Source organism: Ahaetulla prasina, chromosome 2, assembly GCF_028640845.1.
Source record: "Ahaetulla prasina isolate Xishuangbanna chromosome 2, ASM2864084v1, whole genome shotgun sequence".
NCBI lineage: Eukaryota > Metazoa > Chordata > Lepidosauria > Squamata > Colubridae > Ahaetulla > Ahaetulla prasina.
This window is the reverse complement of record NC_080540.1, coordinates 139,240,158-139,312,246: the sequence shown is the minus strand read 5'-3', so window position 1 is coordinate 139,312,246 and position 72,089 is coordinate 139,240,158.

Sequence of the window (72,089 nt, the reverse complement as noted above, 5' to 3'; positions counted from 1 at the left end):
GGGTATCCACTACACAACAGTAGTGGCTCAAGCAAAGACCAACATAACAGTGCCCCACAAAATAAAAAAGCTTCAGTGCAGATTGATAGCTGAATTCCTAATACTACAAAGATCCAGTTTGGGGAAGTGATTAAAATACTGCAGTTAAAATGGAGAGGCTGTGACTTGTAGCCTTACTATAGGCATGAAGCCAGCTGGGTGACCTGGGGCCAATTACTGTCAGAAGGAGGCAAGGGTAAATAGATTCCTCTTACAAAAACTTGCCAAGAAAACACCAGAAATTAGTCCAGGCACTCACCTGGAATCAACACTGTCTTGAAGGCAAGGGAGGCAGGGGTGTACCACCTCTGCAGGTTAACCCAAAGGACGGAAGGCCACCATGTCAAGGCTGGAATCAAGATTTACAGGCCTCTGAGGTTTACAGGGCCCCAATCAAAATGTCTTCCTAGTGGACTCTATGAGTGGGTTTCAGCAGGTTCTGACCAGTTCTGGAGAACCGGTAGTGGAAATTTTGAGTAGTTTGGAGAACTGGTAGTAAAAATTCTGACTGGCCCTGCCCCCATCTATTCTCTGCCTCCCAAGTCCCAGCTGATTGGGAAGAAATGGGGATTTTGCAGTAACCTTCCCCTGGAGTGGGGAGGGAATGGAGATTTTACAGTATCCTTCCCCTGCCACGCCCACCAAGCCACACCCACCAAGCCATGCCACGCCCACCAAGCCACACCCACAGAACCGGTAGTAAAAAAATTTGAAACCCACCACTGCTTTTAGGTGATGGGAGACTGGACTTGACCTTATGGGCAACAGCCACAAAAGGAGGCAGTGGGAAAGGCAAGTATCAAAAATAAAATAAATTTTTTAAATGTTTTAGATCATTAGAGAATGGTTTTACAACATATACTGCCATCTTCTTTTCCTTAGTGCCTTCCCCCCCCCCCACCCGAGCACAGATTTTTTAAAATAGTATCAATCAATGCCACGTTCGGCATGATCTGCACAAAATCCCTCCCCCGTGGAGACACAACATAAGGTACTTGGACACTGAGTTTTCCTAACACCACCCACCCAGCCTTTTACTGTTGTTTTCCCCAACACTATATAATCCAAGCATCCCTTGGATATATTTACCTTGATTCCTAGTCTTCTGAATAAAGAAAAATAATTACAGTATTCCTGTGAAAACTGGCTCTTTCTCTCTCTCCCCCGTCTCCCCGTCGTCTGTCTTGAAATGGTTTTTGGAAGGCGGCTGGCAGCAAGGGGGTACAGCTGCTGCTAACTTAACCAAATGATTTATCTTAAGATTCATATAGAATTCATTGTGTGGGGAGCTGGGTCTGTTGGCATTTAATATTCATGTGTATCAGGAAGCTCTATTAATCATAAAGTCCGATCATCTGTACAGCCCTTAATGTGCTTACATAAAGTTGTGTCTCTCTGCTCCTTTAGCCTCCCTCATTCTATTCTCTGGGAAAACTGCAACTTAGCCCTCATGCACGCTTTAGAACAATTGTGTTTTCATTCCATGGAGAGGCAAAATAACATAGGCTGGAGCAGGTGGCCTCTTTGAAGTACACATCCCTTGTAGGAAACCAGGAATACAACATGTTGTGCAATGCTGACCGAGAAAAGGGAATGCATGTGAGGTTGTGTTATGAAAGGGAAACTATGCTAGTGTTGTGATCCGTCAGCAGCCTGGGGAGCTGTCGGTGGAATCGGACTGCAATGAGCCTGTTCCTAATGCCCGCATGAGGCGAGCTGCCAGAAGGCAGGAGCAGAGAGGTCACCTCGGGAGCAGGGCCAACAGATAATTGACCCCTCCCATAAGGTTTAAAAGGAGACCAGCACCGGTGTCTCAGTTTGCTGGAAAGCAACTTTGCAGCTGCGCTCTTTGCTCTGTTCTCTGCTCTGGACATTTATCAGAAAAGACCTTGGCAGTTATCCAGATTGAACCAGGTTTGAGATAACCAAAGACTGTTTGTTTGTGAAGCCTTTGTTTCGTTTTGAGTTACCCGGCGCTGGGAATGAATTAATTCCCAGCTGTTTGAATAAAGTGTATTTTTACTAAGGACTGTGTTTGTTGCTACCTGCTAGGGTCAGGGTCATAACAGATTGCTTTCTGGCCCACGAGAAGAAATAGTCAACAAACCTCTAAGAATGGAGGAGCTCCGTGCTGTGACTGTACAGCTTCAGCAGCAAGTAGCTTTGTAATCTGCACAGATGGCTCAGCTCCAAGCTCCAGCTTCTCTCCCTCCCCATAGAAGGGGGACAAGTTTGATGGCACTCAAGCCATGTTTCCTGCTTTTATGGGACAGTGCCAGCTTTTTATCAGCCTGAAAAGAGAGGACTTTCCCACTGACCGGGATAAAGTGGGGTTTGTACTCAGCCTGCTTTCAGACTCTGCAGCCATGCCCCTGATGGTGCAGGATAGTCCTCTGTTGGATGATTACAGGGGTTTTTGTGATCATCTCCAACTGATGTACGAGGACCCCATCCACATGCAGACTGCCACCAGACGACTGAAGACCCTGAAGCAGGGCCGGAACCCACTGCAGGAGTATATCAATGAGTTCCGGCTGCTTAGTCAGGATTCAGCCTGGAATGAGGCAGCCCTTATGGATGCATTCCAGGATGGCGTATCAGAGGAGTTGCAGGATGAGCTGACTCGGATAGATATCTCTCCAACCCTCAACGTGCTGGTACATTTGTGCCTCCGGATCGACGCCCAATTGCAGAGACGGACCAGTCGACGTGCCCGCCAGGAGACCCATGTGGTTCCAGTCAGGCGGGAGTGCCCGGCTCCACGGGTGAAGCCCATGGAATTAGGCGCAGCCAGACACCGTCTGTCGGTGGCTGAGAAAAGTAGGCGACGTTCAGGAGGGTTGTGCTTGTATTGTGGGGAACCTGGGCACATGGCCGCCTATTGCCCACAGAAGCGATGAGGGGAGCCAGTTCTGGTGCCTGCCCCAAGGCCACAGAAAACCTTGTCAAGAAAACACCCTAAGCCCGATCTAAGGGAGACTCTGGACCTGGTGCGCACCAAGACCAAGGAACGCCCAGTAGACGTGGAGCCCGGACCCCCCTGACACCTAATTTTGGCGGCAAAAGTCTTCTTGCCTAATAATCAGCAGGGGATTCCGGCTCGTGCCTTGGTGGATTCTGGAGCTACAACTAACTTTATGGACGCGGCACTTGCAGCCAAGTATTTAATCCCTCAGTGTTCAGTGGACTCTCCCATTCTCGTGGAGACCATTGATGGCTGTGTGCTTCTGTCTGGGCCTATTACGGCCACCACGCAACCCTTGCGCATGACCATCAGATCTCATGAGGAGGCCATTCAGTTTTACATTACCTCCGGCCTGCATTTTCCAGTGGTTTGGGGCTTGGCTTGGCTCCGGACACATGACCCACAGATCTATTGGACCCCAAACTTCATTGCTTTTCCAAGCCTGCAATGTGTCATCCTCCAAGTCTATGCAGGCCAGCTGCAGGACCCAACCAGGGTGTCCTTGCCAGCTGATCTCGAGGACTTTGTGGATGTTTCCGACGAGAAGGAAGCAGACCAATTGCCCCTGCACCGGCCATACAACTGCCCCAGTGGTCACAATCAAAGGATGGATGTGCTCTTGAGTAAACCGGAGTACCCCCACATCGAAGACCTGCTTCTGCTCCAGACAGTATTGCCTGTAGAACCCGTCTCTGCGGGTCAGGAACCAGTGGATGTACAGGCTCCGACACGGAAAACGCAGCGGCCCGCCTGTCCACTCTGCCAACCTGATTGTCCCCAACTGGCACCACATGATGGAGTTGAGCCACCCATGTACGAGGTTGCCAGCCTTCGGGACTTCCGGAGGCTCAAAGGACAGTTCCAGCATCTCATGGCATGGAAGGGATTTGGGCATGAGGACATCACCTGGTCGGATGCAACGTCCGTGCATGCACCTGCCGTAGTGACCACCTTCCATGATTCCCGTCCTGGCCGCATCCGGATCGTCAGCCCCGGGGGAAGGGTCCTGAGGTGGGGGATAGTGTTGTGATCCGTGAGCAGCCTGGGGAGCTGTCGGCGGAATTGGACTGCGATGAGCCTGTTCCTAATGCCTGCATGAGGCGAGCTGCCAGAAGGTAGGAGCAGCTCAAGCAGAGAGGTCACCTCGGGAGTAGGGCCAAGAGATAATTACCTCCCCATAAGGTTTAAAAGGAGACCAGCACCAGTGTCTCAGTTTGCCAGAAAGCAATGTTGCAGCTGCGCTCTTTGCTCTGTTCTCTGCTCTGGACATTTATCAGAAAAGACCTTGGCAGTTATCCAGATTGAATCAGGTTTGAGATAACCAAAGACTGTTTGTTTGTGAAGCCTTTGTTTCGTTTTGAGTTACCCAGCGCTGGGAATGAATTAATTCCCAGCTGTTTGAATAAAGTGTATTTTTACTAAGGACTGAGTTTGTTGCTACCTGCTCGAGTCGGAGTCACAACAGCTAGTGGAAGGATTGACCTGGGCTCCCTGTGGGTTTGGGTATACAGTTAAAAGGTAAAGGTTCCCCTCGCACAAACGTGCTAGTCGTTCCCGACTCTAGGGGGCAGTGCTCATCTCTGTTTCAAAGCTGAAGAGCCAGCGCTGTCCAAAGACGTCTCCGTGGTCATGTGGCTAGCATGACTCAATGCCAAAGGCGCATGGAACACTGTTACCTTCCCACCAGAGGTGGTTCCTATTTTTTGTACTTGCATTTTTTAACGTGCTTTCAAATTGCGAGGTTGGCAGAAGCTGGGACAAGTAACGGGAGCTCACCCCGTTACACGGCAGCACCGGGGATTCGAACCACTGAACTGCCGACCTTTCGATTGACAAGCTCAGCGTCTTAGCCACTGAGTCATCGCATCCCTCAGGGATACAGTTAGTCCTTACTTAATGACTGCCCTGTTTAATGTCCGTTCAAGTTACAATAACGCTCAAAAAGTAATTTTACAACTGATTCTCATACTAATGATGGTCGCAGCATCCATGTGATCACATGATCGAGATTTGGGGCTTCACAGCTGGTGGGCATTTAAGATTCACAGCATCCCACAGTGACATGATCACCACAGCTGGCTTCCAACAAGCAGAGTCAACAGAGAAACCAGCAGTAAAATTGTACGTTGTGGTCACATAATGTCTCACTTAACAACTATGGGTGATTCACATAACAACCACAGCAGAAGTAAGTCCACTGCAGTTAGGTAGGTAGGTAGGTAGATAGATAGATGTGTGTGTGTGAGAGAGAGAGAGAGAGAATAACTATTGTCACTTTGAACGTACCCTAATCAGCATACATTAAAATGAAATTGCATTGCATACAGCTCTCAAAGGGTCACCACCTCCAATATACACTACATAAACATGACAAAATAAATAAATAAATACAAAATTATGCATATATTATATGACACAGAGAAACAACACAGTTAAAAACTCACTTAAGAATAGCATCCTTAGCTATGGAATTGTGGGTCCCGATCGTGGTTGTTAAGCAAGGACTACCTCTGTTATGATATACTATACTTCACTTATCAACATTCTTACGGTATTATTTTTTCCCATTTTAAAGATAGGTCACTCAGAGACAGAAATGATAGGAAGTAGAAGGAGGGAAGGAGAGTGATATTGATTGAAAACAATGCTCATGATATACAGATTTATTTTGCTTTCTCTCTGGTGAACTACCGGTAAATTTTTGGGGAGAAGGTTGCATAACTGCCTTCAGAAATCTGTAAAAACTTTTATTAATTTGTTTGTTTATTAAATGTACATACTGGCTGTCTCTCCCTAGTAACTCTAGGTGGCTTGCAGTAAAAATTTAAAAAGACAATAATATGTCAGGGAAAAAAAATATCACAATACAACCGAAGTCCCCAGAAAGTATCACACAGTCATATTGTGTGGCAATGAGATGAAAGTGGCAATGAGATGAAAGAAATATGTCCTATCCTCTAGATCAAAAAATATCTTATAACTGCTTTAACTTCTCTTAAAAGCTGTTATATGTCTCTAGCCCAAGGCTAATTTCTAACCTAAAAACAATTTATTAGATTTAAATCCCCACCCCCTTTCATACTAGGAACTCACTCATACCAGTGCATGAGGGAATCTCTCTCTTCATTTTGAGCCATTGCACACTGCCGTCTAAGCTGCTTATTTCCAGTACCGATCTCTGTTTCTTAAGCCAATCTCAGAAATTCCAATCCAATTCCAGGAGGCAATAGGTAGCAATGGAGACACAGGCTGATACTCAGTCTGGACTGTAGCCATCACATGACCTATTGGTCATTCTCCCCCACTTCTTGCCCTTCTTATCCAATACACTGAAGGCTATCTTCACTTGCTGGCTTCTATGTGGAACAGTCTACCAGTTCCTATCTTTCTTTTTAGGGATTGTTTCCTTCTCACTAGTCCAGAGGTCAGCAGGTTCTGACCAGTTCTGGAGAACCGGTAGCGGAAATTTTGAATAGTTTGGAGAACCGGTAGTAAAAATTCTGACTGGCACCGCCCCCATCTATTCTCTGCCTCCCGAGTCCCAACTGATTGGGAGGAAATGGGGATTTTACAGTATCCTTCCCCTGGATTGGGGAGGGAATGGAGATTTTACAGTATCCTTCCCTTGCCACCCCACCAAGCCATGCCAACCAAGCCACACCCACAGAACTGGTAGTAAAAAAATTTGAAAGCCACCACTGCACTAGTCCCCCTGTCTAGCCTTTGCTTCCCCAGATGGTTGCACATGGATGTCTTCACCTTCTTCGCACACTATTGTCGTGTCCCACTCCTCCGCTGACGGCCGGGTCAGGGAAATCCGAATCAGGTGTGCCTCTGCAGCTCTGTCAAAGTCCTAGCAAAGTCCTCAGAGCAGGCAGGAGACCAGAAAGTGACTTCAGCAAGATACGTTTAGACTTTGCCTGACTCAGAGAATGCCAGAAAGCAGATCCTTTATATAGGCCATGGGGTGTGGCTCCATGACTCAGCACTTATCCAGGCCTGCCCCTCCCTTCCTTCTGTTGCCTCCGTCTATCAAGTCTTCTGACGCGAGGGTCACTCCAGTCGGCAGCTGTTGGTAATAAACCTCCCTCAGGCTCACATGCTGTGGAGAGGGGGAGGGGTCTAGTTGCTCCGTTTGCCTGGGCATGGAGCCAGAGCTGGGGGCTGGAGGTATTTCTTCTTCCGTGTTCGGAAGCAGATAAGAAGACCCCGGCTGAGGTGAGATTGGACGAGACACAACAATTATCTCCTGTAATACTAAAGTAGACTTGTCCCTTTTGTTTTTCTTCCCCTTATGGAACCATCATTCTTCTAATGCTATGATAATGAAAGCAGTAGAGGAACTGGTTGTTAATTCTAGGATTTACTCTTGTATTTTATACTGAGACTTATCAGATCTAGGAAGTCTCATCTTTCTGTGAGGTTCAAACTGTAGCAATTGAATGTCTTGCTACGGATGTCTAATACATTTCAATATAGTCACACGCTACCTTCTGATGGTCTATATGAGAAAATATTTGCACAATGTGTAACATCTCTCCCTCCCTCCTCCCTCCCCTCTCTGAAAGCTTAAGGAAATCTGAATAGAATAAAAGAACAGAATAACAGAGTTGGAAGGGACCTTGGAGGTCTTCTATAGTCCAACCTCCTGCTCAAGCAGGAAACCCTATACCATTTCAGACAAATGATTATCCAATCTCTTCTTAAAAACTTCCAATGTTGGAGCATTCACAACTTCTGGAGGCAAGTTGTTCCACTGATTTATTGTTCTGTCAGAAAATGTCTCCTTATTTCTAGGTTGCTTCTCTCCTTGATTAGTTTCCACCCATTGCTTCTTGTTCTACCCTCAAGGGCTTTGGAGAGTAGCTTGACTGCCTCTTTTTTGTGGCAACCCCTGAGAAATTGGAATATAATGATTATGTCACTCCTAGTCCTTCTTTTCATAAAACTACACATGCCCAATTCCAGCAACCGTTCTTTATATGTTTTAGCCTCCAGTCCCCTAATCATATTTGTTGCTCTACTCTGCACTCTTTCCATGGTCCTGAAAGCCTTGTAGCAAGTTCAGGTTCATGAAAATAAAGTCACCCTTGGTGTCAACTTAAAAAAATTAAAAAAGGAAAGAGAAGCTTTGCAGAATTCAGTACTGTGGGCAAGGGATAGGAAGCAAAGGGACAATATCTGGGCAAAAATTGAATGAATTCCCACTAGAATTTTTAAAGCATGAGCAGAACATGAACTTCTAGGGATGAAGATAGTTCCTCGACTTAACACGCCACTACAAAAGTATACAAAATGGCAGCTTCACCGATAAAGAAGACAGCAAGGAGTCTTTCAGTCCAAGAAGAAATGGCTGCCCAGGGCAGCAACTAGCGGTGAAGGGCAAGGAGTGTGCCAGGCACTGCAACCAATGAAAGCTGCTGTAAGGTTAGAATGAATCACTAGAGAGCATCAGCTCTGAAGGGTTTTGAGATGGCTCAAGTTGAAAAACAGCATTTTGAAGCAAAGTTGGGAAACACTGTTGCAGGGTACATTCACAATCATATGGGAATGGAAGATATCATCCATCTGTTCTTCAGAAAGCAGTGAAAGGCCCACACTGGCGATGGGCCAAGCAGGAAGTATGGATATACCCACGATCTTCCCATTAACAACTCTGTAAGGTAGACTGGGCTGAGGAAAAATGGTGCACCATTAGCTGAGACATAGAATAGAATAGAATAGAATAGAATTTTATTGGCCAAGTGTGATTGGACACACAAGGAATTTGTCTTAGTGCATATGCTCTCAGTGTACATAAAAGAAAAGATACGTTCATCAAGGTACAACATTTACAACACAATTGATGGTCAATATATCAATATAAATCATAAGGATTGCCAGCAACAAGTTATAGTCATTCAGTCATAAGTGGAAAGAGATTGGTGATGGGAACTATGAAACGATTAATAGTAGTGCAGATTCAGTAAATAGTCTGACAGTGTTGAGGGAATTATTTGTTTAGCAGAGTGATGGCCTTCGGGGAAAAACTGTTCTTGTGTCTAGTTGTTCTGTGCTCTATAGCGTCATTTTGAGGGTAGGAGTTGAAACAGTTTATGTCCAGGATGCGAGGGATCTCCAAATATTTTCACGGCCCTCTTCTTGATTCGTGCAGTATACAGGTCCTCAATGGAAGGCAGGTTGGTAGCAATTATTTTTTCTGCAGTTCTAATTATCCTCTGAAGTCTGTGTTTTTCTTGTTGGGTTGCAGAACCGAACCAGACAGTTATAGAGGTGCAAATGACAGACTCAATAATTCCTCTGTAGAATTGGATCAGCAGCTCCTTGGGCAGTTTGAGCTTACTGAGTTGGCGCAGAAAGAACATTCTTTGTTGTCCTTTTTTAATGATGTTTTTGATGTTAGCTGTCCATTTGAGATCTTGCGATATGATAGAACCCAGAAATTTGAAGGTTTCTACTGTTGATACTGTGTTGTCAAGTATTGTGAGAGGTGGAAGTATGGAAGGGTTTTTCCTAAAGTCTACCACCATTTCTACGGTTTTGAGTGTGTTCAGTTCCAGATTGTTTTGGTTGCACCACAAGGCTAGTCGTTCGACCTCTCGTCTATATGCAGATTCATCATTGTCTCGAATGAGACCAATCACTGTTGTGTCATCTGCGAACTTCAGTAGCTTAACAGATGGATCATTGGAGATGCAGTCATTGGTATACAGAGAGAAGAGAAGTGGGGAGAGCACACAGCCTTGGGGGGCCCCTGTGCTAATTGTACAGGTATTTGATGTGATCTTGAACCTCAGTCTTCCTTTTTCCAGTCTAACATCTAACTAACTATTTCTCCAAACTCATTTTTCAACATATAGAATATACTGAAATCAAAAGCCACTTGGATTTATTTTTTATTTGAATTTAAATCTATTATAATCCTCTATGAAATCCTTAAAATCATTTTAAAAAGCAGGCCATATCTTGTCTAATATCTGACTTGAGTTTCTCATGATGCTAAACCTTCTTCACTTCAGTTATTTGTGCTTGACTCCTCCATAATAACAGGAGAAATAAATTAGCCCAATCAGTATTAGCATAATTATTTGAATCCATTCTACCCTCTGCCCTTACCATAGTTTTTCCAGAATGTAATGTACAGATTTTTCCACTCTCCCGAGGAGCTATTGCTTCTCAGATTCCTAATCTTCTTGCCTTCTCTTCTTTGGATTGTTTCCAATTTATCCAATTCCTTCTCAGAATGTGGATCTAACCATTGTTGTCAGGTTGAGGCCCAGTGCCAAGTAGAGCAAATCCACTGCCTTTCTTTGTTACCTCCCATGACTTTATTAGTGGCATCTGTTTTCTTGCCAGGGAAGAATGCCAGGAGAGGCAGCTCCATGCTGTGTGCACTGACATGTTGGTTTATCCACACATAAGAACAGCACTGTTGTGATGTAGCAGTCCATTTGCTCAGCGGTTCTGCAATGCTCTATTGTCCTCTTGTACAAAACAGCAAACCAAGCCAATCTGTATCTCAGCCAGTCTGCGTGACTACACTGAAAACTTGGAGTCTCTTCAGAACCATCACAATTGCTCAGTCTAGCAGGTAGGAAGACTCACTGAACTCTTGGCTCTTGTGCAACTGAAGTAAAGTTGTGGGCAATGCTCAGTTATGAATGAACCAGACCAGAAAATTAAACTTTGTACCAATTATGATGCATTTTCCAGAAAGTCATTTGAAAGTTGACTTTTATAGGGACTAGCAGTTAATGTGGTCCACCCAAATCTCTTTATTCCATAATATCACACTCAATAAATTAATTAATATGTCCTGAGGATGAAACCAAATGTTTGTGCACCTTCTTTGAAAGACATCCATTCTGATTTGTTCATTTATTAGACAACATTTGTAGCCCATTTATCATTAAATATTCCTAAGTAGGTAACAGGATATAAAATACAATAAAGCAATCTCACAAAACCAAGGAAACACCAATAAAATAAAGATTAATACAATCAATTGAACATTAAATGTCAGGATTTGGTCTTTAAAATACACCAGATCACAAAGAAATATTTGTCATGTAGCAAAGGGACAATACTTCAAGAGGAGAGAGGAATACGTGTGTAGACCTCCTTCTGATTCAATGCCACCAGCTATTCTGCAGGATACCATAAGCAATACAGTTGTTTGATTATCATTATAATAGAATAGGTTTTTTTTATTGGCCAAGTGTGATTGGACACACAAGGAATTCGTCTTGGTGCATATGCTCTCAGTGTACATAAAAGAAAAGATACCTTCAGCTACAACACTTACAACACTTAATGATAATCATAGGGTACAAATTTAACACTTAAAGATACAACACTTAATGATAGTCATAGGCTACAAATAAGTAATCAGGAAACAATCAATATCAGTATAAATCCAATGGGCTTATAAATGATGTGAGATTCAGATAACCTAGCCCCAAATTCTTCAAGAATATCTATGTTAATAGAGATTTGAAGATGTTCCAATAATATATGTATTAGTAAGATCTTTCTATACAAATACAGTATATGCAGCACACAACTTTCCAGTCATGACCTATGCCACCTCTGAATTAGCTATAAATTCATAACAGATGTCACTTTTCATGGTGGCTCCACAGACTTCAAAGATAATAAAGGGCATCTTTGACTAAATATATGATGTTACAGAGAAGGTTAGGTAAACCCTCATCTAGAACAAACTAACAACCCCATGCTTGGGTCCTGGAACCACTCATCCACAGATACGTTTCTGTTTCATCATGATTCAGTCTCAGATCAGCCCAGGGGTGAAATCCAGCAGGTTCTGGAGAACCAGTAGTAGAAATTTTAGGCAGTTCGGAGAACCGGCAAATACCACCTCTGGCTGGCCCCAGAGTGGGGGTGGGAATAGAGATTTTTTGCAATATCCTTCCCCCAAGAGTGGGGAGGGAATGGGAATTTTGCAGTATCCTTCCCCTGGAGTGGGATGGGAATGGAGATTTTGTAATATCCTTCCCCTGCCATGCCCACCAAGCCATGCCCACAGAACCAGTAATAAAAAAAATTGGATTTCACCACTGGATCAGCCTCTCATTCAATCCTCCAGGACATGACACTAGTGAACAGCAATCTTGGACCTTTCCTAATTCAAATATATAAGAAAAAAGAGAACTGGGTAATGTCTATATACTGTGGCTTCATAATTCAGAACTCCTAGAGCAGGGGTCTCCAACCTTGGTCTCTTTAAGACTTGTGGACTTCAACTCCCAGAGTTCCTCAGCCAGCTTTGCTTAAAAAATGTCTTCATTAGTATAAATGAAGAGGCATAAAAATACAGTCACTCAGTGCTACCTCTGCATCTGGATCTGCCCTCATAAATGTGTGTCCTCGTTGGAAAAGAATGCCACCAGCTATTCTGCAGGATACCATAAGCAATACAGTTGTTTGATTATCATTATAATAGAATAGGTTTTTTTTATTGGCCAAGTGTGATTGGACACACAAGGAATTCGTCTTGGTGCATATGCTCTCAGTGTACATAAAAGAAAAGATACCTTCAGCTTCAACACTTACAACACTTAATGATAATCATAGGGTACAAATTTAACACTTAAAGATACAACACTTAATGATAGTCATAGGCTACAAATAAGTAATCAGGAAACAATCAATATCAGTATAAATCCAATGGGCTTATAAATGATGTGAGATTCAGATAACCTAGCCCCAAATTCTTCAAGAATATCTATGTTAATAGAGATTTTTGCAGTATCCTTCCCTTGGAGTGGGATGGGAATGGAGATTTTGTAATATCCTTCCCCTGCCATGCCCACCAAACCATGCTCACAGAACCAGTAATAAAAAAAATGGATTTCACCACTGGATCAGCCTCTCATTCAATCCTCCAGGACATGACACTAGTGAACAGCAATCTTGGACCTTTCCTAATTCAAATATATAAGAAAAAAGAGAACTGGGTGATGTCTATATACTGTGACTTCATAATTCAGAACTCCTAGAGCAGGGGTCTCCAACCTTGGGCTCTTTAAAACTTCTCCAAATGGCTTTATTTTACAATGGGGACAAAAATGTCTTCATTAGTATAAATGAAGAGGCATAAAAATACAGTCACTCAGTGCTACCTCTGCATCTGGATCTGCCCTCATAAATGTGTGTCCTCGTTGGAAAAGAATGCCACCAGCTCCTAACTCATGGAGGCAGTTCAGGAAGATACCAAATGCTACCAAAGACACTGAAAGATGATGCAAGAGTTCATTTTATCTCTCTCCTGAAGATCATCTATCAAGAAGGCACTCTTGACAGGGAATTGAACCCTGTTGAGGTTATTATTTGGATTCTTCTTTTAACTGTCGCTCCCATTGTATTAAGAAGACTGCCTGAGAATGTTAATTACATTTCTGTTTCCTCAATCACAGAGAAAAATCTTACTTTCTGACTTAATTTTCAATGCCTTTTACAGCAGAAGTCTCATTATGAAGGATCGGTAGAGTCTGAAAGGGAAACTGTCATTTGCTCGGTTTTGTCAATTCCTAAATTAAGAAGATTTCAATAAAACGAAGAAGCTGTAAGCTTCAAAAAGAAAGGATTCTGGTTTCATGCAGCTCCATTAATCCGTAAACCTCAGATATTCATTTGGTATTTCACAGGCCAGCAATATAATCAAACTATGAGGTTGACAGATTAGCTTCCTACTTACTTGTTCTTGTTTTGGTATACAAAAATGCTGCTGGAATGGACAGTGTTGCTGATATCAGCTAACCCCACTTTCATGGTCTGCATCAGAGGGATTGATAACCATCAATGCAGGGGTGAAATGCTACCAGTTCGGACCAGTTCGACCAAACTAGTAGCAATGGCAGCAGGTGGTTTGGAGAACCGGTAGTGACGGCAGTGCAAGGCTCGGCCCACCTGCCCAGTTGTCATTACTCCCTGGCTTTAACCAGGAAGTAACCTGTTTTTTACCCTCTGTGCATATGCAGAAGGGTTTGCACATGCCCAGAGGGTCTGCACGCATATGTGACACATGCACGTGATGCATGGTATGTGCACTTCTGAACCAGTAGGGAAGGTAAGTAGATTCCACTCCTGCATCAATGGTTATCACAACAATGACAACAATGGCATTGGACTGCCATTTGTCAGAAATGGTGTTGGGTCTCCTACTTGGGCAGGGGGTTGGACTAGATGACCTACAAGGTCCCTTCCAACTCGGTTAATCTGAATCTGAATCCATCTAACAGCAGCCAAAGCTGGCCCGGTCTTAGCCTGATCTGCTGTTACTGTACATTGAGATTTGCCTAGATGTGTCATCTCTTTGCCCCAACTGTGCTCCATCCACTCGGGAAGAAAAATTATCCTCCAGTAGCCCAGGCAAGACTGGAGCAGAAGGCATCATCCAGAAGGAAGAATGGTGGTGCTTCTCAGCTGTTAGTCTCTAGGAAGGGGCATCATCAATGCTGTTTTCTGATTGGTGCACGAGAGAAAAGAAGAAGTAGCCAGCAGGCATGTTAAAAGAAATACCGGTACTTTCATTTCTATGAGATGCCAATACTGCAATCCAGGATTTGGGTAGTTTCAAAGATACTTCAAGAGACGAAGATATCATATAAGCACTGGTTTAAGCGCAAAGCTTCAAAGAGGTGCTTCATTTCACAAAACATAGCATAAAATCACTCTTTTGAAGCAGCTCAGCGAATGAAAGCAGCGATCCACTTCAAAGGGAATGAAATCTGAAATCAAATGCTTCTGAGCTATGTCGTAAGTGTGATGGCTTTTCTGGGTTGTTATACATAGGATACAATTTTCCAGCTTGACTTGCAGCTTTATGTATACTGTAGGTAGAGGGCTATAGTGGTATGCTGCTTTTCACAATAGGCGGTAGCAAGACTATTAATGTCAACTTCTTCCTTTATGGCCTGCCATTCTCTGTGGCACTGTAACTTACTGTTTCTAGCCTGCTTCTGTTGCCTCCTGTTACCAGCAAACTACAACCTAAACATAACTGAATCTTGCAAGCAATGAAATGGTCCTTCCCAGGAGCAGCCAAATGTGCCAATCAGTTATGTCAGCCTTCATGGCATCTGACAAAATCTAGACGTCAGAAAGCACTCCCCCCACAAGAGCAAGTCAGGGGTCCTGTCAGAAGTCAAGATGTGCTGAAAGGCCCCACCTAGCCTGGCACCTGCTGAAGTCAGTAATGAGTCAGTCCTTCCCGGAAACGGTCCAGTTTGCCAATCAGCTGTACCACCTCTCTTGCTCCCACCCACCCACCCAATAAAATCCAGTAACCACAGACAGCAACCTACAATGTGATCACTCTTCAGGTTTTCGTGTTGAAAAGTATGTTTTAAATTAGTTTTTGAAAGTCTGTTAAGCTAGAACAGAATACTTTCTGCATTGGTTCAATGCAGCTTCTCTTAGGATCTTGGGTGGACAATTTGGAAGCTGCTGCGCCATGGCATGGCACAGGGAAGGTAAAGGGTGGTCAAACTGAAAAAAGCCCCTCCCCTTTTCTAAGTGCATGATAGCATCACATCAGTGGTGAAATCCAAATTTTTTTACTACTAGTTCTGTGGCCGTGGCTTGGTGGGCATGGCAGGGGAGGGATATTGCAAAATCTCCATTCCCACCCCACTCTGGGGCCAGCCAGAGGTGGTATTTGCCGGTTCTGTGAACTACTCAAAATTTCTGCTACCAGTTCTCCAGAACCTGTCAGAACCTGCTGGATTTCACCCCTGCATCACATCTAAAAGGGATGGAGCTTTTGTCCAATGCCACAAATGCTGCTATGTTTTCCTCATCCTTGCTATTTCTACCTTAACATTATTGCAGGAAACCTTAAGATATCCAGTAAAACATGTAAAAGTTAATATCCTCTAAAGGCTCTGTCATCTCATGTATTTTCCATCCCATTCTGTCAACAAACAAAACAGCAGGTGTTTAGATGCTTCCCCATTATAGGCTATGGTTCCCCCCCCCTCAAATCTCAAGTTAAATGAATTCTCATTGAATCCATTTTGATCGCAAAGCTGAATCTAATCACACTCCTTTCACAACCTGAATCTCTAATTCAAATTGAACCCGGGTTGATTTGCACAGGGTTCATGATTTACAAGTGGTAGAAACTTATGATTTGAGCTTCAAGGCTCCAGGTCTAGTGAGAATGGCCAGAAGAAATCACCACTGATTTAAAGACCCATCTGCAACTTTGGCGGGGTAAAGGGTCCCTGGACAGAAGAAAAGAATAAATTTTGCATAATGTGCTATTCATGGTACATTATATAAAGAAACCTCTTTCACTTCTGAAGACTGAAATATAGTCAACCTGCCAGAAGTGCTACCTGATATGCTTTAAGAGAGGGGAGTCATCCAACTTGGAAATCTTCTCCATGACTATTCATTTTTAAAAGTGCCCATTCATAAGTATCTTCATCTATCGAATCCACAAACTTTTTAAGATGACCAACTCTTAATATCAAAGATGTTCTCTAAAGATCTGTAGAGGCAATTCAAGATTGTTATTGAGGTATGGTGGCGCAGTGGTTAGAGTGCAGTACTGCAGGCTGCTTCTGTTGACTGCCGGTGCCTGCAATTTGGCAATCTGAATCTCACCAGGCTCAAGGTTGACAGCCTTCCATCCTTCTGAGGTAGGTAAAATGAGGGCCCAGATTGTTGTGGGCAACATGCTGATTCTGTAAACCGCTTAGAGAGGGCTGTAAAGCATTAAGAAGTGGTATATAAATCTGTTCTTGTTATTGGGAGGGGGGGGATCTCCGTAAATATATTTCTGCAAAAAGTGTAAGATCTTCAAGTACATTGAGAATGACAAAAGTTTTTTATCTGTAATAGATCAGTGGTTTTATAAAGACATCATAATTACAAGCCAGGGGGACATAGCAGTGCTTTTGAACGGTGGCCTCTTTGCAAACAGAATTGGTTTATTTTTTTAGATTTTCAGATTTGATAGCATCCTCTTTTTCCCAAAAACCTTTTATCCTGCCATACCTTCTTTATATGTGTGGGAGGCAGGCTCTTACACCAATTATTGTTGCCTCACAACCTACACCGGTAGACCATTTTTGTGCATGCAGAGCATACTCTCTTCCCTCTGCATGTGTTTCAGTCTGATTTTATTCTGAATGAGTGTAAAATTATGTCTTGCTCTGGAGAAATCTGAACAAGCCATGATTCTATCTCGATTGGAAGTTAAAAAAATCATGACAACATTTTCTATGATTGTTCAATCTTCTCAACAGCAGACTGGAATATAATCAGAGATGAAGAGAGAAAAAGAAAAAGACCAATAATCTCTTATTTGGTATGCTATGAGGGAATGGAGGAAAGCTAAGATTTAATCTTCTGCATGCTTATTTGGGAGTTAAGTACTCATTACCTTGCTAAGAAACATTTCTGCCTAAAGAGCCCTAGATCTGAGATGGATGGACAGATGGATATAGACACAGACAGACAAACATAGAAAATAGAGCACTCGTCCACCTGTTTGAAATCCTGTTCTCTTGCACACCTGTTTATTATTCCATTCTCAACCCGAAACAGCTGGTTAGTTGAGAAGAAAACAGACAGACAATGATAGTGTTCTGTCCTCTCTAAACGTGTGTGTGTGTATGTAGTGTGTGCAGCTCGACATGCAGCTAAACCCACCTGTCCTCCAATAAAACAGACCGTGCGCGTAGATCTGAATGCTTTATTGAAAGAACAGGATATGGTGAAATTGGGGGAAATAGGGATACATACAATGAGAACCAAAGGGCCGTGGTGGCTCAGGCTGTAAGATAGCCTGTTATTAAACACAGCTGCCTGCAATTACTGCAGGTTCTAGTCCCACCAGGCCCAAGGTTGACTCAGCCTTCCATCCTTTATAAAGTAGGTAAAATGAGGACCCAGATTGTTGGGGGGGCAATAAGTTGACTTTGTAAATATACAAATAGAATGAGACTATTGCCTTACACACTGTAAGCCGCCCTGAGTCTTCGGAGAAGGGCGGGATATAAATGTAAATAAAAAAAATATACAAGATAGACAGTATTGAATTACTGCCGAACATAACAATTAATAAATACAAGCAATTTAAATCTCACCAGCGATGCTCTGTGTGTGGGATGTGGGTTTGTCCTTGGATGACCATGTGCCATAGATTAAGAAAGGTCGGCAGTTTGGCAGTTCAAATCCCTTGTATAGGTCTCCTGCATGAGCAGGGGGTTGGACTAGATGACCTCCAAGGTCCCTTCCAATTCTGTTACTGTTATTATTATTATTATTAAGATGGATTCTCCTTTGTGCTTCTGCCTTCCCCAAATGTTAAAGGAAAATGGAGTCTGGCTTCCCAGCTTGGTTTGAGAGTGCGGGCTGATGGGTTGGGTCAGCTTCAAACAATATACTTGGTATTTTGTCTCTCCGGCCACTAGATGGGGCTAGAGCGCAACAACAATATATAAAAGTTATATGCTGGGGCATGACAGATAGGTAGCACCAACTGTGGTGAGAATGGCAGACAGAATCCCAGTAGAAGTCCATGGAGAGATTTAGAGAGGAGGCATGAAAACTGATGTTGTAGGAGTTGAGTTTCTAATTCAGTCAAAAAGGAGGCAACACTCTTCAGGGGCAAAGTCAAGATGAATCTGGCTTCCAGTACAACATTCTTGCGCTGAAGGAGGAAGAGGAGCGAATGCCCCAATCGTATTCAAATTGCAGCTTGGTTCATTAATGGACAGGCTAGGAACTCTTCCTGTCTGACAACAACTACAGTCTAAGCAAACATATACTGCCAGTCCCTCTCCAAATTTTCAGAAAAGCTTTCCCCAATCCTGTCCAGAGAGGGCAATAATTAAATTTGGAGTGATCTACATGCAAAGCATATGCTCCAATTTGTACCACTAAATGAAAGTCCCTCCCTTTTAGAAGAAGCATTCCACAGATGGCCTATTAATCTGAATACTAATCAACAGCAAGAGAACTAGGTTTGGGCATTATTATTTTTTTCCTCACTGAGCAGAAGTAACTTGGCATTTGGTTGTCTTTCCACAGTTTAGCAGATGAATACCTCAGTCGTGTAATTAGCTAGAAAACAGAAGGCCTTCTCTGCCAAAGGAGGTTTTTCCACAAGCGTTAATCAGGATGTACAACTCTGAGGTGGCTGATGTCCAGGTAGCCTCCTACTGTGACCACTATGAAGAATATAGTTCATTATGATGTGAGAGTGAATGTTTGCCCTACCGGCCTTGGCTATCAATTGACCTTATTTTGTTATATTGTTTTTGTTTTAACTTTGATTTTAATTTGCATTAGAATCCCAGACTGTATTAATCCAGTAAAATAAATAGGCCAGGGTCTTATTTATCTCCTGGGCCTGTAGAAGAGGAAATCAATCAGCTTTCATCCATGTCAAGTGTTATGTTCAATCGCAACAGTCCTGAAGTGTGTTTTGTTTTTTTTAAATGGGCTTCCTTTTTTTTTAAGTCCTGGGGAAAAAAAGGTTGAAGTGAAGTCTCTAGAGGAAATATGTTTGACCCTCCTTCCGCACTTCTCAGCAGTTTCTCCTCAATCTATGAAAACCAGTCTATAAATGATTCTGTCGAGCCTCAGGTAGCTGGCAAGGCCATGGAGGCAAGAATGACAGGAATTTCAGACAGGGACTATTAATGCCAGCCTGAGGTAAATACAGAACCTTGGAAACTGTCAGAAGAATTTCCCAGTATCAGTTATAGCGAGTGAATGGAGGCAGAGCCTCTTTGAGGCACTTTTCCCCACCTGCCTCAGCACCTGGACTGAGTCACCTTTGCTGAGATAATATTTCAACTGACTCTCTCCCTACTTTCCCTGCAGTCTCTCAGCCTTCACAGAAATGCAGCACAGGAGGGGGGGAAATGCTTCTGCGGCTGAACCATCTGCACCCATTTTTAACATACACAGGCAAAGTTGCACTGCAGCTACCCCAAAGAGCTGCTGCCAATTAAATGGAAAGATTCAATTTGTTCTCAAAAAAAAGGCTTTGAAAATAGAAAATATCCCAACCTTATATTTCTATTTTAAAACCTGAAGAATTCTGAACTTCGTTCAGTTTCTGATCCTTATCGGAGAAGAGCAAATTATGTCAGAGATGCGGGGATCAAAAAAAGTGAATATGGCAGCCATAATTGTGCGACTGAAGCTCCTCCCCTTTTTAGCATCTACCTTGCATATTCAGACATTAAGACTAGGGTGAGACCTGGACTGTTCAGGCACAGTCACCATCTTGACTGCTTTTGACTAGGGGTGAAATCCAGCAGGTTCTGACAGGTTCTGGAGAACCGGTAGTAGAAATTTTGAGCAGTTCGAAGAACCGGCAGCGGAAATTTTGAGTAGTTCAGAGAACCGGCAAATACCACCTCTGGCTGGCCCCAGAGTGGGGTGGGAATGGAGATTGTGCAGTATCCTTCCGCAGCCATGCCCACCAAGCCACTCCCACTAAGCCACACCACACCCACCAAGCCACGCCCACAGAATCAGTAGTAAAAAAAAATTGGATTTCACCACTACTTTTGACCCTTTTAGGATTCCTCTATACAAGAAACACAGTGAAGTCCAGACTTATGGAAGAACAGCCAGTTTCTTATACTTTCATAACTGATCTTTTTCTTCACAAAGTAGTTATAGGAGGCCTTCAAGTCAGTGGTGGGATTCAAATAATTTAACAACTGGTTCTCTGCCCTAATGATTTCTTCCAACAACCAGTTCACCAAACTGCTCAGAAAGTTAACAACCGGTTCTCCCGAAGTGGTGCGAACTGGCTGAATCCCACCACTGCTTCAAGTGATGCTATAATGTCAGAGGAAAAAGTGGGGCAGAAATATTTTGGCCCATTTCTCAGCAGATGTAGGGATTAGATTATTTGAAGATGTGAGTTGAGGTAACTTCAATATGCAGAAGATATCCAGCTCTTCCTCTCCTTATTATCCTTATAGGTGAAAGAGTTGACATTCTGATCCAGGGCTTGGGCAAAGAATTGGACTGGATGAAGGCCAGACAAGATGGAGATGCTATTTGTAGGTGGTATATTTGTCCAGCTGAGTATTACCCTGGTCAATATTAACGTACCGGTATTATGCTAGTTCTTCACTATTTACAGTGGCTCTGACCCAAGTTACCAGAAATAGTGCTTTCTCCCATACATATCTAATAAACCCTATGATGGAGGCTCCGGGTGTGTTTTTGTGCAGTCATTTCATTACCAATTACTAGGTAACATTATTACTGATAGTAGAGGGTGGGGTTTGTTCTCAGTTAATATTCTAGTGGCTTGCTCTGTTAGTATTGGTGGGAAATTCTTGGTGGTTCTTTGGTTGGGCTATTTACTGTTGGGAGTTCTTTGATTGGGGTATTGTTTACTTCTTGTTATATATGTTATATATGTTAATCTGTGTTAATCTGTGCTCATCAGGGTGTTGATTGCTGGTGGGGAGATGTTTTGGTCCTTTTGTTCCCTTTTTGGCTTAATGAGTGTCTCTTTTGTATGGTGAAGGGACACAGTGGCTCAGTGGCTAAGATGCTGAGTTTGTCGATCGAAAGGTCAGCAGTTCAGCGGTTCGAATCTTTAGTGCTGCGTAACTGGGTAAGCTTCCATTACTTGTCCCATCTTCTGCCAACCTAGCAGTTTGAAAGCACGTAAAAAATGCAAGGAGAAAAATAGGGACCACCTTTGGTGGGAAGGTAACAGCGTTCCGTGCACCTTTGACATTTAGTCATGCCAGCCACATGACCACGGAGACGTCTTCGGACAACGCTGGCTCTTTGGCTTTAAAACGGAGATGCGCACCGCTCCCTAGAGTCGGGAATGACTAGCACATATGTGCGAGGGGAACCTTTACCTTTACCTTTGTATGGTATATAAAAGTTGTGTATGTCTGTGTACCTTTGGATGGCCGATTTGTCTTAGTGCCAGGCCTCCAGAAATTCTCTAGTGTTTAGGGACATGGTTTGGTCTAGAATGGTCACAGCTTCCCAATTGAAATTGCGGTTAAATCTGTCTATGTCTTGTGAAATAAAAGCGTTCTTCTGACTGCTAGTTGGTGTTCATGGATGTATTCTGCTAGTCTTCTGCCTGTTTGTCCTACATGGTGGCTGTTGCAGTCTTTACATTATGTGTTGTAAATGTCTCCTCTTTTTTTCTTTGAAGCTACTGGGTCTTTTGGTTTACTTAGGATGTTTTGGAGGGCTGTAGTTGGTGTGTGTATTATGCTGATGCCATGTGGGTGAAATAATATGTTGGTGGTTTCTGGGATGTACTTGATGTATGGCACTGTTATTCTTTTTACAACCCTTATGTTGGTTGTCCTATATTGGGTTGGTCTGGCACTTTTTGATGAAGTTGCATGGATATCCATTGGATTGGAAAATGTTGCATCAATTACCTCTTTCCTTTTTCTGATGTTCAGAATTGCTGCCGTGTGTTAGTGCTTGTCTAAATAGTGTTCTTACACAGCTTCTCATGTGGGAGGTTGGGTTATGAAATGTCTGCAAGAAAATAACCAAGCTTAAGGATCCCTCATTTCATCCTTGAGCTAGAAATATTATCCTCTATCAAGGCCTTAAGATCATCCAATGAAACCCTCCTTTAGATCCCCTCACCTAAGGGGAAATTTAACCTCTAAATTTCAGCAGTACTATCTGAGGTAGACTGCTTAGAAGCTCCTTGTGGCTCTCTGGCTGAGTTCAGACCATCCATTCTTGAAATACTTTAAAAAGTAAAAGGAATCCAGAAATAAAAGCCCATGGGGCTGTTACAAAGATAATGGCCATACAGTCTGCATCTCTTCCTGCTTAGGCTGAGTTTTTCAAAGCTATTGATAGACACATGACAACTCTCACAAAGTTTCAGAGGAACAGTGATTGCAGTTTTTCTTTCTCAACAAAATTGAGTTCTATATTAAGAAGCTATGCTGCAGTATATTCCCAAACTAAAAACCCTTCTTATTTATGGTGCTTATGATTTTTAAATCAATCTTTTCCCCCCTATGTGGCAGTATAGTGTAATTGTCCTAATTAGATAGGCTTATTTTGATGAGGGTTTAAAAATAATAATCAAATTTCAAATGACATTTGCTGCACCCTGCCTCTTCCTACGGAAGCCTTGGTATAACTTAATCTGAAAATTATGTATAAAGGAGAGAAATTACCATAATATTCCCCTTGCAAAACATCAACAAACCTGACTTGCTTGCTTCTGTGGAATAAAAAGCCAGCAATAGCTTAGGAAATTTGGTGTTTCCTTAAGGATACCTACATTTATATCCCAGTTCAAGTAGAAATAAGCTTGAGGAATGGAAATGACTTCTCAAAGCTACATATTTATATATATAGTCACTGTTCACTCTAACAACATTCCCAGGTGATCAGCCTCTCCATCCCTCTATCCTTCTAAATCCAGGTTAAGACATAAAAATTGATCAATTATTTCCAATCTTTTTTTTTTCTTAGTCTGGTTCAGTTAGATCAAGAATGAACAATGTGGAAACAGCCGTTTGAGTCAAAACTGATGGAATCAGCCCTTAAAGAAATATTGCAAGGCTCCATCATGGCTTACAGATGTACAAGTCTCTTTTCACATGCTGGCGGTGGGTGGAGGGGCAAATAGAGACTGAGCAGTGCTGGTGGAGTCAGCAGATCAAGGCTCAAAATTGTACACGGTATCTTCCTCAGAAGATAATTTGCAACTGATACAGGAGTAACAGGAAATTTTGCAATAGCAAAGATTTGCTTGCACTATCATTTTGTTAATAGGTAGCTCATTTTGCTTTATTGTTAGAACTGCACCTGCATCTCGAAGTGCACTGAGTGTCCTGATTTTTATTTTCAGACCCAGCTAAACAAAACAAGCTTTAAAATAGTTTAGCTGTCATTAAATACATAGAGAAGTAAGAAATACATAGAGAAGTAAGATATTGGTACTTGTAGAAATGGTGAAATGTTTGGTCAGAGAACAAACTTTTTGGAAAGACTTATAAATACTTTTAAAGAAGTAAAGCTGAAGAAGCTGAAAGAAGAAAAAAAATGAGGATTTTAAAGACTAGGAAAGATGATGGCTAAATGAAGGAGTGGAGGGGCTTGTAAAATAGGTAAAAGGGACAATGAGAATGTAAGTTATCTGTTGAATAAGAAATAGCAACAGCACTTAGACTTATATACCGCTTCACAGTGCTTTACAGCCCTCTCTAAGCGGTTTACAGAGTCAGCATATTGCCCCCAACAATCTGGGTCCTCATTGTACCAATCTTGGAAGGCTGAGTCAACCTTGAGCTTGGTGAGATTTGAACTGCCAAATTGCAGGCAGCCAGCAGTCAGCAGAAGTAGCCTGCAGTACTGCACTCTAGCCACTGTGCCACCGTCATCTATATGTTTCTTGTCTTTGGTTTTCTTTTTATTTTCTTGCACTTTTCTGTTTTTTATGGGGGGGGGTTTTGGTTTTCTAGTTCCTTTTGATTTGTTATTATTTGACAAAAAAGTAATAAATATTTTTTTAAAAGAGAGAAGTTTGTGAAAAGATTTGTGAAAATGAACACTGATATAATTGTTTCTAGTAACTTACCCAAAAGCACATGGCTTGGTTCTATTATTTGGAGGCATTCCTAAAGTGACATCTATGGACTTCATCCCAAGAAACAAAGTTTAGGTTCCCGCAACAGTCCACCATCTTCTCCCTTACTCAGAATTTAAAACATACTTGCAAAGTGATTCAAGAGGAGAAATGGATGCAAATTTCTCATAGATTTTTTTTTTTGGGGGGGGGGGGATTCTACAAACCTTTGTAACCCTTTTACTCTGAAGGTATCCTTCAGCAATTGGGCAATCCAAGTTACCAACATTTGAATTTTCTTTGCAGGAGCATCGGTACCATCAGCTTTTCTGAGAAAACATGAATAAACCATGCCTTACAAATATATCTTTGGATTTCAAATAATGGTTGTGCTTCTTGATTTGGCAGCTGGGGATTACTCAGAGAAGTGGGCATCTGTTTACTGTGGTTCATCTCTTAATCTGCAATGTTTCTCAGAGTGCCAAAGACAAAACTTTGCATAGTCCTCCCACAAAGCATGAGCTCTTGGGAAAATGAACAACTGCCTTCCCTGATAATGCCATGTGCCAAGTATGCATGTAAGTAGCCAACAGATCTATACAGTTGTATGACATTAAAGTTTGTTTTCTGCCAACAGCCATGCCGAACATGAAATTTTTTGCAAAAAGTCAACACGGTTGGTTAACCAACAGGGGATAAGGTTTACCATAGTGCTGATATCCTGGATTTTCAGCTACTGGCTTTTAAACTACTTCTCAAAACAGTCATGCAATAGAGCAGCATTCTGAATGGCATAGATGTGCTTTTCATTGCTCTGTGTGTATTCACTGGTAGTTTATCCTGCAACACCTGCAAAATCCTAATACCGCACCTGCTTTGTTGCTGCATCAAGATCAGAATTTCTGAGATGGAGTTGGGAAGAGAAAGCGCCGTTGTTTCTTGGGCTGAATGATTAGTTGAGTCCTTTGAGCTCCATGAACCAGCACTGAACTTTCTCAGACATGTGATCCTAGGAGTTCCCGAGGTTCTGGAGACATCTGTCTCCTGTTATGAAGGCCACTTGTTAAATCAGGCTTTTGTTTACACAGCCAATAAATATAAAAGGCTAATGTCTCTGAAGATAAATAGCCCAGGAGATTGTAATCCATTGAAGTCCAACCTGGGTTATTAGTCAAAGATAAATGCAATAGAGATCTGTGGAAGGGCATGGGAAGCCTTGGTTCCTTCTAAGCAGAGTCTGAAGGACAATGAAGTGTGATATTGTGCTGCTCAGTGCAGCAATCAGCAGCAAAAGGACAGCATAAAGCATTTCAATCCTACTTTAGCCCATCAGCCACTAACGAAGATAAAGCTGTTCAATTTCCTAGCCCTGCTGCAGACGAGGAAACAGCTAAGATTGCTCCTAGGGCTACAGATCCTGGTTGGACTCTGCTGAATGGCAAAACACAGGTCATTGCTGGGTGACAAGCAGTAAGATTGATAAGGGAAGTCATGCGCATGCTGTGGGTATTTTGCGGTGGAAAGAAAATGACATAGCTATCTGGCTATGCAGTGAGAGAGTCACTTAATGCTGAAGCACACATTGAAATGCATGCCTATATTGTGCTTGTGTGACGTATTGCTCAAGCAGACATGTACTTCCATGTTTACATGCATCTACTCTTCTCCCTAAAGGAAACCAGGAGCACCTAGAGAACAATAGCAATAGAAGGCAATATTTAAATATACAACACTTAACTTAACTACCTTCTATCAAAACTGATTGTAACAAATACATTTGATAGCTGTTTTATTTATTTATTTATTTATTTATTTGATTTCTATACCGCCCTTCTCCCGAAGGACTCAGGGCGGTGTACAGGCAAGAATAAAACAGACGGTACAATATACAAATTTAAAATGCAGTTAAAAAACTTATTTTAAAATTGGCCTGAGAAGTAAAATATATAATAAGCTAAAAAACCCCATTTAAAATTAATTTCTAAGAATTTAAAAATTTGTTAAAATCAATTTAAGCCAGCCCCGCGCGAATAAAAAGATGTGTCTTCAGTTCGCAACGGAATGTCCGAAGGTCAGGTATTTGGCGTAAACCCGGGGGAAGTTCGTTCCAGAGGGTGGGAGCCCCCACAGAGAAGGACCTTCCTCTGGGGGCCGCCAGCCGACATTGCTTGGCGGACGGCACCCTGAGAAGTCCCTCTCTGTGAGAGCGTACGGGTCGGTGGGAGGCATGTGGTAACAGCAGGCGGTCCCGTAAGTACCCAGGCCCTAAGCCATGGAGCACTTTAAAGGTAGTAACCAACACCTTAAAGTGCACTCGAAAGGCCACAGGTAGCCAGTGCAGTCTGCGCAGGAGCGGTGTTATATGGGAGCTACGCGGAGCTCCTTCTATCACCCGCGCAGCTGCATTCTGGACTAACTGAAGCCACCGAGTGCACTTCAAGGGGAGCCCCATGTAGAGAGCATTACAATAATCCAAGCGAGAGGTAACGAGCGCATGAGTGACCGTGCACAAGGCATCCCGATCAAGGAAGGGGCGCAACTGCCGAACCAGGCGAACCTGGTGGAAGGCCCCCCTGGAGACGGCCATCAAATGATCTTCAAACGACAGCCGTTCATCCAGGAGGACACCTAAGTTGCGCACCCTATCCTTTGGGGCCAATAACTCGCCTCCAACAGTCAGCCGCGGCTGCAGCTGACTTAATCGGGGTGCCGGCATCCACAGCCACTCCGTCTTGGAGGGATTAAGCTTGAGCCTGTTTCTCCCCATCCAGACCCATACGGCTTCCAGACACCGGGACAGCACTTCAACAGCTCATTGGAGTGGCCTGGAGTGGAGAAGTACAGCTGGGTGTCATCAGCGTACAGCTGGTATCTCACCCCAAAGCCACTGATGATCTCACCCAACGGCTTCATGTAGATGTTGAACAGAAGGGGCGAGAGAATCGACCCCTGCGGCACCCCACAAGTGAGGTCCCTCGCGGTCGACCTCTGCCCCCCTGTCAACACCGTCTGCGGCCGGTCAGAGAGATAGGAGGAGAGCCACCGATACACGGTGCCTCCCACTCCCAATCCCCCCAACCGGCGCAGCAGGATACCATGGTCGATGGTATCAAAAGCCGCTGAGAGATCTAATAGAACCAGGGCAGAGGAATAGCCCGTCCCTGGCCCTCCAGAGATCATCCACCAATGCGACCAAAGCTGTCTCCGTGCTGTACCCGGGTCGGAAGCCGGACTGGAACGGGTCTAGATAGACGGCTTCATCCAGGTATTGGGGTAGCCGCCGCCCCCCAGCACCCTCAACAACCTTCGCAACAAAGCGAAGGTTGGAGACTGGACGATAATTACCCAAAATAGCTGGGTCCAGGGAGGGCTTCTTGAGGAGGGGTCTCACCACCGCCTCTTTCAAGGCGGCAGGGAAAACCCCTTCCAACAAAGAAGCGTTGATAATCTCCTGGAGCCAGCCTCGTGTCACCTCCTGAGTGGCCAGTACCAGCCAGGAAGGACACGGGTCCAGTAAACATGTAGTGGCGTGAAGTCTCCCCAACAACCTGTCCACGTCCTCGGGAGCCACAGGGTCAAACTCATCCCAAATGGACTCAACAAGACGTGTCTCCTCTCCCTCGCTTGGATCATCCCAATTTCGGTCCAGACCATCCCGGAGCTGAGCGATTTTATTGTATAGATAACCACTAAACTCCTCAGCACGTCCCTGCAACGGGTCATCCTGCACCTCCTGATGAAGGAGGGAGCGGGTCACCCGAAACAGGGCGGCCGGGCGGTTATCTGCCGACGCAATGAGGGTGGAGGCATATGAGCGCCTCGCCTCCCTCATTGCCACTAGGTAGGTCCTAGAATAGGACCCAAACCCAAACCCAAACCCAAATAGGTAGTAATAAACTTAGTCTGTGGAAAAACAAATTTTATTCGAACATCTGGAAATTACTTCATTTCCAGCGTCGTGCAACTCAAAGTAAAACAAATGCCTCCCAACACAAATTCCTCAGTTATCTAACAAACCTTAATCCAATTAGGCAAACTGCCAAAGGCCCTTCCTGGCAAACGTCCAGAAGCCACAAAAACAAAGATGTACACGAAGCAGAAGAAGGAGGAGAAGATGCACTACAATGTTGTTTTCTGGCAAAGCTGAAACACCGGTGCTGGTCTGTTTTAAGCCTTATGTGAGGGACCAATCATCTCTTGGCCCTACTCCTGAGTTGTCCTCTCTGCCTGAGCTGCTCTTGCCTTCTGGCAGCTCTTCTCATGTGTCCATTAGGAACAGGCTCCTCCTGTTCCTCTGCCTCACTAGTATCAGTCTCTGGAGGCTCTGGAATCTGCACCTCACTTCCCGATGGCCCTGGCCTCACCTCAGCCTCATCACTGTCCGACTCCGTTGCCAGCTCCTAGGCTGCTGACGGACCACAACAATAGAATTACATATCTATATACAATAATATGGCAGGTGAAGGGATGTAGAGCCAGGCAAGACCTTGATCCATGCTACATCTGGCATGGTAGCACATCTGGTTTCCTTTAGTGGGAAGAGTAGGTGCATGGTAGTTATTCTTTTGCAGATACCTAGCATAGATTAATTTTTTAAAAAGGAAACTTATAAGGACTATGAAATTGATACGCAAAATTGTTCACCAATCCAGGTGTCATTGAAGACTGAGAATGGGGTATATGTGGGATTTTTGCTTTCCATCCCTGGAATTGGAAATGATGTGAGGATTTCTGCACATGAGGGCCTCTATTGTTTGTAAACCAGGGCTGGCAAACTTGCGGCCCGCGAGTTTGCAGTGTCACATACTGGCCATGCCCACACCTGGTTTGGCGAAGGGGGGAAAGTCGCGATATGTCACGTGACAATACGAGTTTGACACCCCTGTTGTAGACAGTTGAATAGGTGTTGCATTCAAATGTCTGTGAATATTAACATTCTGATTAGGGGGTCCTGAAACAGCAAAGCACAGAACAGGAAGTTAGACTGACTCATCAGCAGGCAGGACATGCACCGCCACATAATGTGCTGTTGGAATTTGGAAGTTGTCTATATCGACCCATCTGTATCCCTCTGCAACTATGCTTACCCATCAACCCCTTTACAGAGTAGGTATGCAATGACGGCTACAGGCAATTGCCAACACCTCTAAATCAGCCTTGGATGGAATGCCTCTGTTCTCATTTATGCATTTAAACAATACTCAATCCTTAATGCCAGCAGGTTCTATGGCAAACTCTTCTATTCCAGTTGCCGCTCCTGCCCTGCCCTCCTAGTTCACTAATCTCCCCAAACTGAGAATCACATGAGGCTGTCATGGCAGCTGAGTTTCCTTTTATCTTTTGGGATTCAAGAAGGAAATCCCACAACCAGGTTCAAAGCCCCATTCTCCAGAGGAAAAAAATGAGCTAAAGAGCCTTTGCAGCTCAACATGCTAATGAAATGCAATTAAAAGAGAATTCTGTTAATCTTTCTTTGCTCTCTTCTCTTTTGCTCCCTTCTGAAGTTAATAAAAGCTTTGCTGATGATCACTGATGAAACCAGCTTTTGTTTCAGTCACTCCACATCTCAAGTGCCTGAAGTGCAGCTGCCTCAGATCTTGCTCTAAAGTTCTAGTCAGTGAAGACATTGGGGTACACACTGGGAAGGAATCCCTCTTAAAATCTGTCAGAAGACAATAAGGAACTCATAAAACTCCACTAATATGTTTTAGTGGAGAGCAGTTTGGTGTAGTGGTTAAGGCATCAGACTAGAAACTGGGAAGCTGGGAGTCCTAGTCCCACCTTAAAGAGCCGTGGTTGGCACAGTGGTTAGAATGCAGTACTGCAGGCTACTTCTGCTGACTGCTGGCTGACTGCAATTTGGCAGTTCAAATCTCACCAGGCTGAAGGTTGACTCAGTCTTCCATCCTTCTGAGTCGGTAAAATGAGGACCCAGATTGTTGGGGGCAATAGGCTGACTCTGTAAACAGCTTAGAGAGGGCTGTAAAGCACTGTAACGCGGTCTATCAGTCTAAGTGCTATTGCAATTAAGCATGAAGCCAGCTTTAAGACCTTAAGACAGTCACTTTCTCTCTGCCCTAAGAAGAGGGCAGTGGAAAACCCCTTCTGCCAAGAAAACTGCAGGAAATGTTGATCCAGGCAGGATCAACACTGAGTTCAAGGGCACCAAACAAACAAACCTAAAGTATGTTTTAATGCAGGGGTGTCCAATCTCCAGTCCATGGACCAGCACCGGTGTGGGGCATGCCATCAACCGGGCGATGCAAATAAGCAAAGCCCCATCCACAGAATGCAGGCAGCATGCAAAACCCTCCCCCCTCCAATCTGTGGGAAAATATTTCTCCATAGAACTGTTGCATTAAAACTGCTGTTTTAATGCATACCTAAGATTATTCAAGGAAGTATGTTTAATAAGGGGAGATGGTTTATGTCATAGACTAGGAAAGGGGAAGAATTTATGCAATCTCTATATGTAGCCAGAAATGAGCCTGTGTTGAGACTAGATATAAGGAAACTAAGAACAGACTGTGTTGGGTGGGAAATGGTATGCTGTTATGGAAATCACCATAAAAAGCTGATAGATGACATGTTTTTGTGAAAATACAATGAACTTGGATCTTAGCCTCAGATTTTTTTTCCCCCATCTCTTCAATTATGTCCAATTCTCAGAGACTGCCTGGATCAGACCCTGCAATTTACTTGGCTTTTTTTTTTCAGAAGTGGTTTGCCATTGCCTCCTTTCTAGGAATAAGAAAAAGTAACTCGTCCAAGATCCTCCAATTGGCTTTATGCCTAAAGTGGGACTAGAACTCCCAGCATCCCAGTCTCTAGTCTGATGCCTTAACCACTACACCAAAATTACTCTAGCTTTAGTCTATAAGTACGTTTTATACAGGGGTGAAATGCTCATGGTTCGGACCAGACCACCTGATCTGGTAGCAATGTGGATGGTTTAGAGAACTGGTAGCAAAAATCCTGCCCCCCCACCCATGGCCAGCTGAGCCGCGCGATCATCAAGAGGCTTTTTTTTTAACTTTGAAAAGCATTTTTTCTTCAGCTGAAAAAATGCTTTTAAAAGTAAAAAAAAAGCCTCTGATGATCGTGCAGCTCAGCTGGGATCATCTGAACCTTTTAAAAGCATTTTTTCTCAACCTCTTTGGCTGAAGAGGTTGTTAAAAAATGCTTTTAAAAGGTTCTGGCGATCAGGCAACTCAGCTGGGATCATCAGAACCCTTTAAAAGCATTTTTTCTACAACCTCTTTGGCCGAAGAGGCTGTTAAAAAAATGCTTTTAAAAGACTCCTCTGGTGATCCAAGCTGAATTGCCTGATCATCAGAGGCTTTTAAAAGCATTTTTTCTACAACCTCTTTGGCCGACGATGTTGTAAAAAAAATGCTTGTAAAAGTAAAAAAAAAAAGTTGGCCACACCCACCCAGTCACATTACACCCCTACCCCTACCAAGCCATGCCCACAGAACCGATAGTAACAAATATTACATTTCACCCCTGGTTTTATACTGTAAAAACCCATTATCCAGTGAGCCACTACTAAGGAAAGTAAATCTCTATATATATAAGCGAAATACCACTCACACATCATCACAAAATTTCCAGAACTGTAAAGCCTACAAATTTGAAATTTCCCATGTATGTTCCTCTTGGCTTCTAGGTGTTCACTAAGAAAGCATTTTTTGAAATGAACATAAGAGCATTAGTATCTCCTATATTATTATTAACATGCTCTGATGCTAAGGAGTTCTACTCCCCCTCCCTACCTGAAAAGATATCTGTTCCAAATACAAAACACAAGCAGAGGAGACGAGTTTCAGTTTTACTTTCACAGCAGCAAGCAGAGGATAGGATAGAGGAGGCTTCTGTGGGCAAGGCTGATGTAGAGAAGGGGATAGGATGGGGAGGCTTCTGTGGGGCAAGGCTGGGGGAGAGAAGGGGATAGGATAGCAGATGTTTCTGTTGGGCAAGGCTGAGGGAGAGAAGGGGATAGGATAGGCTTCTGTGGGGCAAAGCTGAGGAAGAGAAGGGGATAGGATGGGGAGGCTTCTGTGGGGCAAGGCTGGGGAAGAGAAGGGGATACGATAGGAGACGTTTCTGCTGGGCAAGGCTGAGGGAGAGAAGGGGATAGGATAGGATAGGCTTTTTGGGGGCAAGACTGAAGGACAGAAGGGGAGAGGAGAGGCCGATCATAACTACTCATTAATTTTCAAGCTGTATGTGTCGATATATCAAGCCCAATCACATAGTTTCATACCAGAGCACAGGTATTCAGCTAGTTCTGGATAAAACTGAGACCACAGATGTTTCCCAGTGGAGACCACCAATACCATTGTAAGAATGGAGGACTCTGCTTCCCTCCCGCCCTCCTCTATACCACCAGTCCTTGTGGGTCCCTTTTCAGGTCTAACCAGAATCAAATTGTGTTTCCATTGTTCTCCCCCCCCCCCATCCCAATTGAGAAAGACGGCTTTACATTGTTAGATTTATTGTCTGATCTCCTTTTATGTACTGAATTCCTATCGTCCCCATCTGCTCTTTTTATGACTTTCAGGGGTTTGGAAGTATGATACATACAGTGCATTAAATCCTTGCAATTTTAATCTCATTTCGGTTAAACAGTCAGCATAAATACTGCAAATGAAGCTTTGAAAGTAATATTAAAAGTGTGGGGTCTTCTTTTCCTTCAACTTTAGGAGGGCTGTGTGTCGGAAAGTGGCAGCCAGTTTCACTGTCTTTTTGCAAGCTGCCAATTTTAACAGTTCAGGATGACAACTTCACGGTCCCCCGTCTCCTTCAGAGGAAACTCCTCCTTCCACCTCCTCTTTTTACAGCTTTCCAGTTAACAATGAAGGTTACGGTTCTCAGCAGTTTGCCATGACAGCTCCTAAGTCTACAACTCTCTGAGAGGAATACGTTCATCTGCCATTCCCTAGTTTTGAATTCGAAAAGTGAAAGGTGAGGCTGCAGAAGAAGATGGCACCTGCCACATGTGTCCATGGAAGTCAAGAGAGTTGCCAATCACTGCCACTGAAAATCAGTTCTGCATGCCTCATAACCCTCTGCTCCTTGCCCAGCAGCAATCTTATCTGTGCCAGTCCGTGGCCTGCTGGATGGAAATGGTTCTATTGTGAACAAGATCTGTCATCAGCATTCGCTTACTTGGCAATGATCCCAAACTCTACTATTCAGCCATTTCAATATGTCCCTTTAGGGGCAAAGCAATTCCTTTACTTCACTTTCTCTGAAAGACAGGTTGTTGTTGTTGTTGTAGTTGTTATTTTACAGACATTTAATGCCAAGCAGCTTTCAAACAAACATCTCTAAAGAGCTTCAGAGAAAACCATTTATTAAAAAAATACATTCTCTATCGGTAACTAATATACTAAATAAAAAAAAAGAAAAAACTAAACTAACAATGTAAACTTTTTCAAGCATGGATGGAATATAATATTAGGAACATCCCATTTCTTTATTTATACTTTAGATTTGTTTATTTATTGCCCAGTCCATTAGAGAATTGAGTGGAACTTTTTATTATTTTAATGTAATACTTGTGAATGTAACATAAATGTATATATATATAAGTAGGCATTTGGGTTTGGGAGAAATAGGCATGTATTCAAAGTAAAAATCTAAAGATAGCTAGACCTGAAGCAGAAGGAGCCTTGTCTTAGTTGTTTAAAATACCTTTTGATTCCTGTTCTTCTAGGAGTTTGAGGAATTGCTACAGACACAGATGCTAATTGGGCCCAAAGAAACACCCCCTGTAGTCCATATAGTACTTCATCAGCTCAGCCAACTTCTACCTGGGTAGTGATCAAGTTTGTGAAATAGGATCAATGGTTTCACAGCCATCCCAAGCTCGCATCTATAACTAGCATCATTGATTCTGTTTCCAGATAATTTTTTCACTCACCATCTTTATCTTCATCTCCAAATTTGTTTTTAAAGCTGGCCTGGGAGAAACAGAAGTAAAATTAACACAATGACCTGAGGAGTATTTGAGTGTGTCATAAAGCAAAATACAGGTAGTCCTCGACATACAATCACAATTGGGACCAGAATCTCAGTTGCTGAGTGAAATGGCCATTAAGCCCATGTGATTGCTTTGCTCAACAACTGCAATCTGGCACTCCCAGTTGTGGTTGTTAAGTGATCTGTCAAGTTGTTTAGCGAATGGAGAGAAAGGGGTGCCTGCTGAGTTCAGCTCCCTTCTTTGTGCAGAAGAGAATTCCACTGAAGAGATGCAAGAACGGAACTTAGACTGGGGTTCTACCAGAGGAGTTCCCTTCCCCTTTTTGCTCTTGAAGTGTTGCCTGCGAACGTCAGCCATGGCTGAGATTTCCTCCTGGCTGAGATTCCTTCCTAGTAGGCAGCCCCTTTTGCTTTCAAAGAGCTACTTGCAAGGAGGCAATCCCAACTCTGCAGCCAGCACCAGCAGTAGCAGTGTTCTGTCTCCTTCCCCACTTCGGAGCAACGAGCTGGCCTTCAGCCAGTGGATTCACGGCTCTTATCAGTCCTGGCAGAGAAATCGCAGCTGCTTGCCAAAGTTCAAACAAATGACTAGCAGAGTAAGACTTCAGCTCTCTTTGAAATGGTTCAGCTAATCTTTTGCTCCCCGTGGAGTGCGAGCAGTCCCAAAGCTCCTTATATATCCTGTGGGGTGGGGCTCCTGCCCTACCCCTCCCTTTGATGACGCTGCCTCTCTAATCTTCTGAAGCGTGGGTTAATCCAAGCTTGATTATTATTATTATTATCAGCTGGGTCTGAAGGCGTAGCCTGAGGAAGGGAGGAATCAGGGGATGACGGCCTCATTACGTCCTCCGACTGGCCTGGTCTGGCTCCTGGAGCCAGGCCAAAGGCATCAGTGCTCCCGAGGTAAGCCTTACTGGCCCTTCCCCCTCACTCTCGGAGTCACTTTCGGGCATGGGGCCAGGTTCGGGGGCTGGAGTCACAACAAGCAGCTTTTAATCTTCCATGCCAAGTTCCCTATTGACCAAAACTAGCAAAGAAGATTGCAAATGGCAATCACATGATTGAAGGACACCTGGCAATTGGTTGTAAGTGTGAGCAGGTTGCCAAGCACTCAGATCATGATCATGTGACTGCAATAGTGGTGGTGCAACATATTGTGCGAGGAAAAAGTGCTTTATGTGGCCATCATGATTTTAGACGATTGTTAAATGAAGTCGTAGTTTGCAAATCCTTAACAACAAAACATGATTTGCAAACTGCTTCGCTTCTTTTATTAAGACAAAATTACATTGTCCTTCTTATAGGAGGTACAAATGTGACAACAACATATGTTTTGAGAGCCAAACTGCCATGCAGAGCAAATTTAGATTTATAGAAGTAGAAGTGTAAGCCATTTTTAAAGAAGTATAATTCCCTTTTTTTTTTTAATGGAGATAAATACACATTGATATACACTTACAAACATAGGCTTCTTATATAAAACAGGTAAGGCACTGCTTCCATTATGAATAGCATGAAATACACACGCATAGGTTTTGGCTTCATTCTTCTACTCCCTCTGTTTCCCATTCATGAGTGAATAATGTTCAGCCTATCAGATATTGCAGAACTACATTTCCCAGCATCCCTAATAGCAAAAGCACTTATTTATTTATTTATTTATTTATTTATTTATTTATTTATTTATTTAATCACATTTTTATACCGCCCTATCTCCCGAGGGACTCAGGGCGGTTTACAGCCTGATAAAAACACAAATATATATACAATATAAAACACCAATTAAAAAACTTATTGAATAAGGCCGAATATTAAAATTACGATTAAAATAATAAAACCCCATTAAAAACCAAATTTAAAATTCTAGTCCAGTCCTGCGCAGATAAATAGATGTGTCTTAAGCTCGTGGCGAAAGGTTCAAAGGTCAGGAAGTTGACGGAGTCCTGGGGGAAGTTCGTTCCACAGGGTAGGAGCCCCCACAGAGAAGGCCCTTCCCCTGGGTGTTGCCAGTCGGCACTGCCTGGCGGACGGCACCCTAAGGAGTCCCTCCCTGTGAGAGCGCACGGGTCGATGGGAGGCAATCGGTGGCAGCAGACGGTCCCGTAGGTAACCCGGCCCTATGCCATGGAGCGCTTTGAAGATAGTTACCAAAACCTTGAAGCGCACCCGAAAGGCCACAGGTAGCCAGTGCAGTCTGCGCAGGAGAGGTGTCACATGGGAGCCACGAGGGGCTCCCTCTATCACCCGCACAGCCGCATTCTGGACTAACTGGAGCCTCCGGGTGCTCTTCAAGGGAAGCCCCATGTAGAGAGCATTGCAGTAATCCAGACGAGATGTCACGAGAGCATGAGTGACCGTGCATAGGGCATCCCGGTCTAGGAAGGGGCACAACTGGCGAACCAGGTGAACCTGGTAAAAAGCTCTCCTGGAGACGGCCGTCAAATGGTCTTCAAAAGACAGCCGTCCATCCAGGAGAACGCCCAAGTTGCGCACTTAGACTTATATACCACTTCATAGTGCTTTTACAGCCCTCTCTAAGCGGTTTACAGAGTCAGCCTATTGCCCCCAACAATCTGGGTCCTCATTTTACCCACCTCGGAAGGATGGAAGGCTGAGTCAACCTTCAGCCTGGTGAGATTTGAAACCTAAAAAGGTTAACCAGTGACAGATGTAAATATAGAGCAGCAAAATATGGAAAACCACATGCTGTGCATTCAGGTAGAATGTATAGAAATGGCCAAATGCCAAACAGTCACTAGAAGATGAGAAGGGGCTTTTGTTTTTTCCTTCACTGGAAGCAGTGCAAGATTGGATATCAACTGATGAGGAGCATGAGATATGTTATCTTCTCGGCCTACTGAATTGATTTAGGATCCCCTGAGAAGTATTTTTTATTATTTTGATTTTGATTGTTTAATTATGAATGTTTAGCTTCTCCCAGGAAACATTTCTGACTTACAGGTGTTCTAGATCAAGCATTACTTCTAGTGAAGAAGCTGAAAAGCCATCTCGTACTTGGTGAACCTTCCCCACTGCCATGTCCCTGTTCTCAAAAAGGAGAAAAATGGATAGAGAGAGTGAGCTGATGAACAATACTGCAAGGACAAAGCCAGGGATGGGCTTCAAAAATTTTAGCAAAGGGTTCTCTGCCCGGTTGTTGGGTGGGTGTGGCCATGGTGGGCATGGCCTGGTCAGCCTCCTGCACCACGATGGAAGGGAGTTTTTGCCCTCCCTGGGCTCTGGAGGTTTTCTTTGAGCCTCCAGGAGGGCAAAAATGGCCTCCCCAGGTTTTGGAGGCCCTCTGGAGGCTGGAAACTGCCCCGTTTCTAGCCTTCCTGAACTTCCAGAAGGCCCGTTTTTCACCCTCCTGAGCCTCCACACATGCCCGGCACTTACCTGCATCCAAATCGGGCCATGTGGGGAGTCCTGGGAGGGGAGGAGAGGGGTGGGCAGGGCCAGCAAGAAGTGGGATTTGGCGGGTTCTCTGAACTGCATAGAATCTTAGCTAGAGGTTCTCCTGAACCCCTGCGAACCCCCAGCAGCGAACCCCTGGACAAAGCGCAAAATGGATTTAAACCCTGTTTTAAAAGAGTCTGGGTGTAAAAAAAAAATTGATGCTTTTTCCTGTTTCACACACTGTAAAATTTTCCTCACTGCTAATAGATAGTTTCTTTACAGAATCAGACATATATATTGTACACTTTCATTCATACACATGCTCCCATATACTTCCAAACACTTCAGTGACCATCTAATGGCTTCTTCAGAGGTGAATCAAATTCTTATTTTCTGGTAATTGTTTATGCATAATGCCATTGCCTTTTTTCCTTCTGAGAAGATAATTGGAAATAATTTTTAGAAGTATTGAGTCAGAGAGTGAAGTTACGCATTATTTTTCCACATGTCTGTATCCTCCTTGTCAAGGAGCTTAAATCTCTGAATTAAGAAGATAAATGATGTCTATGGTGCATATAACAAGGGTATAATTTCTCTTCCAAGTATGTTTTCAAGTGGGTACCTTACTTTGAGAACACGGTTAGGGTTAGAACTTAGAAAAAGAATTCAGATATAGATATCCTCTATTACAGGGGTGTCAAACTTGTGGCTGGATGCATCACGTGCTGGCCACCCCCACCCCCAGTTTAGTGAAAGGGGAAAAATTGTGATATATCATGTGACAACGTGTCATCATGAGTTTGACATCCCTGCTCTAGAATAATCTCCTGACAAATGTTATTTACTGTCTTGTTTGTTGGATACTGAACATAGTAAATGCCTTATGTAGATTAAGGAGACGTAATGAATTATTGTGGGTTTGTCAGCACCATTGTTCCTTATCCCTGGTGTTTCCTCCAAGAGAGGATTGGAAATGTTCATCAGGTGAGATCTACAAAACAGATGTGCATGGCAGAGGCTCAGAGAAGTGTAAAACTGATCCATTTCCCTGATTGGACTGGCAATATTTATTTGAATGAACAAATTCAATGTGTTTTTTGTTCTCATTTCTTTCCAGTTTTAAGATCAGATGTGCTGGAGATAGTAGATATCAGTTGCATACCAACGAATGCAAAGTTGGATTCTTTGTGTCTCCAGAGACCTGGAGTTATTTTCTATGCTCTGGGGTAAAAAAAACCTTGATAGACATAAATGTGGCAGAAATAAAACAAAGTAATAACCAAATTTAAACAAAGTAAAAACTAAAAGCCAACATGGGTTTGTCAAAAACAGATCATGCCAAACTAATTTTATTGCATTCTTTGACAAAGTGACAAAATTTGTGGATCAGAGGATTGCTGTCTATATAATTTATTTGGACTTCAGTTAGGCATTTGATAAAATAGACCTACTACTTGATAAAATAGAAAAATGTGGGTTAGACAGCATTACCACCAGATGGATTTGTAACTGGCTGACCAACCGCACTCAACGTGTAGTCCTCAGTGGAACTGCATCTATACCGAGGAAAGTATGCAGTGAGGTACCCCAAGGCTCTGTTTTAGGCCCACTACTCTTCAACATCTTCATCAATGATTTGGACAAGGGGATAGATGGGAAATTCATCAAATTTGCAGACAACAGCAAGCTAGCAGGAATAGCCAACACTCCAGAAGATAGGCTTAAGATACATTGAACATTGGGCACTACTTAACAAAATGAAATTCAATGGTGAGAAAAGTAAGGTTCTACATTTAAGCAAGAAAAACAAAATGCACAGGTACAGTAGATGTGATACCTTGCTCAACAGTAGTAACTGTGAGAAGGATCTTGGAGTCCTAGTGGACAACTATTTATATATGAGCCAGCAATGTGCAGCAGCTGCCAAAAAGGCCAACACAATTCTAGGCTGAATAAATAAAGAGATAGAATCAAGATCATGCGAAGTGTTAATACCATTTTATAATGCCTTTGTAAGGCCACACTTGGAATATTGCATCCAGTTATGGTTGCCATAATATAAAAATGATGTTGAGACTATAGAAAGAGTGCAGAGAAGAGCAACAGAGATGATTAGGGGACTGGAGGCTGCAACATATCAAGAATAGTTGCAGGAACTGGGTATGTGTAATTTGATGAAAAGAAGGACTTGGGGTGACATGATAGCAGTGTTCCAATATCTATTCTCCAAAGCACCTGAGGGTAGAACAAGAAGCAATGGGTGGAAACTAATCAAGGAGAGAAGCAACTTAGAACTAAGGAGAAATTTCCTGACAGTTAGAACAATTAATCACTGGGACATCTTGCTTCCAGAAGTTGTGAATGCTCCAACACTGAAAGTTTTTAAGAAGATGTTGAATAAACATTTGTCTGAAGTGGTGTAGGGTTTCCTGCCTAAGCAGGGGTGAACTAGAAGGCCTCCAAGGTCCCTTCCGACTCTGTTATTCTATTCTATTTTATTTATTTATATTTATTTATAATTGCATTTGTATACCGCCCTTCTCCCGAAGGACTCAGGGCGGTTCACAGCCAATTAAAAAATACAATAAATACAAGTTAAAAACAGACTAAAATTTATATAAATAGTGACCAAAAATATTAAAAACTAAGTAATACAAAAAACTAAAACCCCATTTAAAATTACTTATTCAGGCTAGCCCAGCTCGATGGAATAAAAGAGTCTTCAGCTCACGGCGGAAGGTCCGAAGGTCGGGGAGTTGGCGAAGCCCCAGAGGCAGCTCATTCCAGAGGGCAGGAGCTCCCACAGAGAAGGCCCTACCCCTGGGGGTCGCCAGTCGACATTGTTTCACCGACAGCACCCCAAGGAGGCCCTCCCTGTGGGAGCGCACAGGTCGGTGGGAGGTTGTTTGTGGCAGTAGGCGGTCCCGTAGATAGCCCGATCCTAAGCCATGGAGTGCTTTCTATTCTATTCTAAATGCACAGAACTAACCCTAGTCATCCCATGTCAGTTTCACTTCCTTATAATTGTTAAGATTAGGGATGGGGAAGAAACCTAGATTTGTATCTTTTATCCAAGACAAGAATTGAAATTCAGTTATCTCTTGAAAATGGCCATTCTTTTACAGTTTCAGTATGGTTTTCACTAATCATTTTACAATGTATATTATGAAAAAGGCTTTACAGAAATTTATATAATTAAAAACAATATATGTACTATCTTAGGGAGAGTTCTTTGCATGAAATATATGTTTAGAATAGAATAGAATAGAATAGAATAGAATAGAATAGAATAGAATAGAATAGAATAGAATAGAATTTATTGGCCAAGTGTGATTGGACACACGAGGAATTTGTCTTGGTGCATATGCTCTCAGTGTACATAAAAGAAAAGATACGTTCATCAAGGTACAACATTTACAACACAATTGATGGTCAATATATCAATATAAATCATAAGGATTGCCAGCAACAAGTTATAGTCATACAGTCATAAGTGGAAAGAGATTGGTGATGGGAACTATGAAACGATTAATAGTAGTGCAGATTCAGTAAATAGTCTGACAGTGTTGAGGGAATTATTTGTTTAGCAGAGTGATGGCCTTCGGGAAAAAACTGTTCTTGTGTCTAGTTGTTCTGGTGTGCAGTGCTCTATAGCATCATTTTGAGGGTAGGAGTTGAAACAGTTTATGTCCAGGATGCGAGGGATCTGCAAATATTTTCACGGCCCTCTTCTTGATTCATGCAGTATACAGGTCCTCAATGGAAGGCAGGTTGGTAGCAATTATTTTTTCTGCAGTTCTAATTATCCTCTGAAGTCTGTGTTTTTCTTGTTGGGTTGCAGAACCGAACCAGACAGTTATAGAGGTGCAAATGACAGACTCAATAATTCCTCTGTAGAATTGGATCAGCAGCTCCTTGGGCAGTTTGAGCTTACTGAGTTGGCTTACTGAGTTTATTAAACAAAATTGCAAAGAAACTGATAAATTTGGGGAAATACAGACCAAAATGCATATAATCTATTGAAAAATAAAGCTAAAATACCAAAATTGACAGACTTGTAATTGAGAGAGATCTCAAACTGAGAGATCTAAATCCACCTATCCATAACCCCAATGAGATTCCTCTATCTAAGCAATGGTCAATTGTGGACAATATCTGCAGGAGGAAACAGATCCCTCATTAATTTGCTTAGCTTGACTGAATATTCTTTAGTACTTTTCTGGTTGATGTCATGATAGCCACGATTCCATCCCATATTGACAGCAGTGCAGGATGCTATAAATTTCCCCCAGCAGATCTGATAGGAACTAGGTTAGCAAACTATTTATTTATTTTATTTATTTATTTATTTTGTCACAACATCATACAAAAAGATTATATAGTATATACACATATAAACATATATAGGAAGAAGAAAAGAAAAACAATAGGACAGGAACGGTAGGCACGTTTGTGCGCTTATGCACGCCCCTTATGGTCCTCTTAGGAATGGGGTGAGGTCAATAGTAGAAAGTTTTTGGTTAAAGCTGTTAGGATTATGGGAAGAGACCACAGAGTCAGGTAAAGTATTCCAAGCACTGATGATTCTGTTGCAGAAGTCGTATTTTCTGCAATCTAGATTAAAGCGGTTTACATTAAGTTTAAATCTATTGGTTGCCCTTGTATTATTGCAATTAAAGCTGAAGTAGTCTTTGACAGGAAAGACATTACAATAGATGATTCTGTGAGTTAAACTTAGGTCTTGTCAAGGCGACGGAGTTCCAAGTTTTCTAAGCCTAGGATTTCAAGTCTGGTGGGATAAGGTATTTTGTTGTTTTCAGAGGAATGGAGAACTCTTCTTGTAAAATATTTCTGGACACGTTCAATTGTATTGATGTCAGAGATGTGGTGAGGGTTCCAAACAGGTGAGCTGTATTCTAGAATTGGTCTAGCAAATGTTTTATATGCTCTGGTTAGTAGTGTGGTGTTTTGGAAAAGAAGCTACGCAAAATTAGGTTTACAACTCTTAGAGCTTTTTTGCTATGTAGTTGCAGTGGGCTTTGGCACTTAGATCATTTGACATGAAAACTCCAAGGTCTTTAACGGATGGGGTCGTCTGTAAGGTAATGTCCATCTAGTATGTACTTAGTTTTAGAGTTCTTTTTCCTATATGTAAGACTGAGCATTTGCTGGTTGAAATTTGGAGCTGCCAATTTTTAGACCAAGCGGTTAGATGGTCAAGGTCGTTTTGAATGATAGAAGTGTTGTCTGTGGTGTTAAATAGTTTGACATCGTCAGCAAAGAGAACACAATTACTTGAGATATGGTCACAAAGATCATTAATGTATAGAATAAAGAGTGTTGGTCCAAGGACGCTGCCTTGAGGAACGCCACTCTTGACAGGAACAGGATTTGATAAAGCATTGCCAATTTTGACCACTTGTTGTCTGTTAGACAGAAAAGCAGATATCCATTTGTGGAGGGGTCCTGAGATGCCATAGGATGTTAGTTTAAGGAGAAGTTTATCGTGTACTACTGAGTCAAAAGCTTTGCAGAAGTCTATGTAGATTGCATCTATTGATTTGCCTTGATCTAGATTTGAAGTCCATATGTTTTTGCAGTGGAGAAGTTGTAAGTTACATGATAACTTTTTCCTGAAACCAAATTGTTTGTTGGAGAGTAGGTTGTTAGTTTCTAAGTGTGAGGTAATGGATTGATTGATGATAGATTCCATGACTTTGCAGGTGACGCAGCAAAGGGAGATCGGTCTGTAGTTTTCGACTAAGCTGGGGTCTCCTTTTTTGAAGATGGGGATGACTGTGGCTAGTGACCAAAGTTTGGGAAGAGAACTGGTAGTGAAAGCTTTATCAAAGATAATACTTAGGGGTTCAGCTATATTAATGGAAAGTTTTTAAGAAATATGCACATAGACCATCAGGTCCAATAGAAAGCGATGGTTTTAAGTTGTGAAGAGCTTTACCAACGTTGTCTTCTGTGAAATCTATATGAGTTAAATCATCATAGTCATTGCTGGTTCGTTTGTGGAATGTTGGATATGTGTTATCGGAGTTAACAAAAACTGAGCCAAAGAAAATGTTGAAGAGGTTTGCTTTGACTGTTTCGTCATTGCATTCTTTGTTGTTAGAATCTTTTAGTGGTGGGATGGATCTTGAATCTTTAAGTTTACTGTTGACAAAATTATAAAAGGCACGATTGGAATTTGTGCGTAGAAGGTTTTCTTCTTGCTTGGTGTGGTAATTTGTGCATTCAGTTTTAATTTGGTTGCATATGTTTCTGTAACGGTTTCTGAAGTTTGTAACATAGCCTTTTTTGTTTCTTTTCCAGAGGGTGTTTTTTTGATTGAAGCTTTTTTATTGATATGGGTAGTTTGTTTTTCTTGGACATGGTAGTCATTCGTGGTACATATAATTTAATGACTCTATTGATTTCAAGTAGGAAGATTCTATAGAGGTCATCAGCGGTTATGCAGGTTGCAAACAGATTTTGCCAGTTCAGAAGTGAAAGATCGTTGTTTATAAGGTCGTAATTGGCTTTCTTGAAGTTGTAGTTGGGAGTTCTGGTGTTATGACGAATTAAGTATGGACGATATTGAGACGAAAATCAATCATGCAGTGGTCACTGTTTGAAAAAGGTTCTTTAATTTGTATACCGTAAATTGAGTTTGGATTGTTGCAGAAGATGAGGTCAAGGCAGTTGTTGAGTCTTGTATTGTTAGTTACAAGTTGTTCAAGACCTAGGTTTGTAACAGCGTTGTATAGTGTAGTATGGATTGGGTCAGTTGAACATTCGTTGGTTGTCCAGTTAATGAGAGGTAGATTTAAGTCACCAAGGAAGATAAGAGGGTATGGGCAAGAGGTAGTCCATGTTAGCATTGAGGTTAGCATATTTGCGTGGGTAATGTCATAGTCGGGGGCTCTGTAGCATAGTAAGAATCGAAGAGTAGTGTCAAGGGATAGGTCGCATACTATGGTTTCAGGAAGAGAGAGTTTATGTGCTACTTGGATATTTTTTAGATTCAGTGTTTTTTTGTAAAAGATAGCCACTCCACCACCTCTTCGGTTTTCCCGATCTGATCGATAGACTTGATATTCTTTGTTTGAGATAATGGAGTCAGGAAGGGATGAATTCAGCCATGTTTCGCAAACAAAAATGATATCAAATGTGCCACTGTTTAAAATATGATAAAATATGATTGAACAACTATCTGATGAGACATGATTCTAGTTAACTGGCATTCACTGTCTGGTACTTTTTTCCTTGAGTCCTTACAATTGATACATCCTAATGTGTATAATCTCTTATATTTCACTTAATGACCCAAAGCCTGGAGCAAAACTGAGCTTTTCTTTGGCTTACTCTTCCCAGCCCCTGTCTCTAACAAGGCAGTTGTGGACAGTCATTTTTTTCCCCTAACAGTCGGCCTTGCAAAAATACGTGCAATGCACTGAAGAAAATTGCCCAGTTGATGTGGCAAGCTGTTGCATGGAGACAGCCACCATGTGGAGTGTTTTGAAATTGCCTCTATGTTTGCATCAGAGGTAATAAATGCTAATAGTATGGAGGTGAAACTTTGCAATAGCCTTCAAAAGGAACTACCTTAATAGACATCATTTAATAGGCAACGACTGTTGTCCTATTTTCTTTTCAGCTGCTGTAATCTGCAGCAGAAGAAATGAATGTTTTACAAAATGTAATTTTTTTTTTCCACCTCCCATTTTTGTAAGAGATGAATTATCTGGGTTTTGTTGATGCACTTTTTCCCCTGCCTGCTTCACTTTCATGCTTAAAGAGATGTTGTTCTATTGATTTCTGTTGGAAGCTTCCAGCACACATATTGAAGCATATTAAGTGCCACAATGGTGGTTTTTCAATGTTTTGGGGCAATTTAACTGTTTTGGAAGATGCAGAAACATTAGGAGGAAATGAAATGGTTGGCAGGTGACTCTCCACCCTGCCCAACCTGACTTTTCTTCACCTATTCTTCAAAATGTAGCCAGTCCTTTCACATTTTTACTTTGCCAATTTTCAGCAGAAAATCAAGGAAGATGACTACTGAACATAAGAGCATAGAACAAAGAAAACTAAAGAACAAAAGACAGCAGCAAGCTTACTATCTGTAGGAGACAAAACTCAGTGCATCTTTGCCAGAGAAAAGCTGATTGCGTCAAGCAATTACTGGGCATTGTGGTCCAAATCTTCAGATAGCATAGGTACAGAGGTACACTGCCTTTAGGAAAGTCTTTTCTTTCTCCATATTATGGCTGTTTGATTCTGCCAAACTCAAAGAAAGGCAGGAAAGAACAAAGTTAACGCTTGTAGAGAGAATAGAGAATGACTTTGAAGGACAGAGCCATGCTCCCAAAGCAAGGGTCAAAGGAGCATGAGCCTGGGTCAAGAAAATAACTTTAACAGATTACATAGAGTTGGAAGGGACCTTGTAGGTCATCCAACCCCCTACCCAAGCAGGAGATCCTTCATGATTTCTTACAGATGGCAGTCCAGTCTCTTCTTGAAAACTTCTCAGAACTTCCGAAGGCAAGCTGTTCCATTGGTTGATAGTTCTCACTGTCAGAAAAATTCCTCTTTATTTCTAGGATGAATCTCTCCTTATTCAGTTTTCATCCATTATTCCTTGTCTGGCCTTCAGGTGCTTTTGAAAATAGCTTGACTGCTTTCTTTCTGTGTTAGCCTCTCAAATATTGGGACACTGCTATCATGTCTCCCCTGGTCCTTCTGTTCACTAGACTAGCCATGCCCAGTTCCTGCAACCGTTCATCGTATGTTTTAGCCCCCTAATCATCTTGGTTGCTCTTCTCTGCACTCTTTCTAGCGTCTCAACATCTTTTTTATAGTGTGGTGACCAACTTGAAAAAACATCTCAGACAAGCCTAATTCACACAATGAGGGAGAGGAAAAAACATTTAGACCTGTAAGATTCTGCTACTGGAGTTCTACAAATACAGTAGTACCTTGGTACTCAATGTTAAGTGGTTCTGGGAGGCACAATGATTCTAATAACCACTAGTGCCAAACAAACCATGTGATCCTTTTAGCCAAGAAAATTTTTGTCTGTCCTTTTTCCTATGTCTGTGACCTTTTACACTGGAGTAAATCTTAAATTCTGTATGGTGGACCTGTTTGTGTCTCCATAGCAGGGACTGGTGTTGGCATACTCACATATATTTCATGTCAGCTTCCTTTCTCTGTGATACCTTTGATGCTAGCCTCTTGGTGATGGCTTGCAGTCTTAGAGCAACAGGGCTGTAATGTGAAAACAGGCTGACCATCTTCCCTCCTGAAAAATCAATCCAAACTCCTCCCATCTCTCTGGCCTAGCATCCCCAATCTTCTCCCTGATTTCTGCTGCCAAGGCCCATGTGCTTCACTGCCAAATCTACCTGCCACTTCAATTCCATTCCTCCTTTCACCATTCTTCCTACTCCTCTCAGCTCCTTCATCCACATTCTCTACTGATAGCTAGATGTTTCTGCAGATGACTGCCAATGCTTGGGTTTTATTCCTTTTTTGCTCACATTGAGTTTTGCTTATCAATTAATTATGTCTTCTTGTTGCAGCTGTCTAGCACTCCTTTTCCTGCCAAATGGTTAGGGTTAGGGTTATTGATCAACTGGATGACAGTTACCTCTGTATACATTATGCCATACTTACAACAAAGATATTGTACCAATCTGTTATCTTTCTGGACATGAGTTATTAACACTAGTGGCAGGCAAAAAAATCCTTGCTGAGCATACAGATAGTTCTCGACTTACAATCACAATGCAGTCCAAAATCCCCATTGCTAAGCAACACACTTCTTAAGTGTGTGACCTTTCTTGCCACGGTTGCTAAGTGAATCATTGCAGTTGTTAAGTTAGTAACACAGTTGTTAAGTGAATCTGGCTTCCCCATTGACTTTGCTTGTCAGAAGGTCACAAAAGGGGATCACATGACCCCGGGACACTGCAACCATCATAAATATATACCAGCTGCCAAGTGTCCAAATTTTGATCATCCAATGCTCCACAATCATAAGTATGAAAAATAATCACAAGTCACTCTTTTTTCTTTTCATTGTAACTTTGAATGGTCACTAAAGAAAGGGTTGTAAGTTGAGACTACTTGTATATACTTGCTGTACATGGAAAAAGCCTTCCATCCTTTTTCTAAAATCCTTTTCTTTAAATTTTCTTCCTTCCCTCTTTCTCTAAACACTTTTTTTGGGGGGTGGGGGGTGGGGGGAGGCAATCCACTCTGCCTCATATTTGACCTTTTGGCCCAACTGCTGTTCTTAGCTCACCTCCTTTCCTGCTCCCCATTCCTTTTAGTCCAGGGAAGATGAACATTTGGGGCTTGGTGTTTCGAAAGTTCAGAAAATGCCTAATTTGACTCAGCTGGCACGTCACAAATGCCCCTACCACACACAATTCTCTATCTCCCACAAGCTCCTATCTAGGCCACCCTGACACTTTGTAGACACTGGCAGCGCCATGGCTGGGCCTGGAATAAAGGCCAAGACCCCAACTATTTACGGGACCGCCTGCTGCTACCGAATACCTCTCACCGACCTGTGCGCTCTCACAGAGAGGGACTCCTCAGGGTGCCGTCGGCGCGACAGTGTCGTCTGGCGACGCCCAGGGGAAGGGCCTTCTCTGTGGGGGCTCCCGCCCTCTGGAACGAACTCCCCCCAGGACTCCGTCAACTTCCGGACCTCCGAACCTTTCGTCGCGAGCTTAAAACTCACTTATTCATCTGCGCTGGACTGGGTTAGTTTTAAATTTATGGGTTTTTATGGGTTTTTATCCTAAATTTTTAATCTTGGCCAATTTAATAAGTTTTTTAATTGTATTTTAATCGTATTTATATTGTATTACTGTGTATTTTTTATCTGGCTGTGAACCGCCCTGAGTCCTTCGGGAGAAGGGCGGTATAAAAATTTAAATAATAAATAAATAAATAAAACTTCAGCCCTAACTCCACTGCTTCCACTCAAAAAGACTGCCTCACACCAATTTCCAAAATGGGCAAACTTTGGGTACAGCCCAATTGTCCTGGGCTACAACCAACTTCCCCAAGATCTGCCATGCACTGCTTACCTTCAGGTATTCTGTTTTACTGACAGGCCCCTGCAGCCTACCTGAGACTAATCTGGGTTTCACAAGACCTTCATTCTTGATCAGACAATGCTCTTCCATGGCCTCTGCAGCCTCCAAAAATCACACAAAAGCACACCCCATTCTCCTACGTTTTTTTGGAGGCTGCAGAGGCCACACTAGAGTGTGGCCCTCTCACATAATTTCCAGAGGCCATGTAAGAGCACATTCCACTTTTACACAGCCTCTTCAGCTTTCAAAAATCCTGCAAACACATGCCACATTCTCACATGACTTCTGTTAGCCCCAAATTCCAATCACAACAAGAGGACTATGTTAAGATGCAATGATACTCCATTGGCAGCTTTTTTCTCTCCATTAATAAACATATTGCTTGTTTAAGGTAGGGGTGTGGGGGGGGGTATTCAATCTGAGACTGAAAATAATGGCTGGCATTTTGTGGGAATCTGATCTGTGAAAAGATAGGTCACTTATCAAAAAAGGAGTTAAAGTTGGTTCATTATGATTTATTCTTGATAAATGTATGCTGTTTTCTAACAAGTAATGCATTGTTTTCTAAACTGTCATATACTGGCTGCTCAATAATTAATTTCATATTTTTTCTGGTATAAATGACAGGTTGATCAGGCTGTTGTTTTCTTATTCCCCCCCCCCTCTTTTTAAAGATTAGAGCAACATTTGTTTTTGTCAGACCTACAAAATAAAGCAGGCTAAGAGACCAATGCCATATAGATCAGTACTGCTTTTATTGTAATAGTTTTGGTCACCACATTGTAAAAAAGATGTTGAGAGTCTAGAAAGAGTGCAGAGAAGAGCAACAAAGATAATTAGGGGACTGGAGGCTAAAACCTATAAAGAACAGTTGCTAGAATTGAGTATGTCTAGTCTGATGAAAAGAAGGATTAGGGATGACATGATAGCAGTGTTCCAATATCTCAGGGGTTGCCACAAAGGAGGAGTCAAGCTATTCTCCAAAGCTCCTGAGGGCAGGACGAGAAGAATGGATGGAAACTAACCAAGGAGAGAAGCAAGCCTGAACTAAGAAGAAATTTCCTGACAGATCAATTAACCAGTGGAGCAACTTAACCTCCAGAAGTTGTGAATGCTCCAACACTGGAAGTTTTTAAGAAGAGATTGGACAACCATTTGTCTGAAATGCTATAGGGTTTCCTGCCTGAGCAAGGGGTTGGATTAGAAGACCTCCAAGGTCCCTTCCAATTCTGTTATAATTATAGTTATAGTAATGGAATCTTGTAAAACTGAATGTGCTTCCCCCTGCCTCTCTTTTTGTCTTAACAAGAAAAAAGTCTGAGTTACTTTCTTAGCCCAGACTCAGCCTCTTTTATCTGTCCATGGTCTTGATAGCATCTCTTCCTCCTGTCCTTCAACGCTATTCCTTCTGCCCTCTGTAGACTTTATCTCAGGTACTATGCTATGCCTATAATTTCTCAAAAATAACAAAAAGGAGCTCCAAGATGACATCCACGATCTTTTTCAGAAGTCTTGGATGTAACTGATCTTGGAAAGTTCAGCTCATTCATGTTGCCAGGTGCTTCCTAAGCATCTCTTTATTATCAAGGATGGTCAGTCCCTCCATTTGCCACTTGTTCTGCTTAAGTCCATTTGAATATACTATATGTCCCCTTTGGGGAGGGAACCAAAGCAAAGTAAGACCTGGAGCTCTGCTCTTTTTCCATCACTTGTGATGATTCTACGACACTGACTAGCAGCAGCTCCACTTGAAAAACCTAAACTTCTTTTGCACTTTAATCTGCCTCATTTTTTTTCCTGTGGATATTTGTTATTAACTGGTTAACCTTCTTGATGATTGGGTGGTGCCCACCTTCCATTTTCTATATGTCCCCTTTTAACTCAAAATTAGGTGAAAGCTCTCTATGAATTCATATCAGTTTTCCAAGCTCTGTTGAAACATACACCTAGTATTTTTTTTCTTGAGAAGTTCTTGACTTTCCTGCATTCTATGTGAATCTCTGGCAACGGTGGGTTTCACATTTTGTTACTACTGGTTTGCCCCACACGTGCACACTTGCTTCACACACACACACGCACACACACACACGGTTCATGCACACGCCTGCCTTCTGCACGTGTGCCTGGCCTTCTGCGCATGCGCTTTGCTCTCATGCATGCCTTCTGTGCATGTGCCCGGCCTCAAAATCTTGCCTAAATAAGACGGTATAGAGCCAGGGTGGGTGGGCAGACCCACCCACAATTTCCACTACCTGTTCACCAGAACCGGTCCAAAATGGCTAAATACCACTTTTGATCTTTGGCCATGAAATCCCAGATAGTACATTAAATGTTTTGCATTTGCTGCTCCTGAAATATAGAGTGCATGTACGATAAGAACCCAATTTCACTTTCTATATTACCCTGAATCCCAAACTAACATTATTCCTTCCTCCCAAATTTCCCACTCATTTCTTTAATCAGCTCTTTCCAATCTTAGGATCATATCTAGGAGAACCAATCCTCTAGTCTCTACTTCAACCTTCAGTCAACAAGACCACTGAGGACTTTCGAAGACCTTGGAGTCTTAACCCAGTTGATTTTCCAACAGATGTCTGGGCAGTTAAAATCTCCCATTATTATATTATTACTATGAACTGCTTTTATGAGCCTGAGCTAAGCTTTAAGCTCATGGGCTTTCCTCTCCTCTATCTTCCTTCTGCACTTCTAGAAGGACTTTGGCAAGTATAACTCGACTCTTAAAGAATCTTAGCTTTCATGAAAAAGAAAGCTAAACTCTGCTGCGGTCTTCTAAGCTGCAGGAGTGTGAATGAAGCTATCTGCTTAAATTGGTGAAGGTTTTAAACAGTGGTGGAATTCAAAAATTTTTACTACCAGTTCTGTGGGCATGGCTTGGTGGGCATGGCATGGCTTGGTGGGCGTGGCAGGGGAAGGATACTGCAAAATCTCCATTTTTACCCCACTCCAGGGGAAGGATACTGCAAAATCGCCATTCCTACCCCACTCTGGGGCCAGCCAGAGGTGGCATTTGCCGGTTCTCCAAACTACTCAAAATTTCCACTACCAGTTCTCCAGAACCTGTCAGAACCTGCTGAATTTCACCCCTGGTTTTAAGACATTTTACACCAAATTTTGACAAAGGATGACAAGTACCTTTAAGAAAACCACAGAATGTTTCAGATTTTCACATTTTTTAAAGTAGCTAGATATACGGAGGTACTAGGAACCTAATTCTCTGAACAGCCTACATAAGATTAATGGGTGTATCAAACCTCCACCAAATTTCTGGGTTCTCAGTGCTATTTTGCAAAGCAGCAAATGAATATTTGCTGCCATGCAAATGACAGCAAATAAACGTGTGTTTTTTTTTTAAAAAGACTAATCTTGGAAGATTGCTAAACCTTGCAAGCTTTCTGCAATCTGATCATTAAGATTATGTACAATTTCATTCAAGAATGCCAAAACTAATCTGTCAGATTTTGTCATTCTCCTCTAACTCTCATATTATCTCATGTAGAAACACAATTTTAGGTGGTTTTACATTTTTGCCACATTATCTTAAATATTCAACTTGAGCAAGTGAATACTGGAGCTCTGTGGATACCATCTAAGTGCAACATAGATAATTTTGCCTTCTTCTAATTTGTATGAATAATATTGTGTGTGGTAGAATGTACAGAGTTGCAGGAAAGAGGGGTCTTTCCCATGTAGCTGAAAGACAAATCAGTCTGAAATGCTTGGTATGCATGAAGAGGCCCAAAGTGAACCCTCCCTAACCTGCCACTGGGCACATCTAATTGTTATGCAGATTGTGCTTTAGTCTGGCAAGATTCCTGTCTATGGAATCTTGCAACAATAAAGAAACTTCTCTGAGTAAATTACTGTGTCATTCTTGCTTCCTTGAACCTAACAATGTGCCTGGAATGGCATGACTTAACAAAGAGTTAAGCAAAAGGAAAGTTTGCTTTTAAGAATTCGTTAAAGCATTTTATCTGGTTTCTACAGAACAGTTCAATTTCTTTCCAAACTTTTCTATTCCTTTTACCTCTTCAGCCAGCATTCATATCTAGAATAGCTAATCCCCTTATTTCTTCTTCAGTCTTCAGAAATGTGGATCAATCAGTGGAACCACTGAGGAATTTTGGGGGGACTTTGCAGTCTTGGCTGAATTGGTTTTCTGACCGATGTCCAGATAGTGGAACTTTTCCATCACTAACATGTCTCCCCCTCCCTGAAAGTTCTGTAATCGTGTGGACAACATCTGCATAGCCGATTGTTCATTCCCAGCATTTTTCTTTCTCTATCTGGGCCATGTCTTTTGAGAAGAAAGATTGAAGAAAACCTCATCTTTGCCTTCAGTCTTTCACCTTCCTGACCAATAGTTCATAGCACTTTATAGCGTCTTCAAGGTAGCATGGCTTTGTCATGTCTTCCTATGTGGATCAATAGAAAAGGGAATTGTCAGTGGACCTAAAGTTTCTTAAGAGACTTTCTACTATATCCTGAATATGACTCCTAGTGAAGCATCATACTCCACTCTAGGCAGCAAATTGTCCAGTGGTGAAATCCAATTTTTTTAATTTCTTGTTCTGTGGGCGTGGCTTGGTGGGCGTGGCAGGGGAAGGATACTGCAAAATCTCCATCCCCTCCCCATCCTGGGGCCAGCCAGAGGTGGTATTTGCCAGTTCTCTGAACTGCTCAAAATTTCCGCTATTGGTTCTCCAGAGCCTGTCAGAACCTGCTGGATTTCACCCCTGAGATTGTCACTTGGGTATTTCTTAGAAGGCAGTCTGGGATCACCTCCACTTATTCCTTTCCTTTTCTGCTCTGCAAAGCAGAGGCAGGAATATTTCCCACTGCAAATCTCTAAAGTTCTCCTCCTTCAACCCTTTTTGTCCACTTGCCCAGCTGTTCTTTGTACAGTGGTCCAAAAACACTAACATCAAGGAGGCCTAGAATTCATCCTGAAGGCTCTGGAGAATAAAACCCTTTGACAACCCTGAAGCGGACCTGGCTGAAGTTATCTTTGGGGCTTCAGGGTTGCCACAAGGCAGAAGAGGGGACAGGGAGGGAGGAATAGTTAGCTGAGGCTTTGCAGTCAAAACAAAAAAAAATTTCTGTGGGAACCAAGGTCATTCCAACAGGTGGCTGAGAGAGGAGGAATGAAATAACCAAGCAACTGGCCAGCATCTCTATCGGACAATGTGACTGATGACTTGAGGGAAAGGGAAAAACTTTCACTTTTAATCAGGTGAAAACCACAGGAACTTTCAGAGTCGGTTTCCACCAGTTGTGCCAATATGATGTATCCAATAAATTGTTCTTTGAGGAATCTGCCTGCCTCAGAGTTCTGCTTTCAATGGGTACATTATTTGGAGCGCTGACTTTCTTCTTGCAAAGCTTCAGCCTTTATGCTACAGGGCTTCATTTCTCTCTGTCTATTCCTCCTGGCTTCTTGCCACTATTGTCCCTTCATAAATGCTTCTTATATCTGATTTAAGAATTCCTAGTCTTCTTTGGTAAGCTGTGAGTGTAGGCAGTGTTGCTTTTAGACTTTTCATCTTCTCTTCCAGGGAACAAAAATAATATCCTTGCAGCATATGTGGTTTTTGTCCTCCTTGGGGAGGAAAACAAATATTTCATATCCTCTCTAGGTCACAAGAGAAGGCTCCTCCATCTCTTTGTTCCTGTAATGAACAAAAAATAAATAAAAATAAGTGCCCCCCTCTTGACCTCCTCTCAATTAATCTACCAAGTCCTACTTGCTGTCCTTGTTTGTTCACTCAGTAAGTTTGCTGTTTGGTAGCTGGCTTCCTTATATGTCTCTTGAAGCTGCTTCAGCTGAGGGTGCAGGCATAGTCAGCAGCTCTCAGTCAGCACCCATTCCAGAGGTGGGTTTCAGCAGGTTTTGACCAGTTCTGGAGAACCGGTAGCGGAAATTTTGAGTAGTTTAGAGAACCAATAGTAAAAATTCTGACTGGCCCCGCCCCCATCTATTCAAGTCCCAGCTGATTGGGAGGAAATGGGGATTTTGCAGTATCCTTCCCCTGTCATGCCCAGCAAGCCACGCCCATCAAACCATGTCACACCTCATTTGTTCTTCTTTCTATAGCAGCAGTCCCTAACCTTTGGGGCACCAGGAACTAGTTCCGTGGAGAGAGGTTCTTCCATGGACTGGAGGGTGTGTGGTTTTGCATGCTGTCTGTATCTTGCAGATGGGGCTTTGCTTGTTTGCGGGCCTGGTTGCTAGCATGCCGCAACCTGGAGCCAACACCGCTACACTCCGTATCGTGGCAGACCCTTCAGACCCTCCTGAAGAATCACTACGCACCAGCCCCGTCCAAATACGCTCGACGGCACGAGTTTGGGGAGCGAGGCAACAAGAAGGCGAGTCTATCAGCGACTACATGGCAGCCCTGAGACAAGCCTCCAAGCATTGCAGTACCGCGATCTGGACGAAGAGCTGCTGGAACAACTTATACGGGGGTCAGAGACATCCGTTTGAGGAGACGGTTGCTAGCCAAGAGCAACCTGACATTGGCAAACGCCTGGACGAAGCCAGAGCCCATGAGATGTCCAACCATGCAGCAGACACCTTACAAAGCGACTCACGCCGATGGCGGGCGCAAAGCCGAGCACAGTCCACCACGAAGAAACCTATCGTGAGTCAACCAGCGAAGAGGAGGAAGAAGTCCACTACACCGGAAAATCGACAAGGGAAGACCCGGAGGAATGCGGAAGTTGCGGGCGACATCAGCGCCAAAGATGTAAGTTCAGGGACGCCATTTGCGGCGGTGTGAAAGGAAGGGCACCTGGCTCAAGTCTGCCGAGCACCCCAACCTTCCGCCGAAAATTCAAATCGCCAATCAGAGCGGCTCTGAGTCAGAGATGCAAACCCCACATTCCGCCGAATTTCAAACCAGCCAATCAGAGCGCGAGATCGCGAGGCGACCGCGATGACACAGGAAAGAAAGAGCGCAAGTCAAACCGAATGACTGTTACCATAGACCACGAGCTACCCGCATCAAGAAAAGATCTTCACAAACCCGACAATTGAAGGCGTACCGTGCCGACTGGAAGTAGACACAGGATCAGCTATCACAATCATGTCCTGGGACACTTTTGTGAAAGCCTTGCCGCACATCGCAAAGCGCAAGCTACAGAAACAACGGCCCGGGTGCAGGATTACCAGGGCAACCGCATCCCTGTTCGAGGGACAACGACCGCCGAGGTCGGCACGGGACATACGAAAAGACCCTGCCCATCACGTTAGTCGAGGGAACCTTGCCAAGCTTGCTGGGGCTAGACTGGTTCCGGGCGTTGGGAATGGGGTGACTGGCCCACCGGAGCGGATGCAACCTGCAAACGCCTAATGGAGGAATTCGCAGACGATTCGAGGACCGTTTAGGCAAGTACAAGGGGACCCCTATCTCCTTCAATTTAGACCCCAAATAGCTCCCATTAGGTTAAAGGCAAGGAGGGTTCCTTTGCACTCAAACCTAAAATCGACAAAGAGTTAGATAAATTAGTCAGCCAGGGATACTAGTGCCAGTTGACTATGCCAAATGGGAGACGCCAATCGTCACCCTATAAAACCAGACGGGTCCATAAGAATTTGCGCTGATTACAAGGCTACCTTGAACAAAGCATTGCAAAAGAGCGCCTACCCAGTTCCAGTAGTGCAACACTTATTGCACTCACTAGGGCACGGACAAGTTTTCGCCAAATTAGACTTGGCACAAGCGTACCAACAGCTACCCGTAGGTGCTAGCACAGCTGAAGCCCAGACCATTGTAACGCACCGGGTGCCTTTAAGTGCACCCGGTTACAGTTTGGGGTGAGTGTGGCCCGGGCTATTCCAAAATTTGATGGAGCGGCTCCTACAAGGGTTACCGAGTCGACCCTATTTCGATGATGTGTTGGTATCAGGGAAGATTTAAGAGAACTGGGAAGCGATTAAGGAAAGTTTTGGCCATTTTAGGTCGGCAGGATTAAAAGTCAAAGCAAGCAAGTGTCAGATAGGGGTCGAATCTGTTGAATTTTGGGCTATAGAATAGACAAAAAGGATTCACCCCACTGAGAGCAAAGTCAAGGCGATAAAGAGAGCCCCAGCACCCAAAAACAAGACAGAACTCCAGGCTTTCCTGGGTCTGGTAAACTTTACGCCGTGTTTTTAAAAGACAAGGCAACCGTTGCTGAACCGCTGCATAAATTGCTTGGAAAAACACTGCTTGGTCGTGGGGAAGTCAGAGAATAGGGCATTTGAGGCAGTAAAAGTTTGCTATCAAGCGATAGCCTGTTAATACAATACAACAACAGACTGCCGTTAGTATTGGTTTGTGATCGTCCCCTATGGAGTAGGAGCTGTACTTAGCCACAGACTCCCAAACGGCACTGAAGCCCCTATAGCGTTCTATTCACGAACGATGTCCCCGGCTGAGAGGAATTACAGCCAGCTAGATAGGGAGGCTCGCAATAGTGTCAGGGGTGAAAAATTTCACGAATACGTTTTGGGAGAGACTTTGAAATTATCACTGACCACAGACCGCTATTGGGATTACTGGCTGGCGACCGCCCAACGCCAGTGGCACTATCACCCAGACTGACCAGATGGACTATCTTTTGGCCGCCTACTCTACAAACTGCAGCATCGACCTGGAAAGAGCTGGGGCATGCGGACGCATTGAGCAGATGCCCATTGCCAGGGAAATCGAGGACCCTACTCCGGCACCCCGTTCTACTAATTGACTCTTGGGACTCTGGCCCAGTCACATCGCAGGAAGTGGCTCGGCCTCCTACCGGACGTTGTTTTAAGAACTGTAATCGGTTGGGTTCAAGGGATGGCCCTGCTGAGCGACGTTTAGAATTTGTAAAGAAAAGAGGGAATTGTCTGTGCAAGGGGTGCCTGCTCTGGGGGATAGGGTGGTAGTTCCAGAGAAGCTGAGAAAAAGTCCTGGAACTCCTGCATGAGGGTCACCCAGGAATTGTAAGGATGAAGGGCTAGCCAGGAGCTATGTCTGGTGGCCCCTAATGGACAGGGAAATCAGTGACAGGGTTGGCCGATGCCAGGTATGTCAGGAATCCAGACCACTACCACCCACGGCCCCAGTGTTGGAGTGGGAGAAACCCCAAGGCCCTTGGTCCCGCATACACATTGATTTTGCCGCCCTTCCACGGCCAAACATTTCTAATTGTGGTGGATGCATTCTCCAAATGGCTGGAGATCATCCTAATGAAATCCACAACCGCTGGAGCTGTCATTGCAGCACTAAAACACCTTTTCGCCACGCACGGGCTACCGGACACCCTCGTGTCCGATAACGCCCACAGTTCACCGCAGCATTATTTGAAGGGTACCTGGCTGAAGAGGGCATCCGACATGCCCTCTCAGCGCTGCTCCACCCTGCGCCGAACGGCCTTGCTGAACGCTTTGTTCGGAGTGCGAAAGAAGCGCTATCACGAAGCGGCCCCGGCGATTGGCAGGCACAAATCGACGATTCCTAACCGCCCAACACAGGACCCCTGTGTGGCCACCGCCGCAGCCCAGCCGAGCTATTAATGGGCGGAAGCTACGGTGCCCGCTAGACCGGCTACACCAACTACGTGCAGGACGGGTTCAAAACAAAACCAGATAGAATCCGGGAATTAAACATAGGAGACTCAGTGTGGGCACATAATTACAGCGACGGCCCAAACTGGAAGAGGGGATAGTCATAGACAAACGGGCCCCAAATCTTATCTAGTGGAACTAGACGATGGCAGAGTTTGGAGGCGCCACATAGATCAATTAAGAAACAGATTGAGCGATAAGGCAGAATTAGGCGAGACCAGCCCTGACTATGATTTAATTAACCCCACAGCTGACTGGAGCCGAGAACAAACAGAAAGCATAGAACCAAACAGAGACTTATCTGAGTCAGGCGAGGTCCAGCGACACCCTCCGGTCCCTCTAGAGGACAGCAGGTCCGAGCCGGCGAATAATCCAGGGCCGGATGGCCGGGAGGAGGAGCTCAGAGGAACGAAAAGTCCCTCCGCAAGCTCGACTCAACTCCAGTGAACTGCGCAGGTCCGGGAGAGTCAGGAGACGCCCCACGTACCTGCGGGACTACGTAGAGAAGTAATATGCAAATATTGGCAAAGTGCCTTCTGGGAGGGAAGGAGTGTAATGTATTACTGTAAGTTTTGGCGGGAGTTTTAGGCGGGAAGTATCTCGCTTCTGATTGGATGCAGCCTCTGGCTGAAGTGTATATAAGGAGAGGTTTTTCTCCAGAGTTTTGCTGGGTCACACTATATTAAAGAGCTGTTGTCACTAACCTGGTCTCCTGCCTCGTCAATACCCAAACTTAACAGTGCCAATATGATGTATCCAATAAATTGTTCTTTGAGGAATCTGCCTGCCTCAGAGTTCTGCTTTCAATGGGTACATTATTTGGAGCGCTGACTTTCTTCTTGCAAAGCTTCAGCCTTTATGCTACAGGGCTTCATTTCTCTCTGTCTATTCCTCCTGGCTTCTTGCCACTATTGTCCCTTCATAAATGCTTCTTATATCTGATTTAAGAATTCCTAGTCTTCTTTGGTAAGCTGTGAGTGTAGGCAGTGTTGCTTTTAGACTTTTCATCTTCTCTTCCAGGGAACAAAAATAATATCCTTGCAGCATATGTGGTTTTTGTCCTCCTTGGGGAGGAAAACAAATATTTCATATCCTCTCTAGGTCACAAGAGAAGGCTCCTCCATCTCTTTGTTCCTGTAATGAACAAAAAATAAATAAAAATAAGTGCCCCCCTCTTGACCTCCTCTCAATTAATCTACCAAGTCCTACTTGCTGTCCTTGTTTGTTCACTCAGTAAGTTTGCTGTTTGGTAGCTGGCTTCCTTATATGTCTCTTGAAGCTGCTTCAGCTGAGGGAGCAGGGCATAGTCAGCAGCTCTCAGTCAGCACCCATTCCAGAGGTGGGTTTCAGCAGGTTTTGACCAGTTCTGGAGAACCGGTAGCGGAAATTTTGAGTAGTTTAGAGAACCAATAGTAAAAATTCTGACTGGCCCCGCCCCCATCTATTCTATCCCAAGTCCCAGCTGATTGGGAGGAAATGGGGATTTTGCAGTATCCTTCCCCTGTCATGCCCAGCAAGCCACGCCCATCAAACCATGTCACACCTCATTTGTTCTTCTTTCTATAGCAGCAGTCCCTAACCTTTGGGGCACCAGGAACTAGTTCCGTGGAGAGAGGTTCTTCCATGGACTGGAGGGTGTGTGGTTTTGCATGTTGCCTGTATCCTGCAAATGGGGCTTCACTTGTTTGCGGGGCCTGGTTGCTAGCATGCCGCAACCTGGTGCCAGTCCACGGACCAGGGGTTGGGGGAGGGGCTGCTCTATAACCTATTCTCTTTCTCCCCTCTCCTTTGTTGTCCCTCTTTGTTTACTCAGAGGAGTTAGCTTACTGTTCTTATTGTTAAAAATTACACTGAGATCAGGGGGATTTTATCTTCAACTTGTCAGGGAATTCATGAGTCATTAAAAGCATATGTGTAGGCCCTTAAAGGCCTAGTTTCCCTAACTGGGAAACAAAAGACATGAAGGTTAAGCCTAATTTTATTATAGGGTCATAGTAACAGAATCTTGAAAGTCTTCCTCTTTCACCTGACCTTACTTTCCCCAAAACTAGAAGGGTCCCTTCTAAGTTGCTTTCTCCACCCTTAGATTTTGTTTTCTCAGACTGTTGTTGGGCAACATCTCTTCTTCCTGTCTCCCACAGTTATTCTCATAATCCAAGTTCCCAATAAGGAAAAGTTACTGCATGATAAAGTGTTTATTTGTTTTCATTTCTATAGAATAGAATAGAACAGAACAGAACAGAACAGAACAGAACAGAACAGAACAGAATATCATGAGCAAAACTATGATACTGAAAATGCTCTTCGGCTGGGAATGTGGTCAGAATTCCCATAATGAACTTGTATGTTTTCTCTAAAACCCAATTATGCATAGAGCTTTAAACAAGCTGATTGTGGATTGCACAAACCTCTCTTGAACCGTGAATTAAACAAATAAGAAAGTGTCAGAAAGCAAAGTAGTATATGGGAAGGTAAAGGCTGCACTTGGAAACAAGTTGAATTACTCAGCCTACATGAAAAGTTATATAGTATAAAAGGCACTTAGTAATTGTGCAGTTCATTGTGTCACTTGTCTTAAAAACAAAACAGACTAAATGCAATTAATAAATTACTCTATTAAATGTGTATTACAAATTAACACTAATGAACTACCATATGGAGGCAGGATGAGTGGCTCCATGGCATCTATTTGTAAATATAAGGATTAGTGTATGTTTCATGCTCTGGGATCTTTTTTTTTCCAGAGTTCTTATTCTGTAAACAAGCATTCTTAAAAGATCCACTGTCCAGAATTTTTAATAGGAACTCTAAGATATAGGAAAACAATGTCCCAGAAGGTATCCTCTTTGTATTTATAATATCTCTGTTTCATCCACAAATGTACAAAAATGAGAGACCCCCCTTTCTGAAAACATCCACGTTTGTCTTAAACTGTCAAATCAAGAGGACAACTGTCACCAGGTTAGACTTCCAATAGCAGTCTTCCAATATTTAAGGAAATGTCACAAAGACGAGAGAGTCAACCTACTCCCCAGAGCACTTGAGGGCAAGAAGTAATGGATGGAAGGAGAAATCCAACCTAGAATTAAGAAGAAATTTCCTGACAGTGAGAATGACTTGCCTCCAGAAGTTATAGGTGTCCATCACTGGAGATTTTTAAGAAGACCTTGGGCAGTCATTCGTCCAGAATAGTATGGGGTGTCCTGCTTGAGTATGGGGTTGACTAGAAGACCTCCAAGGTCCCTTCCAATGCTGTTATTCTGTAATTTTGTAGGTTATACTTAAGTTGTTCCACAAGTTAATCTTTCACAGCCTGATAACCATCAATAATCCTTAAATCAATGGCTTGTATAAACTATCTTTATTTACTGATACTTTCAAATAAGAAGGAATTACCGATAAGAACATTTGTTCTTTCTTTGCCATTTTTTACTGAAACAATATTAAATTAAGCCATTCTTTACCTGGAAATATCTTAGCCTAGAAGTAAGTTCTCAAGCCTAACGCAGGGTTATTTATCTTTTCTGTTGAATATACATAATCAAATTTGGTGAAATCAATATCCAATTAAATTTTTAAAAAACTATTCCAATTGTTAATGCACATATTTTATATATGAATATTTCTACCGTATTTCTCCAAAAAGAAGGCCAGGTCTTTTTTTCTTTTGACCCCCGAAAAAATGGCTAGGCCTTCTTTTTGGAGGGTTCTAATTGTTGGCTCACCTTGCGGTGGTGGCACTGACAGCCCCGTCTAGCAGGAGCCCGCAGCTGGCCACCTCTTCTGCAGCCACTTGCCGCCACTCACACACATTGCCTCAGACTCCATTTCGCCTTCAGATGCCTTCTGGCAGGCATCTGAAGATAAAATGGAGGCCAGGGTGATGCATGAGAGTGGCAACAAGCAGCCGCAGAAGAAATGGCTGCAGAAGAAGGTGAGGCAGGTGTCGCGGTGTGTGAGGCTTGGTAAGTAGGGCAGTTCCACCACCACCCATCCCCACCCTAGCTTATTTTTTACCTGTGCATCTTGCCCCACCCACTGCATCCCGGGGAGGGTGGGGTCTTAATTAGGGCTAATTTTGTGGGTGGGGCTTAATTTGATCACATGTGCTCAAAAATATGATAGGGCTTTTTTTCAAGGTGGGTCGTCTTTTTGGAGAAACACGGTACTAGCTGATTTTTTTTCTCCATATAGAATAGAATAGAATAGAATTCTTTATTGGCCAAGTGTGACTGGACACACAAGGAATTTGTCTTTGGTGCATATGCTTTCAGTGTACATAAAAAGACAGAATACAGTAGTCAAGAATCACAAGGCACAACACCCAGTGACAGTCATAAGGTACCATAAGCAATCAAATCATACTAGGAAACAATCAACATCAATATAAATCACAAGGATATAAGCAACAAAGTTACAGTCATGCTGTCACAAGTACTATATACCATTTAGCTTTATTTAATCTTTTAGTATTTAACCTTCAGAACTTTTTATATCTACAGTATGCTTCCCAGTTTTGATTTCTTCTAATGGAGTAAGTTAAATTCTCCAACAATTTAATTTCCTGCACACTGTTTTATTTGGCCCAGAATTAGCATTGCTACAATATTTGAAAATTCAAATTCTGGTTGGGATACCAATAATCAATGTATTAGCTTTTTCTTCTTTTTTACCCAAATGATGATCAAAGCAGATATTCCAAAGGGTGAAGAAGCTGGTTGCTTTGAAAAGGATTGTTGGGGTTATAAAATATATATTGTACTGGCAATTCTGATTTGAGGTTATCCATTGGGATAGGTACAGGTTGGGAAAGGTTAACATAAGCAGTATATGACGTACAACATAAGAGATATTTGTGAAGTCTTTCCTGCCAGCCAGGAAAGGAAGAACGTTTTCTGCTAGGCAGAGAAATTCCCTCTCCCCCCACCTCCATTAATGATTCGATTTGATGAAATAGAACAATTCGCTTTAGAAATTATTTCAAAGAAAAGAATTTCAGAGAAATTCCTCAGGAGTAAATGTGATTTTCTGAGAAGGTGACCAAAGGGTGAAAGTCCTGTCTTACTTTGAACAATGGTTTCTCCAGTGGTCAATGGCATCCCATATTGTGATGCAACCCCTAAACTTTAGTACATGTGTTCCAGACTAGAAGCACTTGTGCTATCAGGCTTATGAATTGGCCAGCTCTTGCAGATGCCCACATCTCGGAGCTCCAAGGCTTCTATTAAGTCCCAAGAGCAGACATCCTCGGGGTATTCTTCCTTCCATTGGCCCTTCTCAGTAGCAGAGCTTCTACTGTCAAAAAGATGGGAAAAAATGTAGAAGAAATTCTACATCCCCCAGAGATTTCAGACATCCATTTTTTCTTCTCACAAACTGAATGGAGAATTTCAAAAGGCTATTTGTGCCCTGTTACTAGAATTTCTACCAGAAAATATTTGCAGTGAACAATCTCTTCTCCAGATCGATTTCCAGACCAATGTCAACCAACTAAAGGAAAGAAAAACAGAAGTTCCCTCATGCAATCCATAGGACCATTCCCCGAATACCCCCAATGTTAGAAATGTATGACTTTGGGTAGCTATCTAAAATATAAGAAGCCAAATGCCTTTTCCCACAGAAACATAGATATTTGAGCCTATGTTCCTCTTTCCCTTCCTTCAAATGAGGATCCTTACTATGTATCTGCAGCAAACAGAAGTATTTAGTAAAATGACAACTATTGCTTACAGTCGACTTCTACTTGCAAGCCATCTTGCCTTTCCTTGGATCCTGAGATCCAGCTAGCTGCTCGTGAAGGTTTATCCTGAAAGACACTGTGGTGTAATGATCAATCTGTTGGATTAGGACTGGAAAATCCCACATTCTATCTAGACCATTGTCTGCGATGACAATGTGATACCTGGATTAATTCACCCACTCAACCAAACCTATCCTTACAATTTATATTGATTGTTTCCTAGTATGATTTGATGCTTATTTGTACCCTATGACTATCATTAAGTGTTGTACCTTATGATTCTTGATGAATGTATCTTGTCTTTTTATGTATAACGAGAGCATATGTACCTTGTATGTCCAATCACACTTGGCCAATAAAGAATTCTATTCTATTCTATTCTATTCTATTCAGAATTGTTTTTATGGGGATAACATGAAGGAAGATCGTCGTGTAAGCCTCTTTGGACTTCTGAAAAAAAAATAGGACATTAATCTGACAAAGCATCATAATCCCCATCATTCTCACAACTTTGCCAGACTATAAATCGTGATTGCATGTGCCAGAAGTAGTAAATAAAATAAAATTTTATTTATAAATAAATAAAAATTGCAGCAAGGTCATTTGACTTTTCGTAGATTCTTTCATATCTGTAGTTGTCCCTCTAACTGAACACGATGAAAAAATCAATGTTCACCTCCAGCTGACCAGTAGAAGAATGACCCCAAAAAAATCCAACCAGTGTTCCATTTCTGAGTTACTACAGTTTCTGGGACAATAGCATTCTCTCCATCCTTACTTCAAGTTAAATCAAAACAATGAATTCCTAGTACCTGCCTAAGAGCCATGGGGGTTAGAATGCAGTATTGCAGGCTAATTCTACTAATTCTGCCAACTGCCAGCAGTTCTATTCTGACCAGCTCAAGGTTGACAGCATTCCATCCTTCTGAGGTTGGTAAAATGAGGGTCCAGATTGCTGGGGGCAATATGCTGACTCTGTAACCACTTAGGGAGGGCTGAAAGCACTATGAAGCAGTATATAAGTCTAGGTGCTAGTGGTAGTACTAGTATTAGTGCTAGTGCTATCCATATTTTCACCTAGGGTGCATCAATTTGATGATTTACCTATACTTGCACACCCACACAAATATTACATTTGGATCCTATGAGAGCCAGCGTCCTGACTGCAAATATGCCATTCCTGTGTTTTAGTTTAAAAACCCTTTCAGTTATGGTGAAAGGATAATATAATGGCGTTTGTTATTATGTGGAAAGAGGGAGAATGAGAAACAAGATGCTGAAGGGGATTGGATGTAAGAGAGACACTGATGGTTGATAAAGACCAAGACCTAGCTAAGGCAAGAGGTACTGCCAGCTTGAGTCTTGCAGTTAGAAAATTTGATTTTTTTTCAATAATTGATACACCACAGTTAGACAGATTAAATCAATTCAATCACAGGTCAGAGACAAGCTTAGAGGGTTCTCTCTGGAGTGATAGATATAGAAGCATCCTAACAGTAGCTTTATTTTGTTTTTATTTATTTGTTTGTCTTAACTTGTGGTTAGTAGTGTATATATGTATTTAAACCTAAAGAGAGATACAAACAATTATTGTGGACCAGGGCTCTGAAGAAAATAATAATACCATGGTCTATAATAATATTATATTGTATATATTAGGAGACCCAATTTGGTCTAGTTGTTAAGACATCAGGCTAGAAACCGGGAGGCTATGAGTTCTATTCTTACCTTAGGCATGAAAATTGGCCGAGTAATTTTGGGTCAGTCACTCTCTTTCAGCCCTTTACCTCAAGCAGAGGTTACAAGCTGATTGGTCAATTTCTGTTGTAACCAGTGGATCAACATTCAGATGCTTCAAATAAAGCAGGCTCTGCACTAATGCCAGAAAGAAAAAAAAGGTGTATATATTAGAACTAGTAGTTGGATACCCATGCTTCTCTACAAAACTATGTGATCCGACTTGATAAATTGACAGTTAAAGCTTGAACAATAATGAGTAGTTACGATCAGCCTCTCCTCTCCCCTTCTCTCCCTCAGGCTTTCCCCACAGAGGCCTCTCCTATCTTATCCCCTTCTCTCCCTCAGGCTGCCAGCCTGCAGACCGGATAACTCATGCACTGGCCATGCCCATGCCCAAATGGCAATTGGAACAGAGTTCTCTTCAGGTGGGGGGGGGGGTAGAAGGTCTAACTCCTTAGCATCAGAGCGTGTTAATAATAATATTAGAAATACTAATGATCTGATGGTCATTTCAAAAAATTCTTTCTTAGTGAGCACCTAGAAGCCAAGAAGAACGTACGTGACAAATTTCAAGTTTGTAGGCTTTACGGTTCTGGAGATTTCATGATGATGCATGAGTGGTATTTTGCTTTTATATATATAGATATAAACTTACTGAACTGACCCACAGAGAAGATTTTCCTGTGTCCCTTTGATCCTATGGGACAAACTTTCTTGGGTGATGCATTTAGTCCTTCGGTTTTCTGCTTTCAAGAAAGGAGCTGAAACCTTCCCATTTAGACAGGCCTTTAGAATTGGACTAATAAGTATTATAGCTTCATCTAGTGTTTGTTTGTTACTTGAATGCCCTAGGAATAGGCGGAATATAAAGGAAAATAAATACATGATTGTATCATATAACAAAACTTCAATTTTCAGGATCCCAACTGAATAGGCTTTGCATGCAGTATGTGTGTTGGTGGGGGGGGGGGAATTCTATTGTAATTGTAATGATGTGATTATGCCTGAGATGAACATTTCATTGTTTTGTATCTGCTATTTTGCATCAATTTTTGTCATCACGCAAATGTTGTTAATGAAGCCATTTACATCATCTGTGTCTTTTGCCTCACCAGAATGATGTGCTGATCCATTCAATGGACTTGGGGGAATAACAAATATTCCTTCCCTCTAATTAATGAGGTGGGCAGCAAAAAAGTCAAACAAACAAAAAACAAACAAACAAATAAAATTAGACTGTGAAAACAAAGTTTGAAATTAACTGGCAAGACTTAAAAGTAAGGCTGCTAAATATAATTCACTCATTATGGAAATATTTCAGATTGGTAAATAAATATTATATAATAAAATAACATGGTTGGATGGGACTGTGGAGGTCTTCTAATTCAACCCCCTGTTCAGTCAGGAAACCCAATACCATCTCAGACAAATGGTTGTCCTATCTCTTCTTAAAAACTTCCAGTGTTGGAGCATTCACAACTTCTGGAGGCAAGTTGTTCCATTGGTTAATTGTTGTGTCAAGAAATTTCTCTATAGTTCTAAGTTGCTTCTCTCCTTGATCAGTTTCCATCCATTGCTTCTTGTCCTGCCCGCAAGTGCTTTGGAGAATAGGTTGACCTCCTCTTCTTTGTGGCAAAACTTTAAATAAATACTTTAAATAAAATACATATTAAATAATAGAACAACAATAAAACAACATTAATCTCCCAAACTAGAGGTGGTATTCAGCAGGTTCTGACCAGTTCTGGAGAACCAGTAGCGGAAATTTTGAGTAGTTTGGAGAACTGGTAAATACCACCTCTGACTGGCCCCGCCCCCCATCTATTCTCTGCCTCCCGAGTCCCAGCTGATCAGGAGGAAATGGGGATTTTGCAATATTCTTCCCCTGGAGTGGGGTGGGAATGGAGATTTTACAGTATCCTTCCCCTGCCATGCCCACCAAGCCATACCCACCAAGCCACACCCACAGAACCAGGAGTAAAAAAATTTGAATCCCACCACTGTCCCAAACGGATGCCTCCATTCCCAAAACACATCAATAGTAACCAATTTTTAGTTTTGTTTTGTTTTTAAATGTTGATTTCTATAAATGAAGCCAACTGTACCCACGGGAAGGAAGTTTATAAAGATTGGGGTTATTTAATGAGATATTTCTACCTTTGGTACCGATCAAGCTATTCAGTAAACAGGGCAGATCTAACAACCAGGATCCCCAGTGCTAATTTTGAAGTGTGAGCAGACTGGAAGAGAATCTGGAGATTAATCACACACTAGTTCTTAATACCCTTCAAGAGTGACTATGCTTTTTCAGCTGCTGTTGCTCAGCAGCATTTCAGGATTCACAAGTTTCCCATTTAGGATTTTGAAAGTCAAACTATCACCAAAAGTGAAGAATCGATGTGCTTTCTGCTTTGAGACCCCCGCAGCAACCTTCTTGCTGCAACCCCAAAACACAGCCTACAAAATTGTTGTCTGCATCAAGGCTGTAGTTACGAAGGCAACAGCAGGGGAAGGGAAAAAGAAAGGCAACAGCGGGGAGACTAAAGTGACAGGTTTCCTCATGTTTTCTTCTCTCCAGGAAAGCTCCTTGCCTACTGAAATGAGAAAAGTCAAACAGCAGAGGTGAGTGCAAGGAACAGCCACCTCCTTGAATTCCTTCCAGGAGGCTACTTCTCCTACCTGATCTGAGAGAGAAAGAAAGAAAAAAGAAAACTTTGATCATCTCTTCTCTTCTGTAGCCAAAACAGAAACGGCCACAGAGGCACAGAGTCTATTGCCCGGATAGGGAGGGACAGCACTGTAGATGCCACCTGGAGCCCTAAAGGTCATTGACTTCCCTCGGAGTCCCCTTCCACATGAATTAAAATGTTTGTAGAAGAGAACTTGTTCCATGAAAAACATTCTTTTTCTGCAAGGTCACTTTGATCCAGCTTCAGCCTGCTCAGCAGCAGGCCGGCACCAAGCGGGAAACACCATTGTGAGGACATACCGTCAACATGCTATTCGAAGGCCATCTTGCCAACAGGGCTGAGCTGGGGTTGTGGGAGGGGAGGGTGACTGAGACTCCTCTAATTAGTGTAATTGATACAGAATATTTTTATTTTATTTTTCCTATCTGAATCTAACGAGCAAACCTTGGGCCTTGCATTCTGTACCAGCCGAAATGAAGAAGATGCTTCGCAAATGTAGATGGATGAAACGCCCAGTTCCAACAATCAAGCAGGCAAATGGCGGAATATTGAGGTGATCAGACCGTGCAACCTTTACAGATTATACGGGGATCTAAAACAGCCATTCCTCTCCCTTTCCACTGCTGCAAATTCCACACGCTGGCAGTCCAACGCCAAGCTATTGATGTGAGGTAACGTATTTCCAGTCCAAATAGAAAATGATGCAAAAATTCAGAATGAAAAGGCATGTCAGATAATGAAGCGTGTTAGTATTTGAAGGTATAATCATCCAAAGAGAACAGCTTTTAAGATTTAATTCTTTTAAAAAAAAAACAATTCCTCGGGGACTGTTAAAGAAAAGCAAGCCCACTGACACAGACTCTAACTCTTCATTTTATTCCCACAAAATGAATAAAGAAGGAAGAGGAACAGCTTCACTCTGCTGATTTCCAGAAAGTATCTCAGGACTCTTGGTTGCTGGAAGAGATCAGAATCCAACTTTAATTTCAAAATAAAATATGAATTCTTCAAACAGCTTCCAGTGCCTGAGGGAAAACTTTGAACAAGATTTTATGCTCCTTTTATCCTGTAAGAAACTCCTGTGAAATTTAGCATGGATGCATAGGCAAATAGAACAGGGGGCCCTTTTCATCCTTTCTGCTTTCTTCACCACGTGCCACCCCATTTCCTCATTCAATTCTCATTTTCCAACTGTCTGCACATGTATTTTAATCTGAGTGCTCTTTACTAATTTCAGCAGAATAAAGAACAAGAGGCAAAGAGGGAGAGGGAGAGAGAGGGGAGAATCTTGTCTCAAAATAATTTTATAGAGGTTTATTATTTTAGCTTTGCTTCCTATTTCACCAGTTCGCCTTTGAAGACTTGAGCTCAGCTACTCTGCGGGATTTGGCTAAATGAAGGACAAGGCATCTTGAATTACATTAGTTTTAGTTGGGTTAACCTCAACTCCAGCCGCCCCCAGTTTAAAAGGGCAGGTTTAATCCATCCTTCTTTCTTTCCTTCCTTCCTTCCTTCCTTCCTTCCTTCCTTCCTTCCTTCCTTCCTCTCCTCTCCTCTCCTCTCCTCTCCTCTGGTTTTAATTTTCTAAACTAAAATCATAAAAGAAAATACAGTACAATTGCAAACAGATTTCACTTGCTAGTAATAATAACAAACGCATTCCACAATTTGCACTCAGTCTTTAGAGAAACTCATCTCATTGCAAAGCTTTTCTTCCTGGCACCACAGTGGAAAAAGCAATCGTACCAACAAGAGGTGATAGAGGAAGAGAAATCAATTTCTAATGCACTTTGTTCATTGAATAAGGGAAGTTCAATCCTAACCTGTATATTTATATCTTCTATTAACTCTGTCAATTTCCCACTGTGATTCTAGTGTCTTGAATGAACACAACACAACATACTGAGATGATGATGAAGTAGATAGATTAGATAGATAGATAGATAGATAGATAGATAGATAGATAGATAGATAGATAGATAGATAGATAGATAGATAGATAGATACATGATTGATAGATAGATAAGAGAGAGAGAGTGAGAGTGAGTGAGAAAGAGAGAGATAAAGAGGTTATAAGAGGAAACCTCATGCAGATCTTCCTTCCCAGGAACTTCTTATACATTTCTAGCATATCACTTGAATAGCAGAGGGCAGCAGATGAATACTAACCTTCTTGTACAGAATATTTTCACCAATAATTCATTCTTCTGGATGACTATCCAGAAAGAAACAGACACAGAGAGATCTTCAACAGAGAATAAATATATATTTAGACAGTCACTCATGCCCTGGGCATCTCAAAGCCTCACTACATGTGATTTACGTGGGATTACCCATGAAGGCCACTTCAATTGGTTCACAATGCAATGACTTGAGTAGTAATGGACATTCCTCAAAATGCCTATTTAATACATTTGCTCTGTGAGCTGCATTAGTTGCTACTTTGCTTCCAGATGCAATTCAAGGTGATGATCATTACCTATATGGCACAAGGCCTTGGTACTTATTTATTTATTTATTTGTTTGTTTAGATTTTTATACCGCCCTTCTCCCGAAGGACTCAGGGCGGTGTACAGCCAAAGATAAAAACCCAATGTATATACAATTAAAACAAAAATTTAAAACAAAGCATATTACAAAATGGCCAACAAATAAAAATTTAAAATTTAAAAACCCTAAAATAATAATAAAACCCCAATTAAAACCCCAATTAAAATTTAAAACTATTAGGCCAGTCCTGCTTGTATAAATAAGTGTGTTTTTAGCTCACGGCGAAAGGTCCGAAGATCAGGCTTTTGGCGTAGGCCAGGGGGAAGTTCGTTCCAGAGTGTAGGAGCTCCAACAGAGAAGGCCCTGCCCCCAGGGGCCGCCAGCCGGCATTGTTTGGCGGACGGCACCCTGAAAAGACCCTCTCTGTGTGAGCGTACGGGTCGGTGGGAGGCATAAGGTAACAGCAGGCGGTCCCGTAAGTACCCGGGTCCTAAGCCATGGAGCGCTTTAAAGGTGATAACCAAAATCTTGAAGCGCACCCGAAAGACTACAGGAAGCCAGTGCAGACTGCGTAGCAGTGGTGTTACGTGGGAGCAACGAGTGGCTCCCGTTACTACTCACGCAGCTGCATTCTGGACTAGCTGCAGCCTCCGGGTGCACCTCAAGGGCAGCCCCATGTAGAGAGCATTGCAATAATCCAAACGAGAAGTGACCAGAGCATGAGTGACCATGCAT